General features: G+C 38.6%; 1 protein-coding gene across 1 annotated transcript; it reads right to left on the bottom strand.

Moving 5' to 3' along the window:
• Positions 1–15,870: 15,870 nt before the first annotated feature.
• LOC149266160 (protein NLP3-like) lies at positions 15,871–53,653 on the bottom strand. The gene is made up of 3 exons (XM_089407333.1): positions 53,564–53,653; positions 16,777–16,824; positions 15,871–16,665 (listed from the first exon to the last, which is right to left on the bottom strand). Exons 1-3 carry the CDS (start codon positions 53,651–53,653, stop codon positions 15,871–15,873), a joined length of 933 nt encoding a protein of 310 aa, XP_089263459.1.
• Positions 53,654–72,089: the final 18,436 nt, after the last annotated feature.

Raw genomic sequence — 72,089 nt, 5'->3', positions numbered from 1 at the left:
GCAGAGGGTGCGATGCATCTCACCTGCTCAGTATAAAAAGTGTGATGCATACTGGAATTCCCTCCTGTAGGGTGCAATGGGCGAGAGTAGACAAATGGCAGACATGGTTTCCAAGGTGGATGATCATGGAATCTTCCAGAAACTTCTCCTGTGACACTTGCCTCTCTGAATTCGCCCAGGGATGAGTAAGAGATCATCAATCTCCAAGTGGAATCAAGAACTATCAGAGAGAGGACACTAATAAAAATCCCAGAAGCTGACTCACCCCCCTACAATCATCTATATATGGATCCCTCATCACAGAGATCCAGAGGCTGGAATCTTGTATCTTGTAAGGAAGTGTTGTTGGTTTCCTGGTGCAACATCATAGTGTTGGGTGATCTAAGCTTTTCATGAGGTGAAGAAGGGCTTTCATGCTGAGAGGATGACGCTGGGTCAGAACAATTGGTTGTAATCCTCTTTGCTATTCTTGATATTAATAATACTATTCAAGTTTTCCTCCACATTCTTGTGTGTTTTATGATATATGCATTTGTGTGGTCAATACATATCTGGTCCTATTTTGCTTCTGATTGTAGATCTTTATTCTTCGATAGTATTATGCTGCTTTGATTCCATAGGTGCTCTTTAAAGCTGGGTAGATGAAGAAGGAGCGGCGAAAATCTATCAGAAGGGAGAGTAACCAAGTGAGGAACCAAGCACAAGACTGAGGTTGGTATCCTTTGTTCCCCTCTTATCTACTTCTCATAAAGGAAAGCGAAAGTAGTTTTAGTTTGTTTGTTTCTAAGATAAATACCCGTCTTAGTGGGACTAGCAGCCCCGAGTGGACACTAGATTTCCTGATAACAAAATGGTGACTCTGCTGGGGAGCGAATAGATTGTTTGCTTGTCTATATTTGTTTGTTTTATAAACTTACAGACGGAGCCTGAAGTCAAGGCAGCTAGCCTTCGAACTGCATTTTCTATGCAAGTGCAAAGTATATCAATGCTGCTTCAGTCTATCTCCGGGTTTTGTTTATAAACTAAACAATTGATTTGCAAACATTCTAATTGCCCTAGTGGTGGCTCTAGTAACCTCATTGGATCAGCCCTGTGATTTATATTTACTGAACATCACTTGCTCAGACTAAATCCCTGAACTGAGCTACAAATTGTGACCAAGAACCCAGTTGAAGTCTCGTCCCTGGACCATCACACCTTCTAATCTTAGGAATCTGGATGCATTGCACCTCCCGTGTGCAGTAGGTGCGCTGCATCGCACTTTCCCTGTGTTACAGGTGCGCTGATCAGACAATACCTCTTCTGCTTCCAGATTTTGGGTTTTTGTTCACTCTCTTCAGCTCTATTCTGGAGTTTTGCTGTCTGTGATCAGTACACCTCTGTGGAAACCCCCTTCCTTTCCATCATTCCGCCTCCATTGTGCAAAGAACTGTGAATGTTTTTGTGTATTGTGTGCCATTTTCAGTTCTCTTTTACAAAGAAGTAGCGTAATCGAACTATCGTTTCTTGATTTGGAAGTGTCGCAAGTGTCATTTTCAGTCATAGAAGAGAATCCTATTGTTCTTGATGGTTGATTATACTGTTACTCTTGTATTTTATTTGAATTAGTAGTTTTTCAAGTGTCGAAAACAATTTTCAATTCGAAATCGCAAAGTGTCGTCGTTATCTTCCTTTCGTATTTTGAAGAAAAAATTGTTAGTACAGTCGCTTTGAAAAGATAATTCGGATTTGTACTTAGCATTCTTCTTGTCATTCACACATTAAGAAGGCTGAAAACAAATACATGCATGTGCATTTGCATTTAGACTGCTTGTTGGTTTGATTTAGGACAGTGCATCTAGTGTGTGCTCTGTTCTCTATGTTGAAAGAATATCGTTTCTCTTTCCTTAGTAGCTAGGATTTTCATTGCAAAAAGAAGATTAAACGATTGTTTATCATCTTAGATTGCATTTTAGGAATTATATATCTACATCACACGGTGAGCCTGAAAGGCAAATTTCTTAAGCAAGATCAACTTTAAAATAAATTCAATGAACATAAAAATGCTTTGGAACCTAATGCACAACATTTAGAATTCTAGGCTACAGACGTATTCCGGCGTCGTAAAGCCTGGTAACTATCACTTTCATTGTTGGTTGGGTGATTCCTCCTCTTTGAGACGAAAAGTGCCAGTAGGGAATTGTGCTCCCACGTACCATCGAGTATATATTGGGAGACCACAATAGGCTATATCCTTTATCCTTAGGAAGTCGTTTCTGCCGCCGTATCGATTGCAATGCACTAAACACAGCATTCAGGAAGATTGACTGTCGTACCATCAAAAGTATTCTATAGTTTTGTGATTGGTTTGGTAATCCCTCTATCTAGGTTTCTAGAGTACTCTCTTTCGTTCCTTTTCAGACTCCTTAAAGGAAAAGGTCCATCTGAGCACTTGTCACTTCAGGCTCATTAAAGATCGAAGGCGACTAGAGTCATCCTTTGCTTTTTCTCGACTCTTAAAAATTGAAAAAACAAGTTGTGTCAAAGCATCTAAAATTCATTTAATTCGGAATCATTTTCCCCTATTATTTTGAGTTGATCAAGTAATCCGCAATCATGGAAGAAAGTCAATCAAAACCCCATCGTTCACGGAGGCTTACGAGTCAACCATCGTTGACTCCAGAAACAAAATTATTCTGGATGAAACAAACTTGTTTGACCGGATCGAAGTCCCCTAGGTTGGTTGGAGCAAGTACTCTGACATCCTCAGAGACTCCGGTTACTCCAAACATTTCTGGTATCCCTGCCTCTACAGAAGAAATTCCACAGCCACAAAAGGACATTACAACTGATCCTAGTGTGACGGTAAACACTTCTATTCCTGAACCGGCTCCATCTACAGCTGATTCGGAAGGTGTTACACCCCAAACATCAATTGTTGCAGAACCTATACCTTCTTTAGCACCAGAAATATTTTACGGACCTGACGGTCTACCTCTTCCACCTAGATTGATTGCCATAGAAGAGATTGTAGAGGATCCTCTGTTAGGCCCCTATACTACTAGTGTAACCCCTTATTGTTATTAGTATAACCCACTTATTATATTGATGTACCCATGTAGTGCCCATATTGTTACTATTATGCCACATAGAAGCCCACCATTGTTACTGTTGTGCCCTACAATATTATTGTTATGTAGGCTTTGATTGTATTGGGACCACTTAGACTCCTATATATAGAAAGGAGGTATTTTCATTTGTATCATCCAAGAATTGTTCATTTATGTAATGTAAAGGAGGTTTCCCCCTCGAAGAGGCTGAATTCTAAGGCGTTGATCTTTCTTTTCTATCTTTTCTTGAGCTGGTTTCATAACATTTTGTATCAGAACTTTGGATTCTAGGGTTTCGCTGCTCCAAACAGGTCATCGTGGAATTTTCGCTATAACTTGTTTTCTGTGAAGTTTCAGAAGTCGCAAAAAAAACCCATTTGAGAAGAATTGACGCTGAACCTTCGGTCCAAATTTCAGAGATTTTTACGTGATATTTTCGGAGATATGATCTGAGGAAGTTGGTCTTTTTGCAGACTCCTGAATTACACTCAAAACAGGTGACCTGAGGAAAATCGTCATAAATCTCTTTCTGGGCATCGGATTGAAATTTTGTAAGAAGGTACAGAAAGAGGACGGACTGTAGTTTCTGTTTATATATTCTTCAGAGTCAAAGGTTGAAACAGTGACACGTGGTACTTCATACAAGTTCGCTCTACTGAACTAGTCTATAATCAGGTCACTGCGGGAGATTGTGCATAACTCTTTCTTGGAGAATCCAATTTGGATCAGACTTGTGGCATTGGAAAGAGGACATAGAGGGATACTACAGGTCACAATTTTAGAACTTAAAGATCCGAAATTACAGAGTTACAGTCGTTTCAAGGTAGAGCTCCTAAAATCAAGAAAAAGCAAGATGAGGAAGTTTGATGGTAAGGATCCGGTAAATTGGATACTTCAGATGGAGCAATATTTTGATATACATGGTGTACAACTGTTACAAAAGGTATGCATTGCATCTTCATATTTAGAACCAGATCAATTTTTATGGTACAAAGGGCTTTGTTCTCGTAAAAAACTTGTTACGTGGTCAATTTTCACGGAGGAAATGATAGCACATTATGAGGATACAAAGAGCAACACCTTCTTTAGAGCAACACCACAACAATTGGAAAGAGTAAAAGGGCTTTGTGACATAATGGAAAGCAAAATTATGGAAACCAGGAAGCATACCCCTCACAACTATAAAGATGGAAGTGTTGTTTCTCCCAGCCTTCCACAACCTACAAGGGTTACACCACAACAATTGGAAGAAAAAAGAGAAAAAGGGCTTTGTTACAATTGTGATAGCAAATGCACTAAAGGTCATAGGTGTGTTGAGAAGAAATTATTTTACATAGAATATGAAGAGGAGGAAGAAAAGGATCAAGAAACATCAAAAGAAGATGATATACGTCAGGACACCACCCCAGAGAAAGAAGAAATGAATCAGACCATATCTGGTAAAGCATTGGCAAGAATTACCACTCCTCAAACTCTCAAGATAGAAAGACATATCAAGAAGAAAAAGGTGCAAGAAGTGAAATATCACATCGAGAAAGAAGAAATGAATCCAACCATATCTTGTAATTCAATGGATGAAATTACCACTCCTCAAACTATCAAGATAGAAGGACACATCAAGAAGAAAAATGTTCAAGAAGTGAAAGATCACATCGAGCATCAAGAAATGAATCCGACCATATCTTGTAAAGGACTGGAAGAAATTACCACTCCTCAAAAGATAGAAGGACATATCAAGAAGAAAAAGGTTCAAGCAGAGAAAGATCATATTGAGCATCAACAACAAGTTCTCCAACTTTTAAAGGATAACGCCACTTCGGTGCAAAATCAAATGAAACAACAGGTAGATCAACATCGTAGTGAAAAATGTTTTGATGTAAGTGATTGGGTATTTTTACTGCTACATCTCAAGCAAGCTATTTATGAGAAGGAAATGTTGGCAATACTACATGCACTTAAAAAATGGCGACCTTACCGAATGGGAAGATGCTTCAAGGATGAGGATGTGGAAGCATTGTTTTGTGCTATTTATATTATCCAACCAAATTGGATAAATGAAGCAACAGATGAATGGAAGAAGAACGAAGAAGTATGGCCACTTATTCAAAAGTTGCAAAAGATCCCAATTCAAGAAATATTGCCAGAAATTGAAGAGGAAGGAAAAATCATATTGGAACCTGGAGCAGTCAAAGAAACAAGAACCCGACAGCTACGAAATCAATCAATTTCAGAGTATCTCATCAATTGGAAGAACTTACCCGCTGAATATTCCACATGGGAGGACAAGAATTTTATATAGAAGCATCAAGAACTACTCAAGCATTGAGGACAACGCTTTTTGAAGGAGAGGGGCATGTTAGGCCCCTATACTACTAGTGTAACCCCTTATTGTTATTAGTATAACCCACTTATTATATTGATGTACCCATGTAGTGCCCATATTGTTACTATTGTGCCCCATAGAAGCCCACTATTGTTATTATTATGCCCTTACATTATTATTGTTATGTCGGCTCTGATTATGTTATAACCCCTTAGACTCCTATATATAGAGAGGAGGTCTTTTCATTTGTATCATCCAAGAATTGTTCATTTATGTAATGTAAAGGAGGTTGCCCCCTCGAAGAGGCTGAATTCTAAGGCGAGGATCTTTCTTTTCTATCTTTTTGTGAGCTGGTTTCATAACATTAGGCCCCTATACTACTAGTGTAACCCCTTATTGTTATTAGTATAACCCACTTATTATATTGATGTACCCATGTAGTGCCCATATTGTTACTATTGTGCCCCATAGAAGCCCACTATTGTTATTATTATGCCCTTACATTATTATTGTTATGTCGGCTCTGATTATGTTATAACCCCTTAGACTCCTATATATAGAAAGGAGGTCTTTTCATTTGTATCATCCAAGAATTGTTCATTTATGTAATGTAAAGGAGATTTCTCCCTAGAAGAGGCTGAATTCTAAGGCGTGGATCTTTCTTTTCTATCTTTTTGTGAGCTGGTTTCATAACATTTGGTATCAGAGCTTTGGATTCTAGGGTTTCGCTGCTCCAAACAGGTCATCGTGGCATTTTCCCTATAACTTTGTTTCTATGACGTTTCAGAAGTCGCAAACAAAACCCATTTGAGATGAATTGGTGCTGAACATTGGGTCCGAATTTCAGATCTTTTCGCGTGATATTTTTGGAGATATGATCTGCGGAAGTTGGTCTTTTTGCAGACTCCTGAATTACACTCAAAACAGGTGACCTGGGGAAAATCGTCATAACTTTCTTTCTGAGCATTGGATTGAAATTTCGTCAGAAGTTACAGAAAGAGGACGGACTTTAGTTTCTGTTTATATATTTTTCGGAGTCAAAGGTTGAAACAATGACACGTGAAACTTCATACAAGTTCGCTCTACTGAACTAGTCTATAATCAGGTCACTGCGGGCGATTGTGCATAACTTTTTCTTGGAGAATCCAATTTGGATCAGACTTGTGGCATTGGAAAGAGGACACAGAGGGATACTACAGATCATAAGTTCAGAACTTAAAGATCCGAAAGTACATAGTTACAGTTGTTTCAAGGTAGAGATTCTAAAATCAAGAAAAAGCAAGATGAGGAAGTTTGATGGCAAGGATCCGGTAAATTGGATACTTCAGATGGAGCAATATTTTGATATACATGGTGTACAACTGTTACAAAAGGTATGTATTGCATCTTCATATTTAGAACCAGATCAATTTTTATGGTACAAAGGGCTTTGTTCTCATAAAAAACTTGTTACGTGGTCAATTTTCACGGAGGAAATGATAGCACATTATGAGGATACAAAGAGCAACACCTTCTTTAGGGAAACACCACAACAATTGGAAAGAGTAAAAGGGCTTTGTGACATAATGGAAAGCAAAATTATGGAAACCAGGAAGCATACCCCTCACAACTATAAAGATGGAAGTGTTGTTTCTCCCAGCCTTCCACAACCTACAAGGGTTACACCACAACAATTGGAAGAAAAAAGAGAAAAAGGGCTTTGTTACAATTGTGATAGCAAATGCACTAAAGGTCATATGTGTGCTGAGAGGAAATTATTTTACATAGAATATGAAGAGGAGGAAGAAAAGGATCAAGAAACATCAAAAGAAGAGGATATACGTCAGGACACCACCCCAGAGAAAGAAGAGGCATTCCCCTAACTATAGAGAACCTCAATTTGGAGAAGACAATGGCGGGTCTGTAAGACCAATTATACCTTTGAGGCACAGGTGGAGAACTATAAGGCTCGGTTGGTGGCTAAGGGATTCTTTCAACAGGAGGGCATGGACTACACCAAGACCTTTGCTTCCGTGGCTTGTATGGTCTCCATCAGCATAGTGCTTGCTCTGGCTTCTCGTCGTGGACAGGAGAAGAAATGAATCAGACCATATCTTGTAAAGCATTGGCAAGAATTACCACTCCTCAAACTCTCAAGATAGAAGGACATATCAAGAAGAAAAAGGTGCAAGAAGAAAAAGATCACATCGAGAAAGAAGAAATGAGTCCAACCATATCTTGTAATTCAATGGATGAAATTACCACTCCTCAAACTATCAAGATAGAAGGACACGTCAAGAAGAAAAATTTTCAAGAAGTGAAAGATCACATCGAGCATCAAGAAATGAATCCGACCATATCTTGTAAAGGACTGGAAGAAATTACCACTCCTCAAAAGATAGAAGGACATATCAAGAAGAAAAAGATTCAAGTAGAGAAAGATCATATCGAGCATCAACAGCAAGTTCTCCAACTTTTAAAGGATAACGCCACTTTGGTGCAAAATCAAATGAAACAACAGGTAGATCATCATCGTAGTGAAAAATGTTTTGATGTGAGTGATTGGGTATTTTTACTGCTACATCTCAAGCAAGCTATTTATGAGAAGGAAATGTTGGCAATACTACATGCACTTAAAAAATGGTGACCTTACCGAATGGGAAGACGCTTCAAGGATGAGGATGTGGAAGCATTATTTTGTGCTATTTATATTATCCAACCAAACTAGATAAACGAAGCAACAGATGAATGGAAGAAGAACGAAGAAGTATGGCCACTTATTCAAAAGTTGCAAAAGATCCCAATTCAAGCAATATTGCCAGAAATTGAAGAGGAAGGAAAAATCATATTGGAGCCTGGAGCAGTCACAGAAACAAGAACCCGACAGCTATGAAATCGATCAATTTCAGAGTATCTCATCAAGTGGAAGAACTTACCCGCTGAATATTCCACATGGGAGGACAAGAATTTTATATAGAAGCATCAAGAACTACTCAGATTCTAATGACAGAGTTTGATTCTGATGAAGATCTTGATTTGGATTTACAGATGGAGGCATCACTTGAACAAAATGTTCAATTTAATACAGATCCTCTTGTACCAGCCTCAGGCTCAGCCCCAAGTCCTCGAGTTGCAGGTGCTTCCTCTACTTAGCCACGACGGAAGCGCATATCAAGTCTATCTCAGTCTGCAGCTGTTGCACAGCCTGCTAGTGCTACCATTTCTACAGTTGCAGTTGGAGATGATGATGAGGAGGAGACATGGGTTTCCCTGTCTGACTCTGATTCAGAGTCTAAGCCAGATGATGTTGGCTCCTCTAGTAGTAGGCAGTAGTACTGTTGACTAGAGATGTTTTACAGTTTACTTTTGTTGTAGAGGCCATTTAGAGCCTCCTTGGTTATGTGTTTTTGTTTTGATCTCTATATCATGAATATACTGGACAGTTCACTGGGTGCCATTTTGATATGATGGATATATTCATGAGCCTACTTTGATCATATGTTGCCTTCTCTCTATATTCTAAAGCTTTGTGTTTGGAAACATGAATGAAAATCTTTAAAATTATGTTTCTTTATAAAAAAATAATATTTAATGTATTTTTTACAATGACGAGATTGAAATCAAACCACCCGAGTCGATACTGAGTCTGAGTCGAAGTCGGAGTCGACCCTCGACCATTTCCAAACCGGAGTCGGAGTTTTAAATCACTAGTAGTAGGTCGAAGCCCAAGGAGGAGGAAGAGAATGCAGCCCTTGCATCCAAGGGGCAATAGTAGCAGCGAAGGCAGAAGAATAATGTCTCGAAGATCAAATGCTTCAGGTGTGGTGAAATGGGTCACTACGCAACACGGTGTCCTCTTAGAAATAAGGGCAAATATGAGAAGCACGATCCGAAGGCTGCACTTGCAAAGATCGAGGAGGAGGAGTTTTCCATGACAGCCGAGATGCCTCCAAGAGGGAGGTGGGCTCATTTAGAGTTGTAGTTCAGAAGAGCTACATATGGGCAAGATTCTTGAGGAGCCCACCTCTGGAATCAATTCCTTGCTACGGAAGCCCAGATCAGAAGTAGCAGGATGGACCAGTGTCAGTTGATGCAGAGGAGTGTTGGAGCGACAGATGTAGTGGCTAGAATGCCAAGTCTAACCAATGTGGTGCAGAGTTGCAGCAGTGCAGGGACACATAGTGCAGTAGCAACAATAGTGCATGGACGCATAGTGCAGTAGCAACAACAGTGCAGGAGCTTCAGAAGGATAGTGTGGGACTAGCAGTAGTCAGATCTTCAGCATTGAGATGCATTTATACTGAACACTTGTTCAGATTTTGGGATTTTTTTCAATTGCAGTGGAGATGAAGTGTTAGCAGTGGCAGTGCTAGCAGCAATACAAATGCAACACTTAAGAGGGAGATGTAGTACGGATGCAATGTTGATAGTGGCAATGTCATGAGCAGTACAATTGCAACAGTAGTGCAGTAATTGATTTCTGGTAGCATTAGATGTTCTCTAAGTCTCAAATTTTGCAGGGAGGCTTGGGTACATGTATTTCAAAGCACCCAGAAAGAGTTTGGGAAATTCCACCCGGAGACAGTTTTATTAAAATAATTAATTATTTTTAATGGGTCCTGTTGTCGCACAAATTGACACGACAACGCTCAGACCGGGGGCTGTCACTCTAATCCCCGATCTCTCCATTTAATCCTGTCTCCCGCGGCTAAGGGGGGTAGACCCTATGAGGTGATGAAAACCAACTGTCAACCAATTGGGTTGGGAAACACAAAGAAACAAGCACCAAATTGATTTTAAGTTTAATAGACCAGTGCCTTGTGGAGTTAATGTTTAAACGATTAATTATCAGATGTTGCCAATATATGAATTCATTAAGAGCAATCATTTATCATCAAAGCCTGAGCGAAAATTAACTTTTATCAAATGCAAGAAAATGCTTAACGGCTTAATGATACTCCAACAATTTATAATTTCGAAAGATAAAGTGTTTTGAACAATCACGTAAAATACTAACAAGAGACCACATTCATGCAGTTAATCCTCAAATGAACATTGAATCATATTAAACACTAATTCCCAAGTCAAAGTTTTTAGCCTCAGCATAAAAGATGAAACCTAAGAAATTCCCGAGCCAAGACTGAAATTGCAAATTTTTATTTTTTTAAATAAAAATTAAAGACTAAGGGAAACTTTAATTAAATCTAAACCACAAGAAAAGAAAATCTTTTTTGCCTTTTATAATTTTATATTTTTTTAATGATTTTTTATTTTTATTTTTATAATTAAAACAAAACTTAAAATTAAACTAAAACTAAAACAAAACTTAAAAAAAGAATCTAATTTAAAACTAAAGCTAAAGCTTTAAATCTAAAAAAAAAATTAAACAAAACCTAAACCCTAACTAAAGCCTAGAAAGGGATTTTTTTTTTTTAATTTTTATATATTTTATAATTTTTTATGATTTATTACTTTTATCATTTTTTATTTTTTAAAATAAATCTAAAAAAAAATGATGCAAACATAAAACTAAATCCAAAATAATCTAAAGCCCTAAACTAAACAAAGATTAAATAAAATTCTAAATTTAAAGTCGAAATTAACCAAAACTAAAATCTAAGTAGATAATAGAAAAAATGAAAAAATCGAGTTTTGCCTTTTTGATTCTTTTTAATATATGTTAAAGCACGCAACATAAAAAAAAAAAAACCAACCACAGAACGCATTAACCATACACAAACAAAATTTAAAAAAATCGTGATGATTTACTGTTCAGTGAGCACATGTTACGGCAGGGTGCTTCGACGGGTTTGCGATGCAGGTTGCAAGGGAGCGTAGCGCGGATGAAGCCGTCGAGCAGTTGCAGGTGTAGATCGAAGAGCAGGTCAGCACTGAGGGAGTAACCATAAAAATCTGAAGCGTTTCTTGCTGCGTAATGCTTACAGGGTTGAGGGAATCCGACGGCGATAGCGTGAAGGAGACAGGAATGATTTGAAACCACGTCTGGTATTTTCGCCTTCAGGTTTGCGGGTTCTGAGCTTTCGTTTGCAGATATGAGGTGACAGCGTGTGACCGAGGAAGGAACCGCACAGGTAAAGGGAGCACGTTGGAGGCTGAGTGGATTTAATTTGCAGGTTGGACAGCTCAGAATGCATAGAAGGAAAGAGGAATGCGTGAAGACTGTGTGGAGGAGCGCCGCAGGGATCAGAGTGAGGATGCGAGTAGCGTGGACGGTGTTGTTTTCGAAGGGTGCATGAAGAATACGTTGAAAAAGCAAGGGACTGCGAGGGCGATGGAATGTCTGGTGACTGAGAATGCCAAAAGGAACTGCGTGGAACGCAAATGGGGAATGCAGATCAGTAGCAGCGTGAGGGTTTGACAGATTGGGAATATGCCTGTGGATTTGGCAGCTATGGAGATGGAACGGATTGCCCAGATTGCCCAGAAAAACCACTGAAGCTTTCCACAAAATCAAAATTTGAAACTCCCTGCTCCAAATTTGTCTAAGAAAACCCTGAAAATTTCTCAAAACCTGCACCTGTAACCTGCAAAAGAAAAGAAAAACTAAAATAATATGTGCAAGAAACGAAACTTAAAACCCTAAACCCAGCAAAAAATTACAGTATTTACAAACTGAAAGCTCTTAAGAAGCCAGATTTATCAATAATCACAGTAATATTATCAAAATTTAATTTTAATGTAAAACACTTCAGAAAACCCTGCATGCATTCATAAAAAATATTTTGAATAATAAGCCCGGGATCAAGAACTGGCTGGGCTCTTTCAGAAAACACAACCCGGGAGTTGGCTGGTTCAGCCAAGAACTTCCCCTAACGCCCGGTAATCTAAAAAAAAGGATTTCCTGCAAAACTTAAAATCAACCATCAACATAGAAGGAGAAAACAATAGTGAAACCTCGATCAAATGGAGATACCTGCCACTATATTTCAGAATCTAAACTATCATTCAAACCCCAAAGATCAGACAAGATACCTGTGCCTAGATCAATCTTCATTAAGCTATCATTAATGCCTGAAAATAAAATTATGCGGAAAAAAATAGAACAATCTTACAGCATTTTCAGAAGAGTAACACCAGCAAGATTTTTAACCTCAAAGTCTTCTTTATTGCACAAAAAAATGACTACAAGAGAGCTTTCTTTAGCACCAGACTCAGATCAAATCCGATCTCAAATGACCCCTAGCACCCTATTTAAAGGAAAAATTCCCAACAGCTAGTTCGAGTGATCCATGTCAAAATGATCTCGACCGTCGATGAGGATCAAGATATTTCTTAATCTCATCCGTCGAATTTTTAATGCATTAAAAATTTGAAATTCTGCATTTATTTACTCAAAATATTATTATTTTATTATTTTTTAAGTTTTTACTTTATTTTATTATTTTTATTTATTATTTATTATTTTATTATTATTATTATTATTTTATTTATTTTTTAATTTATTTTTAAATGGATCCTCGAACTTAGCCTTTGGAAAAATCACCTAGGACCTAGGACTTAGGACTTATAAGGGGATTAAAAACATTTTCTAATCCTCAAGACACTTTACATCATGACTTTTACAACTTTATATCTCAAGGGGGAGAACCCATTTGACATAGAGCCTCATAAACCACTCAGTTCTACGACACAACTATAATCTAGCAGATTAACACACTAGGATTCTCCTCAGATTCTAATGACAAAATCCATTCCGGCTTTGGGGTTAGGTTGAAGGAAAACTCTGCCGATCATAGATCGGTGAGACAAAAAACCTTCCGAAACGTAGATTATCACTAGAAAATTAGGTCCACCTAGGCAATTTACATACATGACTCAACTTTGCTAAGATTATTTACAATTAAATATGCAGACTGGGTTTACAACATAAATTGATCAAGTTGTCGATGACTGTCGAATAGCACGGACATGTCGATCAAGCGCTATCCCTTTTTTGCGAAGAAAAGGGGGTTACTGCTGGGAAGTTGACACGTAGTGGTCAACAGGTCCCTATATCTAAACTTAGGAAATTAAAATAATTAATGGATATCAATCTAACTGTGGGTGTAACTTCTAGAAGAAGACAAGGATCAAGCGGAAATGATCTTAGCCATTGATTAGCTTCTAACCTGCGCTGTTGAATGTCAACAAGAAGATTATTTAAGGAGGCTTGAGGGTCATTTGGAAAACACACCGAGAGTCGATCAGTCAAATCGAATTGTTGAGCCAGAGAGCAGCGCAGTGATTTTGTGGTGATCACGCAGAGAGGGGCGAAGAAAGTTTTGGCTAGAGAAACTTCTCCGGAACCAAGAATACGTAGCAGGGAGGCAAAGAAAAACACAGAGGATGTTGAAATTTCTAAGTCTAACCCGCTAGAAATTCTTCCTGCACTATCTAGTTTATTTCACCTACTTGTTTAATTTCTTAACAAGTTATTTAACCATATAAATATTGAAAATAAACACAAGTACAGTCTCAACCATCTACAGATCATCAATTGAAAGAATAGACAAACATACAAGGGACACCGTTATTTTTGGACAATTGTCACCGGAAAAACCCAACTTGGGAACACAGCTGTAGCAGTTCTGAGGGTTTTATTATTAAGTAGCTCTCTTGAGTACAACTGGGTGCCAAACTGGCTCACCTGATAGAGAAATCAATCTGGCAGTAATACCTCTCTTCAGAAGCAGATATTCGGCAAGTCTGCACCACGAAAATATCTCTAACGCCTCTCTGAGGCTCTGCATCAGCCCTCATGGCCTCTACGTCAACCTAGAACCCTCTGCGCCAGCCTTCAGCCTTCTGATGCTTTGCCCAGGATCTCTGGCCCTCTGCGTCACTTACGTTGACCCTGGTAGCCTCTGCACAATCCCTCTGGCCCTCTGCGTGGCTCTTGCTGGCTCTGCGTAGCCTTCTCTGCCTCTGCACTGGTCCTTCAGCACTATCTCTACCTCTCTGCTATGCACTCACTGCCCCTCGCTGCAACTCTGATCACTAGTTTGATTTCTCTCAGCAAACCCCGCTCCAGAAAATCGAACTAACTGATCAATCTTGGTGTATCTCCAACTAACCCTCAAGCCTCCTCTTATATTTTTTCTGTTGAGTCTTCAACGGCCGAGATTAAATCTCTAATCAACGGCTAAGATTAGATTTGGCTTGATCCATGTCTTTTAGAACATTCTCACCCAGTTTTATATTAATACCCATTAATATTTTTATTTTCCTAAGTTTAGACTTAGGAACCCATTAAAAATATTAATTATTTTAATATCTCTCTAACCGGGTGGAATTTCCCCAAACCATTTCTGGGTCTTGGAGATCTCATGTGATTTAGCCTCTCCACCAATTTTCATGGCTAGATCACATCCGATGCTACCCCAAATCAATAGAGGAAGCAACGCAATGCCCAGTGAGGGTGACGCAGAGTCAGGAAGGGCTCACGCAGAGCAGTGCTTCCAAGCAAAGGTCTGAAATTTTGCTAGGGGTTTGACGTTCTGAGCCAGGAGGGCTGAAGTCAAAGCTCTTGAGATAAAATTGATCCAGCTAAGAGGTGATGCAGTGCCTCAAAGGTAGTGACATAGGCCCATGCAGTGACTGCGTAGGGGCAGCGCGGAGGTAGCCGGAGACTCGTTGGTTCAGCTGACAGATCAGTCGGGACTTTTAGCGTGGAGTGAGGTAATCTCACTAATTTCTTCGGCCGGGTGATATTCTTTGTATTGGATAGCCAACAAGGCATCCAAAGTTTGTATTCAAAAATAACTTCTGCTTGATAATAAAAAACCCTCAGATCTGTTGCACTGGTTTTCCCACATTGGGTTTTTCCAGGGACATTTGTCCAAAAATAACGGTGTCAATGTGTTGTATTTTCTTTCTTGCTTGGTTTTTTGTTTCCGTATTATATTAAATGAAGTGAAGGCTACAGTGTATGTATTTCAATATTTTCCGTAGGAAACTACAAGTAATTTGATTAAAGGAATCTAACAAATAGGAGAAATATCATCAGTCGCTGTAGTAGGGATTCCGGTGTAGGAATTTTCACGAGGTCCTCTCCTAGGGAACAATTGGATGATTAGGGACAACTGCAATTTGTTATGACACACAGTTCAGCTGTCTGCAATTAACTTTCTTTGGAAACAACAGTATAAAGATACTTTTCATGAGGAACGATCCCCTCGTCACCTACAGGAATTGAGGCTTTATGAGCAATGGTTGGCTTTGTTTGTTAAAGTCAAGTCATTTTTTTCCATAAATATGTGGGCTGCCTTCCTATAGGGGCACAGGCTCATATGCTCACATTTCTAGTTTTTTCGGAAGGGAATTTCCTTGATGCTGATATTAGATTTTTCTAACTCTCTTTGTTCCATGATGTAACTATTTGTTCCATGTAGTATATGATGCATTCTCAAAAACAAAACAAAAATATTATAAAACTTTGTATAACCAATCTCCAACATGAATTCAGAAACCGTGGAAAATTTATATAATTACAAGATACAAGAAAGGGGTAGATAATAGATTAACCTGCAATGGCTGTGGATGCAAACCTTGTCCAACTGCTTCACCTTTTGGAAACTGTGACTGTCCAACCAAGTCCCTACATGGCTCTAACTTAACTGCTTCATAGCCTGTGTCCAGAATGTGACCTGCCGCAAGATTCTTATGTTCAATTTCTCTGCAAAGCCCTTCATCATTTCCATCTCTATTTGGTTCAATAGTCACAGTCCTCAAAGTTTTGCAGACTTGTTGCATGGTAAGAGACAAATTGTTCAACAACTGCTGTTGTTCTGACCTATCGTTACAAGTAATTGGAAGGTAGAACTCAATAACATAGTCATCATTTCCGGTATAAGTACTCTGCAAACGAATACCAACAGCAGCATTCAGGCCAAACATTCGTGCATAATGCACAAGGGGGTATTCCATAATATTAAAACTCTTCACATCACTTGAAAAGTATGGTCGGTTGGAGGCAAAGGCTTTTCCTGGAACTCCTTGGCCTACATCCAAATGGTATTCAGAGCAAGCATCCCAGTAACCTAACAAGTGACTATCTCTCACATAATATGCCATATCCTGAGTTGACAAGCATATCCGTCCTGTGCTTTTATTTGAGGTTTTACAGCTCTTTTTATTCAAGTTCTCATCACCTGGGAGACTTGAATGTCTGCATGGAACCCACGTCTGTGCTAGTGGTAGTTTGTAAGTCTCACAAATTGCTGTCAAAACTTCTAATATCTCATCTAGAACAGCGAGACGGTACCCACAAGCAATCTGATTGAATAAGACGTCAAATAGAGGAAACGAACAAAGTCAAAAAATTTAGCAACAAAACAGAAATCATAAATTAGACTTTCAAAAAGGTAGACAAACCGTGAACAGTACCTGTGATCTAGGATGATCCCATAGCTCTCGGGAATTTAAATTCACAGTCTGCAATTCAGTTGAAAGGACACATAAAATTAATACTTGTAATAAAGAATCATATACTGTTCTTCTACTGAGAAATTATTCCAAACAAGCGTCAAAAAACTGTTTTGCTGAATCTTGAACTTCTATGTTTGCCAACTCTTTTATCTGCACATGCTTTGGGCTGAAACCTTTGATCAAGAAACAACCTTCAAAAGTCTTTGGAGAATAATTGCATAGAGAGAGAGAATTTACAAAATTCAAAGAAATTTTCCTAAACTGAAGTACTCACTTGGCATCAGTTTTGAATAATAAAAAATAAATTACAACAATTTTCATAAACCAATGCCATGAATGTTTAAAGTGAAACAAAAATATTCACGTTGTTCGTTCTTCAAGCCTGGGTTTCTGTCATAATAACGTCATTTCCAGCTCTTAGCATATATTTACAGATGGCATGTAAATATTTCAATCAATGCCAAGGCAACATTAAAAAGAAATGTATACAGTATTACTTTGAGTCGCTAAAATTTTCCCTTGTTTGTCCAGGTCATTAAGTCATTTCGTTACAAACCCAAAGTTACATTAGAATGAATCAAAATGGAAGTGGAATTTGTTATCAAAGGAAAAGTTGAATGGATGTTGATTAACACTAAATTTACACTTGGTAAATTCAAGTGTTACCTTCAGTATCGTTTGTGAGCACATTCAGGATCTAGTTGGACTTCTCATTAGTCCATCGTGATTTTTCGGCAGCAACGGTCCATGGACACATTCATACTGGGTCCTCTGGCCATCATCCTTTTCCAGAGATGTAGATTTCAGTTGCCATGGTTTTTAGTTATGTTACAGAGATTGAGCTTCAGAGATCAGAGTTTCAGGGAACAGCACATTCAGGGCTATTTTGGTAGATTACAACTAGCTCTAGGTTGGCAGGGCCTCCATACATACAGGTAAGTTCAGTTTATGAGATTGATTGAATAGAAAACTAGTGAACTTTTGATGTGATTGTTAGTCCAATTCCAATGGGAAACAAACACTTTTCTGGTTGCTGCCTGGGCTTGCCTGTTCAGGTCAATCTGGGTCAACATTAGATAAGAACAGGGTGCTCTTCTTCTCTGCTTTTACCAATGCTTGGGAGTGTTACCCCTTTCTGCAAACTTCAATGAGAAAAACAGGAGGTTGTCATAAAGGTCATCTGTTACAAATTTCTGTTAACAGATTTATAGGATGCAGGGTGTGATTCTTGTAGCAGGTTGTGACATTGATTTTATCATATATTGAATCATACCCAGAAGCATGTGCTTACCTTTGCATGCTTGAAAAGGCACGATTATGAGTTGGAAAAACACAGTAGCATGAAAAACAACCCCTATCCTGAAGATGTGCTGATTGTTGTAGATACTCGTGTTGCTATTAATTTGGCTTGCTCTTGATGATATGCATGCCACATTTGCGCCAAGTAACAAATGGATTCACAGATGTTTCTTTTTCAATTATATGGTTCCCTGATTTAGTGATATTTGTAAATAAATATTTGAGAGAAGGTAGGGCACTTTCTCCCTTAATGACTGGAGTGCAGTATAAACGTTCCTCTAATTAAACCAGCATATAACTATGAGAAAGAGAACTGCTAGTGTGGTATGCTAGGTGTTTGCAGACTTAATTTGATAAGCCTTAACTGTAGACCTGGGCACTTTCTTGGGATTTTATACCAGCATGTCTGAGGAACAAAGGCATGCCTTATTAAGGGTTTTCATCTCTATTCTGTAGATCTATTCAGCTCTGAGATGAGGAGCTTGTTTTGAGTGCTTTCTTGAAAACATTTATGGTGCTCTGTGTATGCTAGAATATGCCTAGCTGGTGCACCCTATAGAAGACTCTTCCCCTTGCTGTTATGTTGCTGTTGACGAAGATGGATCTTGATTCTGGACATATTTATCTGTGGGTTTTGTGGAGAAAAGGCAGTAGGAAGAACTTTATGAGCTTTTTTTGGGGGGGGAATTATATCGCCTATCAGCAAGATCAGAGTTGACATGCATCTTCCTTTAGAATTGACATGGGAATTCATTTTAAAGGCAGAGGGCTGCCCTGATTTTTGGGAGATACGAATATGGACAAAGGGGTCCTAAGTTTAGCAATGTTAAGTTTGTCGAGTGTTGCACACATTTTGTCAAAGTTCCAAGGAAGCAAGTGTACCAAATTTTTCAAAGGATCGGAATCATCAGCCAGCAGTCTTTTGAGTCATTGTAAAACCATTCTGCAAATTTGTAATGTAAATTATGCTAATAAGACTGTGTATGTATGTAACAATCTAAGTAAGTTCATTATTTTGGTGATGAATTTCATCGTAGGAGGTTTTTTGTCTCACTGATTATCTGTGTTTCTAAACACGGATAATCGGCAATGTTTTTCCCTCCAACCTCACTCCAAAGCTAGGGTGGAATTTATCCCCAAAGTCTTAGGTGAGTCCTAGTATTTTAGTCAAGTCTTCTATAAAAAGTGATTTGGGAATAATTTAAATTGTTTGGCTAAATTATTTTAGTACAAGTCACTTGGTCTATTAGATCATATTGTATCGCATAATAAGTTTGATGAGGGTCTATAACGAACAGATATCCCCCTTTAAGGGTTGAATTATTGAAAATTCTTATGTAAAAAAATATGTTAATGCATGTTACCTCATACTTAGACACCATGGCTAAAATATTTGAGGGTGGAAAAATAAAATTAATCCACTCAACTGTCAATTAATTAATTTTTCTGGCAAAAATAAAATTAAATCATAAGCCAGAAAATTAATTAATTAGAATAAAAAATTAAAATGTTAAAGAAATTAAATTCTCCAAGTGGAAAAATTCGTGGGTCTAAAAGAAATTAAATTTTGGAGGTCCCTCACCAAGGGAATATTGGAAATTTCAAGAAAATTTGAGCCCTTGGACTTTGATGGTTAAGTCAAAGTCACAATTTTGAGGAAACTAGCTCAAAATAATTATTTTTGAGCTAATAAAAAATAGTTTTAATGAGAAATTCGAAAATTCCTCAAAAATAATTATTTTCGATGGTGGAGATTAAAATATTATCAAAGATTTATCGACGGTCGAAATTATTTTGACAAGAAACAAGCCAACTAGCCGTTATTTTCCACTAGGAGGAATTTCTCTATAAATAGAGGGCATTTTGCCTCTATTGATCATCTAGATCTTGAGCTCTGGTCTGATGTAACTTTGTAAATGTTGGTGTAAAGCCACTGTCCTACTAGGAACATTTTGATCATCATAATAAAAGACTTTTGGGTGTAGTTCAAAGTGTCTTTGTCTCATTGATTTGTGGTATGTGTTGGATATGTGCATTCCTATATTGTGCTTTAAAACCTAATTAAATTGTTATTTCATTTGTAGATGATAGGAACATTCTATTGGTAAGTTTAGGGCTTATCTTAGGTGATCCGATTCATTGTATGTTCTAAGAGTTTCTTCTTGAGAAAATATATAGAGTTTGCAAGTTCCCCAGTCCTTGCGCTCCAAGTTCACAAACTATGGGCACACACTATGTTTGGATTCTGAATATTTTATGTAATTTTCTAAGTTCTCTAAGGATGTGGTTTAACATTTACTTTTCGAAATACATCTAGTCATTGTCAAAATCTACAAAAAAATTATTCTTCAAAATCTTTCTAAGCATTGTACATTTATATTTTTTGTAAATATATTTTGTATAACAATTTTTATAAATTATTTTATTTTCTGACCCTTGTTTTACAGCTAGGGTTTTGGGCTTCTGGGAATTTTTGAATTTTTGTATATATTGGGGTTTTGGGTACTTGTAATTTTATTTGTGTAGGTGAGATCAAAGAAAATTTGTTGGATTAGAGCTAGATCTAAGCCCTTGAGGATAAGATCTAGTCTCTAGAATTTTTGCAAGGCCAACTATTGAAGAATTTTGCAGTGAAATTGAAGATCTGAAGTAAATTCGAGTTTTTAGCGAGGGTTTGAAATTTTTTAAGGCCTCCAGGCCCAACATCCCTTCTAACCCTAGTCATCCAGCCCTCCTTACCTCTATGTTAGCCATTTCTAGCCTCTTAAGGCTAGCCGCAGACCTAATTAGGCCTCAGCCTGCCCCATTAGCCCTTGTCGTGGGCATTTTTTGCCCTTGCAGGGTTGGTCATAAGGCCTAAGGCCCTCGGCCTCCCCTTGAGTCCTTGCCATAGGACCCAGAGGGCCTCCTCCTGCCTTTGACCCTCCTTCCAGCCCTCTGCCTCCCCTCTTTTTAGCCTCCCCTGCCTCTGTACAACCTCTTGGAGGTTCCTTCTAGGGTGTCACAAGCCTTTAAGGTCTCAAAACCCTATGCCGCAACCCCTCTAGAGCCTTTCGACCCCTCCTCAACCCGACGACAACGTTCCTAGGCTTGTCATGAGGCCTTTGTGGCCTCTAGACCCTAGTCGCAGGCCTATTAAGGCTTATCCCTCTTCTTCTAGCCTCCATTCCTTCCTTCATTTTCCCTATTCCATCTCTATGGATTATTGTGATTTCTGAACTAAATATTGGTGGCTTGCAAGCATACTTGAGCACAATTTTGGCGTTTTTCAGGTGCCAAAGACATTGGAAAAAAAAATTTGCAAGTTTGGCTAGTCCTTCTTGTCAGAAAATCAGAAAGACAGAAATATTTTCTTATATAGATAATTACTTGTGATTCTTTTATCTTTATGTTCTTCTTTTATCTTTTAATTCATCAAGCAATAACCAAAACAATAACACAACGACAACAAATGTAGGTGGACAGCTAAGGCAAAACCCCTACCTAGGGGAAAACCTAGTCAACAATTCTTCCTTCAATAGTTTCTTGAGATAATCCAAAACTCTTGACCTAGACAAAGACTTCCTCCACACCAAGTTAGCCATCATTCCTTCTTGCAGATGATAACCACTAAATAGCAATTTCGACCTAGTAGCATCAACTTGCAATAGCAGCTTAGACCCAACATGATCCAGATTTAAACAGGAACACAACAAATTGCAAATATAACAATAAATACAAAGATGCTTACATTCATTTCATTAATATCAAATATTAAAATATGCTTACAAACAGAATGGAAATAAGACTAGCTCAGGAAATGGTAGCTTAGCTCTGAGAAGAGATGTGGTAGCTACATGCCTCTGAACTGTGTTACAATGAGGCTCAAAGGCCTATTTATTATTGAGAAACAATGGAAAACCCTAAACATCCAAAAACCTAACCTTAGGAGATGAAGCGCCAAACTATGGGCCCCGTTTGGGTAAATTGGTACATCAACTTTCCAGGGTTGTAACTTTGGCATACGATCTTTTTTTGACACGCACAATACCTCGTTAGAAAGATCTATCCGAGGACTACAACTCTTGCATAACCAACATCGGTCAATGACCCATGTTGGTTCTATTTTTCCAAAAAAAAACGTCGTTTAGGGCCTCAAAACAGCTCTCGAAGTTCAGGACCTAAAAAACTGCCAAAAAGAGTAAATTGTGCTAGAAATAAGAAAACTGAAAGAAACAATGGTGGGGGTCCAAGTGGAATAGGCGGGTGGCCACCAATACCCACTTGGATCACAACAACTGGCAACAGAAACTTCATCTAAACAAAGGAAAACTTCGATCTCCCTAGATACTCCTCCTAAGTGAGAGATAGATGACCCAAAATTTTGATCTTGATGTCTTCTTCCTTCCTCCAAAATTTTGCACTATTTTCCAGCCCCTTTCCAACTCTTCTTCAACTTCACATTTCCGAGCTTCTTCCTTCAAGATATCGAACTATGAGAGAGAAAATGAATTGCTCCAAATGAATTCAAACTTCCTTATATATATAGCTTTCCGGTGAGGTCAAATTGTCCTTCTTAAATCCGACTTAATCTCCTTGAGGCCAACTTGGTTTGGAGGGGATAAATAGCATATTTGACTCAATATTAATTCTTTTTACATGATTCAAAAGCCCAAGAAGGGTCTTTTTTAATGGACAAGGATTCCAATGACTTAGAATAAATCCTAGAAGTCCTTAATGGGGATTTTGACCTAAACCAAGATGACCCAAGCATGAAACCCATGCTTTAATGTTTAAGTTTCTAAGTCTACTTAGTTAGAAACCCTCCATGCACTTTATCTGATTTATTCCTACCCACTTGTTCTGGTACTTAACAATTTATTTACAATGTAAATACTGAAAATAAACACTAGTGCATGCTCAACATATTACAAATTAACAACTGAAAGAAACAGAACAATCACACCATATGACACCATCATTTTTGGACCAATGTCCCCGGAAAAACCCAATGTGGGAAAATCGGTGCAACTATCTGAGGGTTTTCTTATTAAGCAATATCAGAGTACAATCTGGGTGCCGAAACCGGCCTACCCAACATAGAATTTCCTTGGCAGTAATACCTCTCAGTTTGAGACAAATCCCCTGGCTGAAACCCCGGATAATCCTTCCGGCAGCTCCTCAACACCAATCCACCCCAGAAACCCCAACGTCAGCCTTCTCTGGACTGCGTCAGCCCCTCTCTACCCAGCGCTGGCCCTGCATCACCCCGAATGGGTCTGCGTTAGGTCCTCTCTGCCAAGCGCTGGCCCTGCATCACCGCGGATGGGTCTGTGTCAGCCTTAGGAGGCCTTGCATCAGCCCTTTGGCCCTCTGTGCCAGCAACATTGGCCTCTCTGAGGCTCTGCGCAACTCCCGGCTGCCTCTGCGTGGCCCTGCATGAGCTCTGGCTGGCTCTGCGTCACTCTCCCCGGCTGCTGCGTTGCTCTCCCGGCACTATCTCTGCCTCTCTGTCTCTCTATACTCAATGCCCCTCTGTTGCAACTCCCGATCACTAATTCTATATCTCTTAGCAAACCTCGCTCTAGAGAATATAATGACTTATCACTCTGGTGTATTCTCCAAGTGATCCTCAAGCCTCCTCTTATACTATTCTTGTTGACATATCAACGGCCGAGATTAAGTCCCTAATCCACGACTAAGATTAGATCTGCCTTCATCCATGTCTTTTGGACCATTCTAACACAGTTTCATATTAATTCACATTAATATTTTAATTTCCCTAAGTTTAGACTTAGGGACTCCATTATAAATATTAATTATTTAATATCTCCTAAACTGCTTAAAATTTGTCCAAACCCTTTCTGGGTATTGGAGATCTCATGTGCCCCAACTTCTCCACCACATTTCATGGCTAGAGCACATCCGATGCTACCTCAAATCAAAATTTAATAAATTACATAAGTTGGGTAATCATAAATTGGCATGAATCTACATTTTCTAGTGATTGTCACCGCTACAATAGAAGTCTGATTTCTAAAAGTGACATTTGCATCATTAAACGGCCTAATACATTAAGAAATTGGCATTTTGAAAATTAGTTTTATAATAGGTTGTTTCACTTGCATATTGGCATCTCAAGTTTGCATTCACAAGTGCTCTAAATACAAGTAATATATTGTTGTCATACATCACCTTACTGTTGTCAAAATCTATTACAACATTGGAATACAAGTCACATTAGTGCTCTTATTGTCTTACATTCTAGTTGTTATTTGTCTAAGTGATTTTGAGTGCTATTATGAAGAAGGTTACTATTAATAAGCATTGGTTATTTGGAATCTAACGTTTGCTTGGCCCTTGTAAGGTCTTTCTCATAAGATCATTAACTTTGCACTAAATTCACTCATATAAGCACTTAATCCATAATTGAATATCATCTTATGTCTCTTAAGTGAATTGGACTAATCATTGAAGAATATTGGCTAAGAACACTTGCAATCTTATTTCTATAGCTCTAATTGTATATCATTAAACAATTTGGGATCTTGAGGTTTTAAGAATCCAATTGGTTTGGTATCTTCGCATCTAAGTGTTTTTGCTTAAGAGTTTCTAATTTATTCGAATATCTCTTTACAATTGGAGTTAAATAATATTGACATTTATCTCATTGAAATATCTTGGAAGTTTTTTATTGAAGCAAGAGCATTGATAACTTGTGGTAAGAATCGTTGGTATCTTGTTGAGCATTGGTTAAATTCTTCTAAGTGCTTCAATTATCACTGGACAAGTTATTACGGGATTTGGGCACATCTCGTAATTGTTGAATAATTGTATCTATTGAATCTTGTTGGCACTTGGTGACTTGGTACATTTTCTTGTGGTTAAGATTGTATCTTACCGATAAGTCCTTGTTGGTATAATTTAAAATCAAGTCATAATTAGGCCCCTATACTACTAGTGTAACCCCTTATTGTTATTAGTATAACCCACTTATTATATTGATGTACCCATGTAGTGCCCATATTGTTACTATTATGCCACATAGAAGCCCACCATTGTTACTGTTGTGCCCTACAATATTATTGTTATGTAGGCTTTGATTGTATTGGGACCACTTAGACTCCTATATATATAGAAAGGAGGTATTTTCATTTGTATCATCCAAGAATTGTTCATTTATGTAATGTAAAGGAGGTTGCCCCCTCGAAGAGGCTGAATTCTAAGGCGTGGATCTCTCTTTTCTATCTTTTTGTGAGCTGGTTTCATAACATTTGGTATCAGAGCTTTGGATTCTAGGGTTTCGCTGCTCCAAACAGGTCATCATGGAATTTTCGCTATACCTTTTATTATGTGACGTTTCAGAAGTCACAAAAAAAACCCATTTGAGAAGAATTGGCGCTGAACCTTGGGTCCGAATTTCAGATCTTTTCGCGAGATATTTTCAGATATATGATCTGCGGAAGTTGGTCTTTTTGGAGACTCCTGAATTATACTCAAAACAGGTGACCTGGGGAAAATCGTCATAACTTTCTTTCTGAGCATCGGATTAAAATTTCGTAAGAAGGTACAGAAAGAGAACGGACTATAGTTTCTGTTTATATATTTTTCAGAGTCAAAGGTTGAAACAGTGACACGTGGCACTTCATACAAGTTCGCTCTACTGAACCAGTCTATAATCAGGTCACTACGGGAGATTGTGCATAACGTTTTCTTGGAGAATCCAATTTGGATCATACTTGTGGAATTGGAAAGAGGACACAGAGGGCTACTACAGGTCACAAGTTCAGAACTTAAAGATCTGAAAGTACAGAGTTACAGTCGTTTCAAGGTAGAGCTCCTAAAATCAAGAAAAAGCAAGATGAGGAAGTTTGATGGCAAGGATCCGGTAAATTGGATACTTCAGATGGAGCAATATTTTGATATACATGGTGTACAACTGTTACAAAAGGTATGTATTGCATCTTCATATTTAGAACCAGATCAATTTTTATGGTACAAAGGGCTTTGTTCTCGTAAAAAACTTGTTACGTGGTCAATTTTCACGGAGGAAATGATAGCACATTATGAGGATATAAAGAGCAACACCTTCTTTAGAGCAACACCACAACAATTGGAAAGAGTAAACGGGCTTTGTGACATAATGGAAAGCAAAATTATGGAAACCAGGAAGCATACCCCTCACAACTATAAAGATGGAAGTGTTGTTTCTCCCAGCCTTCCACAACCTACAAGGGTTACACCACAACAATTGGAAGAAAAAAGAGAAAAAGGGCTTTGTTACAATTGTGATAGCAAATGCACTAAAGGTCATAGGTGTGATGAGAAGAAATTATTTTACATAGAATATGAAGAGGAGGAAGAAAAGGATCAAGAAACATCAAAAGAAGAGGATATACGTCAGGACACCACCCCAGAGAAAGAAGAAATGAATCAGACCATATCTTGTAAAGCCTTGGCAAGAATTACCACTCCTCAAAATCTCAAGATAGAAGGACATATCAAGAAGAAAAAGGTGCAAGAAGTGAAAGATCACATCGAGAAAGAAGAAATGAATCCAACCATATCTTGTAATTCAATGGATGAAATTACCACTCCTCAAACTATCAAGATAGAAGGACACATCAAGAAGAAAAATGTTCAAGAAGTGAAAGATCACATCGAGCATCAAGAAATGAATCCGACCATATCTTGTAAAGGACTGGAAGAAATTACCACTCCTCAAAAGATAGAAGGACATATCAAGAAGAAAAAGGTTCAAGTAGAGAAAGATCATATCGAGCATCAACAGCAAGTTCTCCAACTTTTAAAGGATAACGCCACTTCGGTGCAAAATCAAATGAAACAACAGGTAGATCAACATCGTAGTGAAAAATGTTTTGATGTGAGTGATTGGGTATTTTTACTGCTACATCTCAAGCAAGCCATTTATGAGAAGGAAATGTTGGCAATACTACATGCACTTAAAAAATGGCGACCTTACCGAATGGGAAGACGCTTCAAGGATGAGGATGTGGAAGCATTGTTTTGTGCTATTTATATTATCCAACCAAATTGGATAAACGAAGCAATGGATGAATGGAAGAAGAACGAAGAAGTATGGCGACTTATTCAAAAGTTGCAAAAGATCCCAATTCAAGCAATATTGCCAGAAATTGAAGAGGAAGGAAAAATCATATTGGAACCTGGAGCAGTCATAGAAACAAGAACCCGACAGCTACGAAATCGATCAATTTCAGAGTATCTCATCAAGTGGAAGAACTTACCCGCTGAATATTCCACATGGGAGGACAAGAATTTTATATAGAAGCATCAAGAACTACTCAAGCATTGAGGACAACGCTTTTTGAAGGAGAGGGGCATGTTAGGCCCCTATACTACTAGTGTAACCCCTTATTGTTATTAGTATAACCCACTTATTATATTGATGTACCCATGTAGTGCCCATATTGTTACTATTATGCCACATAGAAGCCCACCATTGTTACTGTTGTGCCCTACAATATTATTGTTATGTAGGCTTTGATTGTATTGGGACCACTTAGACTTCTATATATAGAAAGGAGGTATTTTCATTTGTATCATCCAAGAATTGTTCATTTATGTAATGTAAAGGAGGTTTCTCCCTCGAAGAGGCTGAATTCTAAGGTGTTGATCTTTCTTTTCTATCTTTTCTTGAGTTGGTTTCATAACATCCTCCATCTAACGCTCCATCGCAAATTGGAGCTGGGATCACCCTATATCCTTCTTCATTAAAAGTTTTTTCCCGCCATCGGAAGTTCCTGAAGGATCACTGAGGAATCTTTTGGATAGACTAAATATGTCTGAACAATCGTCGACATCTAGGACTGTGTCGTCCAACACAGCAATGACAGAACTTCCTGCTGCTACTCCAACAATGTTCGTCGGGGTACCATCTGTCCCAACTAGCTCTCAGTCACTGGATGGAGTCCATCCAGGGGCAGTTTCGACAGTATGGACTATTCTCGTTTGTTCGTCCGGAATTATATCTGGAATCTCTTATGTTGAGTCTCAACAAATTGATCCTTCTCAGTATCAATTTGGGCAATCCGGTCCCCAAAGGCAAATCATTCCTTTGAGTACTGGATTACTGCCGTATGGAGGGCAGTATACCCTTTCATTGTCTCCTCCGGGAGGACAACCATACGAAAGTTCACAACAGAATTCAGGGTATGCTGGAATTACATCTAGCAGATGGGTGCCAGTACTGCCTCAACAACCAAGAGTTGTATACTCGATGCAACAAAGTTTACCTATGTCAAATATCCCCACTACGTCGGCTATCATGACAGTGTCGCAAGTATAAGTGTTGCCTATTGTATGCCAACCTCAGGTTTCTCAGGCTGTAATACAACCACCTATTGTCCCTACGACGTGACCACAATCACCGACTAGTGGAATGACCCAGGTTCAAACGGGGACTATTACCCCCCATCTTAGCTAAACAGTCAGTACTGGTCAACATCTCATGGCTTCACAACCATGGCTAGTTCAATACCAACAACCGCAATTCCAACAAGCTTACCAAGGATCTAAGCAACAAGTCTTTGCAAGTAATAGGCAGTCGTATATTCAAAACAGTCAACATCAATCATATCATAATGGTCATACCCATCAACCTTACCAAAGTTACCAGCATCAAATGCATTATGCTGGTATGAAAAGACCAACTGCTCAGGCAATTCCATCTTATCCTGGGTATGCTTTACCGAGCCTGAATCAACAGTTGCCTTTTGTGGCGACTTTAGAGTTACCGGATCTAAATCGTCTAACGAATGATCCAATTTCCTACGCCCCTTGGTGGCCAGCGATTCCGCATAAAATTCCGTCAGATATTCCTAAATTTAATGGAAATCCAGGTGAAGACCCGTCGAATCATGTGATGACTTTTCGTCTATGGTGTTCATCAAACACTCTCAACGATGATTCGATCAGGCTTTGCCTTTTTTAGCGAACGTTAACTGGTCTGGCAGCAAAATGGTATATTGAATTACCTAGAGCTTCGTTTGAAAACTTCAGTACCCTAGCCACAACCTTTTTAACCCATTTTCAGTTACCCATAAGGTACGAAAAAGGAACAGAGCTTCTTACCAATTTCAAACAAACGACGGTCACTCACATATTTGATCATATTCATGAGTGGTGACATCATCGTAGAATGGTAAAAACATATGTTCCTTATCAGCTATTGGCTGAATGGTTTATTAAGTCATTGTTACCTTCTATTACAGAAGATGTGGCAAAGGGAGGAGTCGTCACTGAAGAGCAAGTTATTTCTCGTGCACAATATCTAGACTTGATCTATATACAGTCAGGCATGCTCTACGATAAAATCCCTGATGCTCCTAGACCGAAATTTTCCGTTTCTCCCCCTCCTAAATCAAACAAAGACTCTCATGTCGGCGATGGTGTGTTAGGTACGACTAGCACGAAAACTGTAAAGGCTACGTCGAAGAAGGCCCGTACGATTTCAAGTCAAAATGCAAATCAAGAACTTCTCGCCTCGAAAGGAAATGTCGTGTTGACTAAAAAAGGCAAAGAACCCAAGCAACCAGGAGGCAAGAAGAAAAAGAAAGGGAAGAATAAGAAATAGGAGGAGTTGTCTCCTGAAAAATCTTCTGCAAAACCTTCTGGAGATAGGAAACCAAGTCATCCATGCTTGATATGTGATGAGGATCATTGGATGAGAGAGTGTCCATATAAAGTTGAGCTTAGGAAATTCTTCAAGAGTTCAAAAATCTCGACAGTATTGACTGATCCGTTTTCGAACCCAAGAACAAATCTGGTTGCTAGCAACAATGCTTCCCCGTCCCAAGTGCTAATGTTGTCTGTCTCAAAGCAGCTAAATGATGCTTTGATATCGACAAGGAATAAAGATTACGGGATCCACAGATGTCGAAATACAAGGATAATGATCAACCTAGTAGTTTGACAACAACTTCAACCGAAGTTGCGCCACCCATCACTCTTGAACTAACGATAAAACTGCCAAAGGGAGTAGTACACAAATTGACGTTTAATCCTCGTGCCAAAGCAGCACAACATTATAATATAGTGGAGGATCTAGCCCAATCGTCGTCTGCTATGTCGACACTTGAGGTACTACAAAATTGCCCCTCCCAAAGGTAGGCTTTATTGTCAACGATAGGTGGGATTGACCCGACGGATTCCAATCTTGTGTCCTTTAATCACAAAGGATATGACCCTCAGTTACCAGCTCAACTAGCTTTCCTTATTCAAGTGAAAGCCCTCAACAAAACTGTTCATCGAACAATTATTGATGAGGGGGCATATACATGTGTTATGTCGATGAGTTGCTGGAAAAATTTAGGATCTCCACCCTTGTCGAGATCTTCGACGACATTAAAAGCATTTTATGGACAAACATACACCCCATATGGAATATTAAGTAACTTACAAGTCGAACTGGAGGGAAAAACAGTAGAAATTGATGTTGAAGTTATCGACGGAAACCTCGATTACAACATCCTACTGGGAAGGCCCTGGATATATGCTATGGCTGCAGTTGTGTTGACGTCCTTCAAGATGGTTGCATTTCCCTTCCAAGGAGGAATTACGGTTGTCAACCAAAAAACATTTCTCCCCAACAATTCACAAGTTACGGGAAGCATTCCAATGATCCATGGAAGCCCTCATTCGCTTCAAAATATCGGAGTAGGCCTGATAAAGACCCTACGTTAATGGAGACTTTTTCCCTACCGCCTCCAATCAATTTGGCGGAAGTGGTAGTGGTGGGAACCTACAATATGATATCTTCTATTCAAAAGATGTCAGAAAACGATATTAACATGGATCATCTACAGGTATTGCCTCGAAGCCCAATAGAAATATTGTAGCAATCAATTTTTTCGGCATGGGTGGCAAACCCGAATCAACGCTCATCAAGCATGTGGATAGATAGGTCTAAGGAATATGGCACGCCTTCAGATCCTTGGTCGCAAGTACATTCTACAGACGAAGGAATTGTTCAGTCAATGATGATTGACGGGGCACCATGGGAAGATTACCACCATCGTTCCCATCTTCCGAATTGTAAGGAGGATAGTTCCAGTGACCTTGATCATCCCTCAGTTTTTGACTTTCTGTCAAATACTGTAAATACGGTGGATTCTGAGCGAAACCTATCCAATATTGAAGAGACTATCACCATAAATATCTCGACCAAAACAGATGTTGTAGAGAATATTCATGTCGGAAAATCTTGTTCTCCTTCAGAACTGGAAGTATATTACGCTCTTTTTCGCGAGTTTAGAGATGTCTTTGCTTGGTAATATGACGAAATGCCAGGCATTGACCCAAGCATAGTTGAACATGAAATTAAGATGTATCCAGATGTCAAACCAGTACGACAGTGGCTCCGGCAGGTGCACCCCAAGAAAGTCATTGCCATCAAGGCGGAAGTTGAAAACCTCCTCCATGCTGGTTTTATTTACTCGGTTCCTCTAACCGATTAGGTATCGAATATTTTTCATGTAATGAAAAAACAAGGAACAATTAGAGTGTGCGTCGATTATAGGGATGTAAATCAAGATTGTCCGAAAGACAACTACCCTACACCCTTCATTGACCAGATAATTGATGAATGCACCGGATGTGAAATATTTTCATTTATGGATGGATTTTCCGGGTATAATCAAATAAATATCCGCCCACAAGGCCAGTCAAAGACTGCATTTATTTGTCCGTGGGGCACATTTTCATATCACAAGCTACACTTTGGCTTAAAGAACGCAGGGGCAACATTTCAGAGAGCAATGAATTATTCTTTCCATGACATCAAGAACATCATTCAACCATATCTCGACAATCTTTTGGCTCATTCGCGAAAGCGGACCGATCATCCGCAGCATTTGAGAGCAATATTTATACGTTTCTGACACTACAAGATACGACTCAATCTGCACAAATGTGTGTTTTGTGTTAGTTTTGGTCATTTACTTGGCTTTGTGGTCTCAAAGGATGGGATTCGTCTCGACCCATGTAAGGTTCAAGCAATCATTGATTTGCCTCCACCTTCAAATTTGCTTCAGATTCAGAAACTCCAAGGGAAAGCAAACTTTCTGAGGAGGTTCATTCCAAATTACGCCGAACTTGCTAAAGGTTATACTCGTCTGTTGAAAAAAGAAGTACCCTTCATCTGGGATCAGGTCGCGCAAGCTTCCTTTGATGCTTTAAAGGAATCCCTAATAAAAGCATCATTAATGTATGCTCCTGATTATCAAAAAGACTTTAACCTGTATCTGGCTGCAACGGATATGACCATAGCAATGGTTTTAGTTCAAGAAGACGATGGAATTGAACATCCAATATATTATTTAAGCCGAAACTTAAATGATATAGAAATGAAGTACTCCTACGTTGAAAAGCTAGCTCTCGTAGCTGTTCAAGCGATACAGAGATTTGGACACTATGTCCTCTTCAAAAAAACTACCATTTTATCAGATTGCAACCCCATGACTTATATATTGTTGCGACAGTTGCTGGGGGGAAAATATTCAAAATGGATAGTGATTTTACAAGAGTTTGATCTGGAATTCAAAAAATCCAAATCGAAGAAAGCCCTGGTTTTCGCGGAGTTACTATGCGATCTCCCATCATCGTCCAACGATGCAACATCCGAAGAAGCAATCATGGACGAAAATTTGTTTCTGATATCTTCAAGCAATCCATGGTATGGAGATATAATAATCTATCTCCAAACCCAAACATATAGGTCTAATACCTCACGCTCGGAACAACGACGGATTCGATACCAAGCAAAAGACTACGTGATCGTCGGTGATATGCTTTACCGTCGTGGTATCGATACAGTTCTGCGGAGGTGCCTCACCCATGAGGAGGCCAAAAAAGTCCTGAATGATTGTCATTCAGGCGCATGTGGGGGGCATCAATCTGGTTATGCTACAGCTCAAAAGATTTTACGAGCAGGATACTTCTGGCCAACAATGTTCAAAGATTGCATAACCGCAGTCAGAAGTTGCCATGCTTGTCAAATCTTCGATCACAAAACCAGAATACCTCCCGCACCTCTGTAGCCAGTAGTAGTTGTTGGGCCATTTTCCAAATGGGGCATAGATTTCATGACATGTAACCCCACCTCGACCGGGGGGCATGGGTATATCATAGTCGCAGTAGACGATTTTACCAAATGGGCCGAGGCAATGCCTACATTAAACAACAGTGGTGAAACGGCTGCCCTCTTCTTTTTCAATCATGTAGTCTCCAGATTCGGCGTTCCACAGGCCATAGTCTCAGATCATGGATTCCATTTTCGCAATCACATGATGGTTGAGTTGGCTGACAAATTAGGACTGTCCCACGAGAGCTCTACTCCCTATTATCTGCAAGCTAACGGGCAAGTTGAGGCAATCAACAAGGTCCTGAAGCGCATGCTGCAAAGGATGATTGGAGTCCATAAACGAAGTTGGCACCTAATCCTGTACTCGGCCTTGTGGGAATACCGAACATCGGTAAGGAATGCGACTGGGTTTACACCTTTTCAACTGGTGTATGGCCTAGAAGCGATCTTGCCAGTTCAGTGTGAAATCTCGTCCCTCAAGCTCGCGGTCGACCTTCTCCCCGGAACTTCAGAAGAAGAGGCTCGTTTCTTGAAATTAATCCAATTGGATGAAACCCGTCATGCTGTAGCTTCGGCTAACGAAGCCCATAAGAAACAAGTCAAAGCGCAATTCGACAAAAATGTCAAACCTCGTGTCTTCTCAGAAGGAGACCTGGTCTTACTTTATGACCAGGAGTTTGATAAGTTGGGAGCAGGTAAGTTCAAGTCTTTATGGATGGGTCCCTATATTGTTAAGCGTGTATTAGCAAAATGAGCCTACGAGTTGGTGGATGATGGGTCCCTATAATACTAGTGATTACCCCATTACTATTGTAGTTATACCCCCTATTTATATTTTTGTGCCCCTATTACCCCCATATTGTTATTTATGTGCCCCATAGAATCCCTCTATTGTTATTTTTGTGGCTTTATATTATTATTGTTAGGTCGGCTGGATTATATTGTGACTCCTTAGACTCCTATATATAGAAAGGAGGTTTTGTCATTTGTATCATCCAAGAATTGTTCATTTATGTAATGTAAAAGAGGTTGCCCCCTCAAAGAGGCTAAATTCTAGGGCGTGGATCTCTCTTTTCTATCTTTTTGTGAGCTGGTTTCATAACATTTGGTATCAGAGCTTTGGATTCTAGGGTTTCGCTACTCCAAACAGGTCATCGTGGAATTGTAACTATAACCTTTTTTCTGTGACGTTTCAGAAGTCACAAAAAAAACCCATTTGAGAAGAATTGGCGCTAAACCTTGGGTGCGAAGTTCAGATATTTTCGCGCGATATTATCAGAGATATGATCTGAGGAAGTTGGCCTTTTTGCAGGCTCTTGAATTACATTCAAAACAGGTGACCTGGGGAAAATCTTCATAACTCTCTCTCTGAGGATCGGATTGAAATTTCGTAAAAAGGTACAAAAAAAGGACAGACTCTAGTTTCGTATGTGTGTGTTTTAGATTCAAAGGTTGAAACAGGGACTCGTGGCACGTCGTACAAGTTCTCTCTACTGAACCAGTCTAAAAGAAAGTCACTGTGGGAGATTTCACATAACTCTTCCTTGGAGAATCCAATTTGGCTCAGACTTGCGGCATTGGAAAGAGGACGCAGAAGGATACTATAGGTAAAAATTTCAGAATTGGATGATCCGAGATTACAGAGATACATCAGATTCCATATCAGGCTTCTATAAAGTGAAAAAGAGGTGTGTAGTTTTGTTTTTAATTTTTGTGTAAGCTTGGTTTAACGGAATTCAAAGGGCATAGTAAAGCATTATTATCGGTAACTGATGCCCCGAGGAAAGAAAATGAAAACACCTAGTAGGGAACTTGAAAGCTCTAGCATGACTCATGAATAAGAGGAAGAAATGCTACATGATATATCAAAATTACAAGAACAAGTGCAACAAATGTCACGCTCACAAAAGCTAACAGAAGCTAAGGTAAATGGCGTGGAATCTAAGATAAAGGGTATGGAAGCTAAGATGGAGGATTCGATGGCAAATTTGAAGATAGATTTGAAGACAGACATGGAAGAATTGAAGAAGTTGCTACAAGAAAGGGTCACTAATGGTGAAAAGGTAGTAAAGGAAACTCATGATGAGAACAAAATAAATGTTAATCATGATTCCATAGACCCTAATGTTGGATCGAAGACTCACCATGTTCCAAAAATCGATATGAGGAAGTTTGATGGCAAGGATCCCGCCACATGGATATTACAGATGGAGCAATTCTTCGATCTCAATAATGTGCAAAACACACAAAAGGTACGTATGGCAACTTTATATTTGGAACCAAATCAGTTTGTATGGTATCAATGGCTTTGTTCTCGTAAACAATTTATCACTTGGGCAATTTTTATGGAAGAATTGATAGCACATTATGAGGATACAAAAAGCAACACTTTTTTTAGCCAATTGATAAGTCTCAAACAAAAGGGTTCAATAATGGAGCACATTGAGGAGTTCCAAAAATTGAACATAAGTGTAAAAGATATTCCAGAGGAGCATAGGATTGATGTGTTCATAGGGTCTTTAAAGGATAATATCCAACATGATGTGCGCCTTTGGGAACCTGATTCATTAGAGAAGGCATTCAGGTTAGCAAGAAAAATGGAAAGCAAAATTATGGCAACTAGGAAGCATACCATTCACAACTATAAAGACGGAAGTGTTGTTGCCCATAGTCTTCCACAACCTACAAGGTTGACACCACAACAATTGGAAGAAAAAAGAGCAAAAGGGCTTTGTTACAATTGTGATAGCAAATACACAAAAGGTCATAAGTGTGCTGAGAAGAAATTATTCTACATAGATTGTGAAGAGGAAGAAGAAAAGGAGCAAGAAAGGTCAAAAGAAGAGGATATATTCCAGGAACAAAGCCTAGATGAAGAACAAATAAATACGACCATATCTTGTAATGCATTGGTGGGAATTACCACTCCTCAAACCATCAAGATAGAAGGGCAAATCAAGAAGAAAAAGGTAATAGTGTTGATTGATTCAGGAAGCACCCACAATTTTATTCATTGTAAGGTAGCAAAAGAATTGAATTGCTTCCTATATCCAGCACCAGAGTGTCAAGTGATGATTGCAAATGGAGGAACAATAAATTGTTCTGGAAAGTGCCATAATATCAAGCTATCCATGGGAGAATATGTATTGACTAGCCCAATGCTTTCCATTCCAATGGGAGGTGCTGATGTTGTACTAGGAGTCCAATGGCTACAATCCTTGGGTACAATAGCTTTTAATTTTCAAGAACTTTTCATGAAATTTTCTGTGGAAGGAAAGGAAGTTGAATTAAGGGGTATTGCAGGGAAACCAGGAAAGATAATCAACTCTAATGGCATGACAAAGCTTCTAAAAAAGGAGCAAAGAGGTGTAATTGCACAATTATGTTCGCTAGATGTTTCCACATTGGAATCATCTATTTCTCCAGATCTCCAAAAAGTTCTGGACAATCATTCCAAGGTATTTGAGACTCCCAAAGGTCTCCCACCTATGCGTGATCATGATCATGCTATTCATCTGATTCCAGGAAGTGTTCCTCCAAACATCAGGCCGTACAGATATCCATATGTCCAAAAAAGTGAAATTGAATGTATGGTTGCAGAAATGCTAGAGGCTGGTATAATTCAACCAAGTCAAAGTTCTTTCTCAGCTCCAGTAGTATTGGTGCACAAGAAGGATGGATCATGGCGCATGTGTCCAGATTATAGGGAGCTCAACAAGCTCACTATTAAAGATAAGTTCCCCATTCCTGTTATTGATGAATTACTAGATGAATTGCATGGATCAATTTACTTCACCAAGTTGGATCTTCGTTCGGGATATCATCAAATTAGAATGAAGATTGAAGACATTCCGAAAACGGCATTTAGAACTCATGAGGGTCATTATGAATTTTTGGTCATGCCTTTTGGCCTTACCAATGCACCTTCAACATTTCAAGGTTTGATGAATTCAATTTTCAAACCATTCCTTAGAAAATTTGTGTTAGTATTTTTTGATGATATACTAATCTACAGCAAGTCTTGGAAGGATCATGTTGAACATGTTGACAGGGTGTTACAACTATTGGAGGAGAAACAATTATATGCAAAAATATCCAAATGTTTCTTTGGAGTCCAGGAGGTGGAATATTTGGGTCATATTGTATCTCATGAAGGAGTTAAGGTAGACCCTAGCAAAATTAAAGCCATTAAGGAATGGAAAATCCCCACATCCATAAAGCATCTGCGAGGATTTCTTGGGTTGACAGGGTATTATCACAAGTTTGTTAAGAATTATGGGATAATAGCAGCACCTCTAACAACATTATTGAAGAAAGATTCATTTTCATGGACTTCGGAAGCAAAAAAGGCCTTTGAACATCTTAAAGAGGCAATGTGCCAAGCACCGGTCTTAGCTACGCCGGACTTCACAAAAACCTTTATTGTGGAATGTGATGCTTCAGGAAATGGAATTGGTGTTGTTCTAATGCAAGATGAAAGACCCATTGCTTTTGAAAGTCGTCTGTTTAGTCAATTTAGTGTTACCTAAATTGCTAGTATTAATTGTCAACCCGGGGCTCGTAAGCTGATGAAGTGAAGGTGTACTATATGTACTTAAGCAACCTCTTAGAGCTTTTTTTATCATTGGGGGTGTTGTTGTGGTTAATTTATCTTCCTAAAATGAAGTGGTGATTTATAAACAGATGAGTGATAGTGTGTGATTAGTGATTGCTAACTACTTGCTTGAAAGGAAATGCTTGAAAGAAATAAATAACTTGAAAATAACTTAAAAGCAAATAACCACTTCCAATGGCACTAGACACCATTCATGCTGTTGCAAGTAAAAGAAAAGAAAGTCACTTTTAAAACCAAAGATAATGATGATCTCTCCCTAACTCCCTACTTCAAACACATAGTGTTGTGTAAAGTACGATTAAGAAGTAGCTCAAGTTGAATTAGAAAACTGATTAAAAATAAGAAAGATATACTTTAAAGACTAATGATAACGTTTTGCTCTTTCTAACTCTCTACTTCTGCCATATGTACTATGCAAAGTATGATTAGAAAGTAGTGAAAAATTAGTCTAGAAAGCACTCAAAGCCAACTGCAAGTTAGTGGTATTCTGATCCTTAAAAGATAGCAATTTATGATAAAAGATCATTCATGTATTAGCAGAACTTTGAGAAATAAGACTAAAAATCAGCTATAAGAACAAAGGCAGCAACTTGAACCTGTCAACTTCAAATACCATTAGTTTGTAAAGCAAATACACAAACATAAAAACAAATCCCGGGCTAAAAATCTGCAAGGAAACAATACTGATCAGCTTGAAAGAAAAGAAATTAAATAAATCAAACTATACATGTTTAAAGAAATGCTGAATGAGAAAATAAAGAAATGCTGAACATAAAATACTTTACAGAGGCTAACATGAATAGGGGCCCTCTACTCATTCAGCCACAAGAAGACTTAAGGAACTGAAAGCTTCAAAACAGCACTATTTCTATTGCTCCATTTGCAGAAATATACAAAACAGAGTGCTAGAATAGCACTATAAAAACAGAGTTTGCAAAAGCTCTTAAAATTATCACAAGTTCAGAAAGTACAGCCACCAAAAAGTAAAGTAAGCGTACGCAGACGCAGGTATATATAAGCATCTGAAGGATGGTCTACTCGTACAGCTAATAACTGAAAAACAACTAACTGTAATGCGTATTTAAGGTTCATTGACACATCATAAGGCTGCGTGGATGAGCTGGAGGCTCTGTCGTCATGGGCAATGAATCCCATGTTGGATCATGTCCCCTACCACCTGCAAAACGCGGACAAGTCACCGTTTGAGCTGACGTGACATAACAGCTTACAATCACCGTTGAGCTGCCTTTATTTGACCATAACTTGACCAGTTTTGACCAGCGGTACGGATGACATGGATGGTTGAACAAATGGCAGAGGAACCTCGAGCACGTTGATACCTAAGTGCCCATGTGGCTCATTTAGCAAACTGACACGTGGAACCTTGAGTTTAACAAAAAGGCTGCAGGATCATCAGATGGCTGCGGGATCGCTGAATGGCTGCGGGATTGCCAGACAGCTGCGGAATTCCTGCAAGTAAGTCAAAATCTAAACCAAACAGTCATCCATTAGCAAAACTTACTTGATCATGCTTAATGACACCTAATGTAATGATCTGGGTGGTTTTACAGTGAAAATGAGGCAAAAGCGAAGAAAAGATGAGGAAAAACTGAGGGAAATGGTAGACAAGTAGGTGTAGAGTAGAGGCTCTACATACCCCCACTACGAGGGTATTGCATGTCCTCATGCAATGAAAACACAGCTCAATCCACCTGCTGGGATGCCTCTGCTAAGACATCCAATCTCCTCTTCTTCCTCTGTGTGGAGATGTTAACTTTTGGTCTCTTGAACATGCATCTGAATTTCAAATTGATTAAGGCTCTGTTTAGCCTTCTACATTTCTTCTTGAGTCTGCTGTTTTTCTTCTGCCACATGCCCATGTGAAGCATGGTTTTATCTTGGATTGCTTTGGCAATATCAGCTTGCTGCTTCATTTCTTCATTTTTCTGCTTAATGTGGCGATTTAGCACCTCAAGTTCATAGATCGCTTGTTTGAGTATGTCTATTTGCTGCTCATGAGGTATGATATTACTTGGGCCAGCAGTGTTCTGCTCCAATGTTTCAAAATAGTTGTACACCTCTTGCTGAACTGGGTCAACAATTGGTGACTTCCTTGGACTGTGTTCATGCTCAATTTCAGTTTCAAACTCCGGCTGAAATGGACTGTCCTCCCTTGGAGGAGTAGCTGCATCACGTTGTGGACTATCCTCAAGGTCTGATTTTATAGCACCCTTCTCAGGTGTGCTTAGATCAATGAAAAGTGTCCTTGTGGCTCTCCCTTTATTCTGCAATTCGCTGCTCCTTCTTACATTGGTAACACTCTGTGTTTCTTTTTGTGCCTTTTTCCTTGGTTTCTGCACTTTTACTTTCTTAGAAAGGGCAGTTTTTGCATGGAGTTTGGCCAACCTTTGTGCTAAGGGTTGACTATCTTCCTCACTAGAAGTCTCTGGAGTTTGATAAATTTCTTGAACTATGGATTTTCCCTTGTCTTGCTTTTGTTTCTTCCTATTTTCTTTTATCTTCTGGGCAGCTTCTTGGGCAAGTTCTGAGAGGGTTTGTGTGATAATCTCTTGAGATATTGGATCACTGTCCACAGTAGGTTCAGGCTCCATCTCATGTTCAGACTGATGTATTTCAATTTCCTCTTCAATCTGTCCTTGGACAGTTCCAGGGGTATCCTCTTTTCTTTTTCTTCTACTTTTCCTAGGTACAGAGGTTTCTCCAGGTTCTTCAAAATGATTTCTTACAAGAAATTTCTCCCATGTGTCTCGTTTTGCTTTTAATTGTTCCTCCACTAACATCTTAACAAGACTATGATGACAGAGATATGCTTCAATGTTTCGTGGATTCCTTTGGGCCATGGAACACATTTTTCTAAGGCTTTGGAATAGAAAGTAGGGAAGATTTATATCATGTTCTCCTTGAAATTGCAGCATAATTTTACCATGATAAACGTATAATACCCCAAATCTCCCTTCACACGTGAAAAATTTTTGCACTAACAATAGTAAAATTTTCCATTCTTCCTTAACATGAGAGACAGGAATTCCTTTTGTGAAGACACTGGTATCCATACCTGGGTTTTTAAAAATCTGCTTCCATTGTTGACCTTGAACTGACCGGTTCTTAAACCACCTTTCACCGGTTTGTGGGAGAGATGTAGCTTGTGCTATGTTGCCTTCTGAGACTGTAAACGTTAAATCACCCACCTCCACTTGACTGTCTTTATCTCTGAATGACCTTGCAAAGGCTTTAGTAACCTCCTTGTGGTAGCCTTTAAATTTCTTGATGCACTGTAGCCAGTTGGCTCTCTACAATGCCTCCTTAACTTGAGGGTATGCTTCCAGGAATTTTGAACCTTCTGGTTCAGCCCTTAAAAGTTTCCCCATTGACTCCACGGCTTTTGTTCTAAAACACGACTTCAATGGTGGCTTTACACAGTAATTTCTCAGCTCTGTTTCAGAATTTTGTGGAGAGGAGGTTGTATGGCTTCAACAATAGCCTTAGACACGGTGAATTCCCGGCTTGAACACAGTGAAATGGTGGATTACAGCTTTAACACAGTGGAACGGTGGCTTGACAGTCGTAATACAACCGTAACATACGTTCACTGGTTATATGTATTCACTGTTTCTCAGAATTAGCAGAGAGGAAAAACAGAGTATGGTTTATGGAGACAGCGTAGTGAGTGGAACGAAATGAAGGAAATGAGAGAATGGAACAGCGTGAAATGAAGTGTTATGAACGTAGGAGGGTTTCGAAATAATGAATAGGAACGGCTAGATCCTTAGATTTCGGCGGTAGATTTACACATGGCTGCGGAATGAGGACTTAGAGAGTCGTAGTACATTAGGCTACGTCATTAGGGTACGAAAGCCTTAATGACAGAAGCAGCCGTAAGTGATTTTCAAAATCGTGATAATCAAAGACTGATGGACTTGGGAGATATGCATGGTATATGGTCGCATGGTAGGGAAAATGGATAATCATTACAATTAGTGGCAAAAAGACATGACCCAGCAAACTTTGCGTAACGAAAATAACTGCAAGTTTAAGATTAAAACATACCTCAGATCCGCGTTTGGTTTGCCTCCCAATGATTTGCCATTAACCCTTTGTTAACTCATTGCTATTACATGATTCTTTCCTCCTTGTTATTGGTGATTTTTGAACTGTAAAAATTTCTCAAACAGACTGTGTTTCTTTGTGCAGGTGCAGAGGGGCTGCGGAAAGGCTAAACGGCTGCAGAATTGCCAAATAGCTGCGGGAACTGCAATAGTGTCCTCCAGCTGCACAAAATGACCTTAGTTGTCTGAAAAAAAAAAACTTTTATTAATGAAATAAGATGGAATGAATGGATGAATGGGTGGAAAGCAGTGAGGTGAAGTGAAAATGGTTAGATGGAATGAGATGGTGAAATGGAATGGATAAAATGGCGAAATGAGATGAAAAAGAGAGAGAGATTTTTTTTTTTTTTATTTTTTGGAAAACATGAGGTGTCAGGTGACCCTGATTTTCACCTCAGGTTTTCTGCATGAGACTGCCAATCAGAGATTGGTTTTCAGGCTCATACATTTATTATTTTTTTCTTTTCTTTTTTCCTTTTTTTTTTTTTTTTTTTTTTTTTTTTTAATTTATTGAACTGAAATTGAAAGAAACAGAGATTAGGCTAATGGAGGAGAAGAATTCTTCTCCACCAGCCTTATTTCAGAATCGCCTTGGAACAACTTAACAAACTCCTCTTTTGAGAGTGGCTTGTGGTAAACTTTCAACCGGTGGCCATTCACAATAAAGGGAGTTTGAAGTTCATCAATAGTCTTCACTCTAACTGCTCCATTATTAAAGACTTCATCAATTTCATATGGCCCAAGCCAATGAGTTTGAAATTTTCCCTTGAAGTCCTTAAATTTGGAATCAAACAAGAGTGCCCAATCACCCTTTTGAAACTTCTTTTCTTTGATATGTCGATCATGCCATTTGATTCTTTGGCGCTGAACTAGATCGGTCCTTAGAATTGCATCTTGTCTCATTTCATCTAGTTCATTTAACTGGTCCATTCTGTGCTTCTGGGCTTCTGATAAGCTCATCCCCAATTGAACTGTTGTCTTGAAGGTCTTGATTTGGAACTCAATGGGGAACAGGACTTCCTTCCCATAAACAAGTTCATAGGGAGAATGTCCTGTGGTGTTCCTCCATGTAGTTCTATAGGCCCATAAGGCTTCAGGAAGCCTTTCTGCCCAATCTCTTCTATGAAGATGAACAGTCTTTGTGATGATGCTTTCAAGAACTTTATTTGTAGATTCTACTTGACCATTTGCTTGCGGATGGTATGGAGTAGATGTTCTATGCTTGATCTTATACTCCTCCATCAGCTTCTCCATCATCCTTGATGTAAATTGGCTCCCCTGATCTGTTACAATTTCTCTTGGGACACTAAAACGAGTGAAAATATCCTCAAAAAGAAATTGAACAACTGAATTTTCAGTAGCAGAAGTCAATGCTTTAGCTTCTACCCACTTAGTAACATAATCAGTACAAACCAATATATATCTCTTTTGCTTGGATGGCGGATTAATTGGTCCAACAAAATCTAGAGCCCATTTCTCGAAGGGTTCGATGCATACCTGTGGCTGTAGTGGCATTTCATTTGAAAGAGTTGGTCTTCCAACTCTCTGACAACTGTCACACCTTCTAACATATTGCTTTGCATCCTTAAAGAGAGAAGGCCAATAATATCCTAAAGAAAGGATTTTATAGGCTGTCCTCTTATCAGCAAAGTGTCTGCTGCAAGGTTCGTCATGACATGCCTTAAGGATGTCAGGCATTTCATCCTCCCGTACACATCTTCTGATCATAAAATCTGGCCCTGCCTTGAACAATTCATTAGAAATCCAAGAATAATGTGAACTCTCCTGAATGATTTTCCTTTTCTCATTAGGAAATAAATGTAAAGGTAACTTTCCAGTAACTAAATAATTGGCAATATCAGCATACCAAGGAGTTTTGGTAGTTACTGCAAACAAATACTCATCTGGAAATTTATCCTCTACAGGAGAATCCTCATTAGTGTTTTGAATTCTAGACAAGAAATCAGCTACTGTGTTCTGTTTACCTGGTCGATCTAACACAGTTATGTTGAATTCTTGTAAAAGCAAAAGCCATCTTGTAACTCTACCATTAGTGACTGGTTTATTCATGAGGTATCTAATGGCAGAGTGATCAGTATGGACAAAGGTTTCATAGCCGGTTATATAATGTCTAAACTTGTTTATAGCATGAACAACGGCTAGAAATTCCTTTTCAGTAACAGTGTAATTTAACTCAGTAGGAGTCAAATTCTTACTTGTGTAATAAATGGCATAAGTGATCAAATCCTTTTGTCCCAAAATAGCTCCTAAAGCTATATCTGAAGCATCAGTAGAAATGTGGAAAGGGAGTTTCCAATTTGGACCCCTTAGAATGGGTGCTTCAGATATTCTAGTCTTTAAAGCTTCAAAGGCAGATTGACATTCAGGATCCCACTTAAATTCACAATCTTTAGTAAGTAGTTTGAAAAGAGGGGATGCTATCTTAGTGAAGTTTTCAATAAATCTTCTGTAATAACCAGTAAACCCAAGAAAACTTCTAACATCTCTTTGGCAATTTGGAATGGGTAACTTAGAGATGACTTCGACTTTAGATCTATCAACTTTGATTCCATCTCCTGAAATATGATGTCCTAAAACAATCCCTTCAGTAAACATCATAAAACACTTTTCATGACTTAAAGAAAGATTTGTTTCCTTACATCTTACCAGTACTTTTTCCAAATTTTCCAAAGCTTCTTCAAATGTATTACCATAAACTGTGAAATCGTCCATGTATACCTCTACACAATCATGAATCAGATCTGAGAAGATTCCTAGTACAGCCCTTTGAAATGTAGCGGGTGCATTGCATAATCCAAAAGGGAGTACTCGGTAGGCAAAAGTTCCCCAAGGACAAGTAAAGGTGGTTTTGTCTTGATCTTCAGGTGCTACCTGAATCTAATTGTAACCACTAAAACCATCCAAGAATGAGAAATACTTTTTACCTGCTAAAGTGTCTAGTACCTGATCAATAAAAGGTAGAGGGAAATAATCCTTTAAGGTTGCTTTGTTCAATTCTCGATAGTCAATGCAAACTCTCCATTTACCATTCTTTTTGGGCACTATAACCAAGGGAGAAACCCATTGGCTATCTGAAATGGGGTAAATGAAGTTTACCTTGAGCAATTTCTGAAGTTCTTCTTTCACAATTTCCCTAAGATTTGGATTCATCCGTCTTTGTGGCTGCCTAATAGGTCTGTTGTTTTCTTCAATATAAATGTGATGAATACAAGTCTTAGGGTCGATTCCTTTCATGTCAGTGTATTCCCATGCAAAGGCAGTGGAATGTTTTTGCAACAGTTTAGTTAATTCTTCTTGTTGTGGTCTTTCCAAGTTCTTGTTAATGTTCAATGTTTTTCCTGGAAAGATTTCAACTGTAGAACTACCAAACTCTTCCATTGAGAAGAGAGACATCTGTCTAGAGGAGAGATATTCAATGTCTGCATCTAACTGAAACTGTGTAGAGTCATATTCTAAAGGTGTTTCAAAATTTTCTAATGTATTTAGAATTTGACTGTCCTCACTAATCTCAAAGATGGTTAGAACAGGTTGAAGAGTATCCTCATCATCGACCCACTCATCTTCTCCTATTTCTGTTATTGCCTTTGCGGGAGGATACAAGTTGAATTTCTTGGTAGAATTACCATCTGATATATACATATCTCCAGACCTACAACTTATGAAAGCATCAGCTGTGGCCAGCCAAGGTCTTCCTAAAATAAGAGGATGTCCTCCTAGATTGTTCTTGGGAGTTAAAATCATAAAATCAACTGGATACTCCCAAGAGTCTAGTGAGACTGGAATATCTTCCAATACACCATCAGGTTTGATGATTGATCTATTTGCAAGTTGCAGCAAAGTAGGTGTAAAGAGAAGGTTAGGAAGCTTTAACTGATCCATGGTCTGTCTACTCATGATGTTGATAGCGGCTCCTAAGTCAATCAAAGTATTTGGGATTTCAACCCCATTAATATGAGTTTTAACAATAGGGCTACCGGGATCCACATACTTTTGCATGGTAATCTTACCCATCATAATGTCTGCAATTTTTCCAACTAGATGTATCCTTTTGGTATCTCTGGTTTTCTTTCCTGTTTTTTTCAAACTCAACTCCTTTATTGTCTTTGCTAGGATGGGAATTTCCTTAATGGTTGTCAACAAGGGAATCTTGATACAGACATTTTTCAATTCATCTAGAAAGTCATAGTCAGGCAACCAAATTTGTTTTTCCACCCCCTTGTCAATTTGTAACCTTTCAGGGAAAGGAGGTGTAGTTGAAGATGTAGGTTGCTCAACTATGGGAGTTGATTCTTTTTCTTTTTCTTGAATGCTTGGGTTTTGAAGGGATGCTTCATAACCTTTATTGACTTTGAGAGATTCTTCCTCGGAAATGCTTGGTTGTTGAGCACTTGTAGAAGGTTGGTCTAGGATTCTACCTGATCTGAGTTGTACCTCATTGAGAGGAACAACCATATAGGTAGGGAATGGTTGTCCTTCCATGAGTGGTTGACCTTCCATCACATAAGCATTTTGAGGATTCCTATTATTGGGGTTTGGTTGAGGCTGAGAAGGAAGTTGATTTGGCCTCTGTTGAGATTGTAGCAAGAGTTGAGAATTTTGATTTTGTGGAGGAGGTTGTTGTTGTTGTTGAGGGAATGGCAATGACAGTTGTTGACCTTGATTTGGAATTTGGGGAGCTTGCTGATTCTGAAAGGATTGAGGATATTGATAGAATTTGGCAAATCTCCCATAAGGATTTTGCATTTGCATGCTTTGCAACCATGCTTGGAAAGGATTTTGTGGTTGTGACCAAGGTTGTTGCCAAGGATTCCAATTTGGTGGGGGTTGGAAATTCATAGAGTTGTTAAACCCTTGATTTTGCTGCCCCTGCCAAGGTCTTCTTGCAACAAGACAAAGAGATTCAAGCGTACTTGGATCTTCTTGAAAGACTGCTTTGAGGCCAGGGATTGAAGGACAATCCTTGGTCTCATGAGTTTCTGAGCAAATTACACAGGTTTCCACAACTTGTGCTTCCAAGGGACATTCCCTTAAAGAATGCTTCTTTCTACACTTCGGGCAAAAGATAGTCATAGCCTCGGCTTCTGCTTTTTGTTTATTTTGAATCTTAAGGGTATCAATTTGTTCACTAAGACTCCCTAAGATGTCAGTTTTAAATTCATCCAGCATATTACCGATTTCAGCCCTACTCACCGATCCTGTTGCAGATTTATTTGCCCTAAGGAGAGAAGGATCTCTAGGCCCTTTTTGAGTTTTTGATTTGCCCCTTGAGAGATGGATACAAAGTTCTGCTATATCATTGAGAGAAAGTTGAGAAATATCCCCTTTCCCCATCATGTTTAAGATATCTATCCATTCATCCCTAATGGCTTTTAATAAGAGGGCTTTTAAGGTCTCTTCATCCAAGGTACTCATTTTTGCTCTTTTTAAGTTATATTGAAATCTCTCAAGTAAATCTTCTAAGCTCTCATCTTCTTTTTGCATCATTTTAAAAACCTCGTCCTTGTGATTAGTAGGCATACAATAGTCCAAATACCTATCCAAAAAGGTTTGTTTCATTTCATCCCAAGTCCTAATGGATTGAGTAAGTAACCCCATGAACCATTTCAAAGCTTGATCTTTTAATGTTGATGGGAACAGTTTGAGTTTCTGAGTATCATCCAGATAGTCATAGGTTCGACACACAACTTCAAATTCAAACAAGAATGTTTCAGGGTCCTCATTTCTTAACCCATTAAAATTTGGGAGGACGGATGGTGATATGTTTTTCATGGTGGCTCGGGAATCCTCATTAACAATGGGAAACCCAAATGAGTTATCCCCATCTCTATTTCCTCCAATGGGACCTCTACCTCCTCCATTATTATTGTTATTTCCTCCTCCTCCTCTACCTCTACCTCTACCACCTCCTTCTTCTTCTGCCATGATGATTCTCCTAAGGATTTCAAAATCTTCTGGTTCTTCTACAAAGGGTGAATGAGAAGAGATCTCTCCTTCTTCTTCAGGTGAGTCTATTTCCTCAATTACAATTGGTTTTCTTGTAGGAGAAAGAGAAGAGTTTCTTCCTGGTTCAAACTCAATAGAAGGTGTAGGAGAGTCAACTCTTGGCTCTTGAATTTCAGGAATTCTAGGACTAGGAGTTTCGGTTGGAGATAAGGGAGGTGTCTCTTGTCTATCTCTTGAAGCAGATGGACTTGTAAAAATTGAACTTCGAGCTCTAGCTAAAAACCTTCCCCTAGAATCTCTAGCTCTATGCATGTCATTTTTTATTTTATTTTCAAGTCAAGTTAATAATTCTTTTTCTGATCTTCCAGGTCACTCTAGGTGCAAGAAGAGAGCATACTCAAGAAACTATTAAATCAATAACTTTCTCCTTTCTGATCCTCCAGATCACTTCAAAGTGCAAGAGGAGAGCATACTTAGATAGGCTATTAACTTCTTTTCTTGAAATTTTATGTTTTTTTTTTCTAAGAATATGGCTACTTAATTTCACTTCCCCGGCAACGGCGCCAAAATGTTTAGCCAATTTAGTGTTACCTAAATTGCTAGTATTAATTGTCAACCCGGGGCTCGTAAGCTGATGAAGTGAAGGTGTACTATATGTACTTAAGCAACCTCTTAGAGCTTTTTTTATCATTGGGGGTGTTGTTGTGGTTAATTTATCTTCCTAAAATGAAGTGGTGATTTATAAACAGATGAGTGATAGTGTGTGATTAGTGATTGCTAACTACTTGCTTGAAAGGAAATGCTTGAAAGAAATAAATAACTTGAAAATAACTTAAAAGCAAATAACCACTTCCAATGGCACTAGACACCATTCATGCTGCTGCAAGTAAAAGAAAAGAAAGTCACTTTTAAAACCAAAGATAATGATGATCTCTCCCTAACTCCCTACTTCAAACACATAGTGCTGTGTAAAGTACGATTAAGAAGTAGCTCAAGTTGAATTAGAAAAGTGATTAAAAATAAGAAAGATATACTTTAAAGACTAGTGATAACGTTTTGCTCTTTCTAACTCTCTACTTCTGCCATATGTACTATGCAAAGTATGATTAGAAAGTAGTGAAAAATTAGTCTAGAAAGCACTCAAATCCAACTGCAAGTTAGTGGTATTCTGATCCTTAAAAGATAGCAATTTATGATAAAAGATCATTCATGTATTAGCAGAACTTTGAGAAATAAGACTAAAAATCAGCTATAAGAACAAAGGCAGCAACTTGAACCTGTCAACTTCAAATACCATTAGTTTGTAAAGAAAATACACAAACATAAAAACAAATCCCGGGCTAAAAATCTGCAAGGAAACAATACTGATCAGCTTGAAAGAAAAGAAATTAAATAAATCAAACTATACATGTTTAAAGAAATGCTGAATGAGAAAATAAAGAAATGTTGAACATAAAATACTTTACAGAGGCTAACATGAATAGGGGCCCTCTACTCATTCAGCCACAAGAAGACTTAAGGAACTGAAAGCTTCAAAACAGCGCTATTTCTATTGCTCCATTTGCAGAAATATACAAAACAGAGTGCTAGAATAGCACTATAAAAACAGAGTTTGCAAAAGCTCTTAAAATTATCACAAGTTCAGAAAGTACAGCCACCAAAAAGTAAAGTAAGCGTACGCAGACGCAGGTATATATAAGCATCTGAAGGATGGTCTACTCGTACAGCTAATAACTGAAAAACAACTAACTGTAATGCGTATTTAAGGTTCATTGACACATCATAAGGCTGCGTGGATGAGCTGGAGGCTCTGTCGTCATGGGCAATGAATCCCATGTTGGATCATGTCCCCTACCACCCGCAAAACGCGGACAAGTCACCGTTTGAGCTGACGTGACATAACAGCTTACAATCACCGTTGAGCTGCTTTTATTTGACCATAACTTGACCAGTTTTGACCAGTGGTACGGATGACATGGATGGTTGAACAAATGGCAGAGGAACCTCGAGCACGTTGATACCTAAGTGCCCATGTGGCTCATTTAGCAAACTGACACGTGGAACCTTGAGTTTAACAAAAAGGCTGCAGGATCATCAGATGGCTGCGGGATCGCTGAATGGCTGCGGGATTGCCAGACAGCTGCGGAATTCCTGCAAGTAAGTCAAAATCTAAACCAAACAGTCATCCATTAGCAAAACTTACTTGATCATGCTTAATGACACCTAATGTAATGATCTGGGTGGTTTTACAGTGAAAATGAGGCAAAAGTGAAGAAAAGATGAGGAAAAACTTAGGGAAATGGTAGACAAGTAGGTGTAGAGTAGAGGCTCTACATCGTCCAATCAAGGGAAAGTTTTTAAGCAAATCTATTTATGAGAAGGAAATGTTGGCAATACTCCATGCACTTAAGAAATGGCGACCCTACCTAATGGGAAGACACTTCAAGGTAAAAACGGATCATGATAGCCTTAAATACTTTTTAGAACAAAGATTATCCTCTGAAGAGCAACAAAAGTGGGTCACAAAGATGTTGGGTTATGACTTTGAAATCATCTACAAAAAAGGGAAGCAAAATATGGTGGCAGATGCACTCTCAAGAAAGGATGAGGATGTGGAAGCATTGTTGTGTGCCATTTCTATTATCCAACCAGATTGGATAAACGAAGCAAGGGAGGATTGGAAGAACGACGAAGAAGTGTGGGCACTTATTCAAAAGCTACAACAAGATTCCAGTACTTCTGATACATTTAGCTGGCAAAATGATTCGTTATGGTACAAAGATCGCTTATACCTCTGTAAGAATTCCCAGCTAAAACAAAAGATTCTTATGGAATTGCACACTTCTCCCTTAGGAGGGCACTCAGGATTTTTAAAAACTTACCACAGGGTTAAGAAGGAATTTTTTTGGGATGGCCTTAAATCAGATATTCAAAAGTTTGTGGCGGAATGTTTGGTTTGCCAGCAAAATAAAGTTGAAACTTGAATTAAGACACCAGGTCTATTACAACCTTTATCCATTCCAAGCCAACTTTGGGAGGAGGTTTCAATGGATTTTATCACAGGTTTACCCAAGTCTGAGGGAAAGAGTGTTATCATGGTGGTAGTTGACAGACTTACCAAGTATGCACACTTTTGTGCATTATCACATCCATTTAAAGCCAGTACATTTTCTACTGCATTTATGGAAACAGTTCAAAAGCTACATGGAAACCCAAAGATTATTGTAAGTGACAGAGATCCCATTTTCACTGGAAATTTTTGGACAGAATTATTTTCTTGTCTTGGTACTCAGTTAGCTCATAGCTCATCTTATCATCCTCAATCTGATGGGCAAACTGAGATAGTAAACAAATGTTTGGAAGGATATCTTCGTTGCTTTGTATCTGATAAACAGACACAATGGGTCAAATGGTTGCCTCTGGCTGAATGGTGGTATAACACATCCTTCCATACAGCAACAAAAATGACCCCATTTATGGCACTTTATGGGTATCAACCACCATCCATCACATCATATTTAAGAGCAAATTCTAAGGTTCAGGCAGTGGAACATCACATCGAACATCAGCAACAAGTCCTCCAACTCTTAAACGATAACCTCGTGTTGGCACAAAATAGAATGAAACAACAGGCAGATCAACATCGCAGTGAAAGAAGTTTTTATGTAGGTGATTGGGTACTCCTACGGCTACAACCATATAAGAAAATGTCCCTAAAGCAAGCTAAGAAGGATAATAAATTATCACCAAAGTATTATGGTCCGTACAAGGTGTTGGAAAGGATTGGTACTATGGCATACAAATTAGAGCTTCCTGCAGCTTCTCGATTGCACCCAGTTTTCCATGTTTCATGTTTAAAGAAGGTTATAGGTGACAAGCTCCCAATTCAAACAATATTGCCAGAACTTGATGAGGAAGGAAAATTTATATTGGAACCGGAAGCAATCACAGAAACAAGAACTCGGCAGCTACGAAATCGATCAATTTCAGAGTATCTTATCAAGTGGAAGAACTTATCCGCTGAAGATTCCACATGGGAGGATGAGAATTTTATGCAGAAGTATCCAGAACTGCTCAATCGTTGAGGACAACACTTTTTTGAAGGAGAGGGGCATGTTGGGTCCCTATAATACTAGTGATTACCCCATTACTATTGTAGTTATACCCCCTATTTATATTGTTGTGCCCCTATTACCCCCATATTGTTATTTCTGTGCCCCATAGAATCCCTCTACTATTATTTTTGTGGCTTTATATTATTATTGTTAGGTCGGCTGGATTATATTGTGACTCCTTAGACTCCTATATATAGAAAGGAGGTTTTGTCATTTGTATCATCCAAGAATTGTTCATTTATGTAATGTAAAGGAGGTTGCCCCCTCGAAGAGGCTGAATTCTAAGGCGTGGATCTCTCTTTTCTATCTTTTTGTGAGCTGGTTTCATAACAGTGGATTATGATGGGATTCCACTAGCGCAACCCCGCAACGAGTTGTACCTCAAGCATTACTATGCTTAACTCAGCGTAGTAACCCCTATGCTTTTGTTACATTTTTGTTTTCGCTAAGGGTAATTGTTTTGGTTAGGTAATCCACTTTTTTCATTTGTTGTAGATGTCGAACCCATTGGAACCATTTTTTGGATATGCCGACGGAGTGATTTGTAGTTTGCGGAACCTATCTTCTGCGGCCTAGGCCATCTTCGATCCCAGCAGCAAGTTAGTGAGTTTCAGAGGGGTATGTATTGGTCGATCAATGAACAATATCGTTGAATATAGCACGTTGATAGAACTCCTCTCTGATGCCATCGCACATGGCATACGCCGACTTGTCGTCAGGTTAGACTCACAACTCGTCATTCTACAACTCACTGGTATCTACTCTGTACGGAATCCAACTATATATCGCATGTTCCTAAGGGTCAGGATTTTGGAAAGACAGTTCGATTCTATTCAATATCAACATGTTTCTAGAAATTTAAACACATTAATAGACTCATTGGCAAATTATGTGTTAGATAGACATTTGCGACATTTATAAAAAGAAGCATTGCATCAATATTTGCATCAGGATCATGTAACTTAACCAAAATAAAGCTCTAAAAATCAAAAATATATATATAACTATTTATGGTTTACACGTAATGTTTTGTAACCAAGAAAAAATCACTCAAATGACCCAAAACTCAAAATTCTAGGTGGCACCCTAGTCTAATGATGCTGGTGATAACAAGTCACATCCTGTGCAATCATGCGTAAAAGCCTAGTCCATCGACTCGGCACACCAGTAGTATGTCGTTGCAACCTTAGAGGCAGCTCGTCGGTCCTCACATCCAGAATACCAAGAGTGAGACCCTCGACCTGATCCTATAATGCTGAAAGAGTCTCGGCCACATCAAGGTCGCGAAGGATGGCCCTCCCAATAGCCTTTCCTCCCGGAGCGGCAGCTAGTACTCTCAGGCATACTGCTAGTCGAATTGGTCCAATGTCTGCATGAGCACATGAGTTTTAATTAGTCTTGATCAAACAAAGCATAAGAACATTATGAAAACAATAAACAGAGATATGGTCAGAGAATTTACCTAAAGCACCCCACTGCTCACAAGCCGGCAGCACCAAATCCAGGTCACCCCGGAAATCCATACCAGTATATGGACACTCAGCATAAACCATCTCCTGGCAGTTGAACCACTAGAAGAAGGTGTAAGAGAAAGAAATCTGGGATTGGCCAGCATGTCGAGCCATGAGATCAACCCATCTCTGCATCCGTGGCTCAGTCGATGGAGGTAAACCAAGTGAGATGTATTGCGGCTGCATCAGTGGGATCTTTTCCAAGGAAAAAGTGGTCAAAATAGAACCATAGCCACAATTCTTAGATCTTCCACTTTTCACCTTGGTCAGTTGTTCTTTCATCATAGGAGTACTGCATCACACCAGTTGAACACCTTCGATTCAAGGTATTCGAAGGCGTACTGCATATAATGCATGTTAGCCACATGAAGAGCCTCACTACCAGCCAGTCTAGCAAAACTGAACAGAATGGTCCTCAAAGACCAGTCAGTGTCATTTCAGATGTTGATATTACCATCCCTACTTGGCTGAGATCCCTCTCTGCAATACCGAAAAATGTAATCTCTCACGGATTCGCCCCCACGAGCAGAACCTGATAACAAGAGAGGGGCGCCACGCCTCGATAAACTGGTCAAAAAATAGATATCCACGATAGTCAGGGGGATGGATTTGCCTCTGATCTGGAACACCTGGTTGGTAGGATCCCATACGTCGAGGAAATATTGCAACAAGTTGATTTGTTGCCTCATGCTAGAGATGCGGAAAAACTTGAGCAGGCCACAGTTCTGCAGTGCAGTTGCCGTACCCGGATCATGTAAACTAACCATGTCCTCTTCTTCATGCTCACACTCTCACCATGTAATAACCATTTTTCTCCGATAAATCTATGAAAACAAACAATAGAAGAGTCTGGGTCCTGATTTGGCAAAAAACAGGCAAAAATTCCATGAGAAAACAGTGTAAAAGTTTCCCTCCTTGTGCCCATCGCACCCCAGCAGTGTACTGGGAGTGATGCATACTGACTAGCCAGTAACCAGTCCAGTATGCATCGCACCTTTCGATATAGGAAGGGTGCGATGGGGCCAAGGCGAATTATTCAAACCCCAGAGGCTCAGCAAAGCAGGGAAACATGCTTAGAATTCAAAAAGGAAGGAATGCAACTGAAGAGATCAGGTTTAGCTCTTACCTGGTCCAGATAGTGCCGAGAATCGTCCACAGAATCTCCCGAAATCAGCTGGTGAAAATTAGGGGGGAAAAGCACCTCCAGAGCTCCAACAAACCAAGTTCAAATGAAATGGTAAAATGAGAGGTAAAATTCACTTTTAAATTACTATTCACATAATTCGAGTAAGGTATTAGTATTTTAACTCATTTTTCAAGCATGTGTTTTTTTCTAATCGCTTTGATGAAGCAATTGAGCAGGTAGTACAACCATTGAAAGAACAAAGTGCTAACAGTGAATCAAATAATCAATGACCATTATTACGAGTAGTTTTTATGTGAAGTTCAAGCTCGTTAAAAATTAAACCTAAGCAATGAGCAAATGTTTCCCCCAGAGTTTAAGCTCATTAAAAAATGAACCAATCTCTGATAAATAACCATTGTGAATGCATTATCATCAGCTTTTGAGCCTTGGTCGTGTTCTCATCATCACCTCCACTCTATTTTAGCCGATCATATGCCTCCATTTGATTGTTTACCATTTTGAGGAACATCTACGACGAGTGATCTTGCTAGCCATCCTTGTGACACTACCATGATTGGAAAATTCCAAACCTTACCTGGAATTAGCTGCTACCCGAAATTATCACTCGTTCCTCAAAAAACGAGTCTCCTTTAAGCTCTTTTCACCTGACTCGTAAAATATGAAAATATTGCCGAGTGATTGGCCTCTCCAGCTCGTTAAACGGGAGTGCTATCCCTCCTCTAGATTTTAATCTTTTTGGACCTGAGGGATTATTACACAAAAAGATCGAGTGCTTGTCTTGTTCGGCTCGTTAAAACTATCGAAAATTCATCCCTTTCATATTATTTTATACTTTTTCAGACTTAAGGGATTATATGACGAAAAAGGATCATGGCAGTTTCCTTTCCGTCCCTTTTCATACTCTCTAAAATTGAAAAAGGATCGAGTTATCATTGTCGTTAAACTCGTTAAAATCAATAGCGACAAACTTGTCCAAATGGACGAGAACGAGTTTCACTGTCGCTAGGCTCGTTAAAACATAGCGACGGGTTCGCCCGAAGGGCGAATTATAGAACAAGCATATGTTATCCTCCTCAAGCTTGATAAAAATAAAGAGGTATTGGTCAGCAATGACTGAGGAAAATTGGGAAGAAAACTTGAAGAAAATTTATTGGTAGCAAGTCACTCTTGAACATGACACTTTCACTCCACGTCTAAGTCGGATTGGGTTGTTTCGCTCACCGGTCATATCACCATTGGTCCATCATACCATCCATCTTTGGGGTTAACGCTACCAATCCATTTTCACTGTAGCCGGTATGTTCAAGAGAAGTCACTCAGAGAATTCACCTGTGTCTCATCCGCTGCAATACATTCATGCTCCATTCTTTCATGACCGCCACCCTGAACCTTGTATCATCATATCGTTTTCACCTCCAAAATCATTTGCTCTATTCCATGTCGTAGATGTGGGATTCATTAAGGCCCTCCTATGACAGGTCGCTTCTTGTTGACATCATCTCATTATCCAAGAAGTCGACCTAGGAACAACCCCTTCAGTACTTTGAAGCTTGCATGCCTCAATGACAAGTTTCTCACTTCCGGCGACAGGTTTACATCAATGGCCTTCGACCGAAATATTTCGCATGGTGTTCAACACCAAGTCCCTTTTTCACACCACACGAATTGTATTATAGTACCTTGAGGGTCATCATCATTATCGGTGATTCCTCTCGCGCCTGTTAACAGCTTGCATCATTGGCTTGTAATCAGGCGATGTCTTTCCATGTTCGACTCCATAACATCTTTCACATGGATCGACTTGTACTCCGAGTGAAGATTGAACGAGTTTGAAGACCCCGGATCTAGTTTCATCCATCTGGGTTGCGATATATTCAGGAGTATAAAGATATCAAATGTACATCATTTCCGAACAGATGATCTTCCAAATCAAAGGATGATGACTCCGTCCGAATCATCAGTCTGCTACACAGACGGTTGTCTGTCCTATGTACATGAAAATGAATTTATAAAGTTGAGCATGGGAATGCCCGCCTCAGCTAGATCATGAAAAATATTATGAAGATAATGTATTGTATTGTATCTTATTACAAGTCACCTTCCAGCTCGAAAAAACTTCGGATCCTCATGATAAAGCATTTCACCCGAAATCAAAATATTAACGACCTCATGCTTTAGGGGGCAACTGTTATAGACATTTTTGGGCACTGCAACCCCAATCATACATGTCCATAAACCAAGGGCTCCTAAGTCCCTAAATTGTTGCTTCATGCCCTAAAGGAACAAGGTTAGCTGATTACATCATCTCCCAGAAGTTCTCCACATAAAACTACTAAGAACTGGTCAAAACTGGACCATGCAGACTGCCCAGTGCAGAGGGTGCGATGCATCTCATCTGCTCAGTGTAAAAAGTGTGATGCATACTGGAATGCCCTTCTGTAGGGTGTGATGGACGAGAGTAGACAAATGGCAGAGACAGTTTCCAAGGTGGATGATCATGGAATCTTCCAGAAACTTCTCCTGTGACACTTGCCTCTCTGAATTCGCCTAGGGATGAGTAAGAGATCATCAATCTCTAAGTGGAATCAAGAACTATCAAAGAGAGGACACTAATCAAAATCCCAGAAGCTAACTCACCCCCCTACAATCATCTATATATGGATCCCTCATCACAGAGATCCAGAGGCTGGAATCTTGTATCTTGTAAGGAAGTGTTGTTGGTTTCCTGGTGCAACATCATAGTGTTGGGTGATCTAAGCTTTTCATGAGGTGAAGAAGGGCTTTCACGCTGAGAGGATGACACTGGGTTAGAAAAATTGGTTGTAATCCTCTTTGCTATTCTTGATATTAATAAAACTATTCAAGTTTTCCTCCACATTCTTGTATGTTTTATGATATATGCATTTGTGTGGTCAATACATATCTGGTCCTGTATTTCTTATGATTGTAGATCTCTATTCTTCGATAGTATTATGCTGCTTTGATTCCACAGGTGCTCTTTGAAGCTGGGTAGACAAAGAAGGAGTAGCGAAGATCTATCAGAAGGGAGAGGAACCAAGCGCAAGACTGAGGTTGGTAACCTTTGTTCCCCTCTTATCTACTTCTCATAAAGGAAATCGAAAGTAGTTTTAGTTTGTTTATTTCTAAGATAGCTACCAGTCTTAGTGGGACTAGCAGCTCCAAGTGGAAACTAGATTTCCCGATAACATCGCCCATGGGGTTGAATCTGTGAGGGATTATATTCGCCAGTTTTGTAGAGAAGGATCTCAGCCTAGTAGGGATGGCAAGATCAATATCCAAGATGTCACTGATCGGTCCTTGAGGACTATTTTATTCACCTTTGCTAGATTGCCTGGTATCACGGCTCTTCATTTGGCCAACAAATCTTATATGCAGTATGCCCTGGAATGCCTAGAACCAAAGGTATTCAACTGGTGTGAGGCGGTACTTCTGGTCATGAAAGAATAGCTCTCCAAGGTAAAGAATGGAAGATCCAAGAACTTTGGTTACAGTTCCATTCTAACTACTTTCACCTTGGAGAGGATTCTACTAATGCAACCACAGTACATTTCACTAGGATTGTCAGCACCGAGGGAGCCATGGATGCAGAGATGGGTTGACCTCATGGCCAGACATGCTGGCCAGTCATAGATTTCATTATTGGATGCCTTCTTTGAGTGGTTCAACCGTCAGGAGATGGTCTTTGTAGAATATCCATATGTTGGGATGGATTTCCGAGGTGACCCAGATTTGGTGTTACCGGCTGGCAAGCAGTGGAGTGTTATGGGTAAAATGATCTGACCATATCTTTGTTTATTGGTTTTATAATGTTCTTGTTTTTTTTAAATTTCACCAAGACTAATCAAACTTGTACATGTGTGTAGATGTTGGGACAGTGTGACTAGCAGCACGCCCTAGGGCAACAGCTGATGTTCCAATAGGAGAGGCTGTAGGGAGGGTTGTCCTTCGCGATCTGGACATAGCGGAGACCCTAGCAGTGTTGCAGGATCATATCGAGGGTCTCAGTCTTGGTATTCAGGATGTGAGGACCAATGAGTTACCTCTGAGGTTACAGCGCCATACTACTAGCGTGCCGAGTCAATGGACTAGGATCTTACGTATGATCGCACAGGTGGTGACTTGCTATCACCAGCACCATTAGTCTAGGGTGCTTTTCTGCATTTTTGAGTTTTTGGGTCATATGACCGATTTTGTCTTGGACACAAAACATTTTGTAAAAACTATAAACAGTTATATATTTTTTATTTTCGGAGTTTTATTTTGGTTAAGTTATGTGATCCTGATGCAAATGTTAATGTGAAATGCTTTTTTCTTCTTTATAAATGCTACAAATGTCTATCTAACACATAATTTGCTAATGAATCAATTAATTTGCTTAAGTTTCTGGAAATGTGTTGATATTGAATAGAATCAAATTGCCTTTCCAAAATCCTGGCTCTTAGGAACATACAATAGATAGTTGGATTCCTAACGGAATAGACGTCAGTAAGTTGTAGGATGACGAGTTGCGAATCTAGCCTGACAACAAGTTGGTGTATGCCATGTGCGATGGCATCAGAGAGAAGCTCCATCAACGCATTGTACTTAGCAATGTTGTTCATTGATCGACCAATACATATCCCTCTAAAACTCACTAACTCGCCACTTGGATCAAAAATGGCCCAAGCTGCAGAAGATAGGTTCCGTGTGTACTACGACTAGCTCCGTCGGCTTATCCAACGAATTATTCCAACAGGTTCGACATCTACAACAAATGCAAAGTGGATTACCTAACCAAAATGAAAACTCTTGATGAAAACAAAAATGTAACAAAAGCATATCTATAACGAGATTACTACACTTAATCAAGCATAGTAATGCTTAAGATACAACCAGTTTTGGGGTTGCGACAGTGGAATGCCATCGTAATCTACTAGCTCGTAGGCTCCTTTTGCTAATACTCTTTTAACAATGTAGGGGCCCATCCACAATAGTTTGAACTTACCTGCTCACAATTTATCAGAGTCCTGATCGTATAGCAAGACCAGGTCACCTTCTTAGAAGACACGGGGTTTGACATTTTTGTCAAGTTTCACCTTAACACTTTTCTTATGAGCTTTGTTAGCCAATGTGGCATCACGACGGGTTTCATCTAATTGGATTAGTTCCAAGAAACGAGCCTCTTCCTCTGAAGTTTCGGGAAGTAGATCGATTGTGAGCTTGAGAGATGAAATTTTACACTGAATTGGTGAGATTGCTTTTAGGCCATACACCAATTGAAAGGGTGTAAATCTGGTCACATTTCTTACCGATGTCCTATATGCCCACAAAGTTGATTACAGGATTAAGTTCCAATTCCATTTGTGGACTCCAATCATCCTTTGTAGCATGTGCTTCAGGACTTTGTTGATGACCTCAACTTTTCCATTAGCTTGTAGATAATATGGAGTAGAACTGTCGTGGGATAGCGCTAATTTGGCAGCCAATTCAACCATCATGTGATTGCAAAAATGTGATCCATGATCTGTAACTATTGCTTGTGGAACACCAAATCTAGAGACTACATGATTGAAAAAGAAAAGAGCAGTCGTTTCACCGCTGTTGTTTAATGTAGGCATCGCCTCGGCCCATTTTGTAAAATAGTCGACTGCGACTATGATATACCCATGCCCCCCGGCCGAGGTGGGTTTACATGTCATGAAATCTATGCCCCATTTGGCGAATGGCCCAACAGCAACTATTGGATGCAACAGTATGGGTGGTAGTCTGGTTTTGTGATCGAAAATATGACAAGCATGGCAACTTCTGACTGCGATTATGCAATCTTTGAATATAGTAGGATAGAAATAACCAGCTCGTAAGATCTTTTCTGTCGTAGTGTAACAAGATTGATGCCCCCCACATGCACCTGAATGACAATCATTCAGGACTTTTTCGGCCTCCTCATATGTGAGGCACCTTCGCAGAACTATATCGACACCACGACGGTAAAGTGTATCATTGATGATCATGTAGTTTTTGGCTTTGTATCGAGTACGCCATTTTTTGGAGTGAGAGATGTTAGACCTAAAGGTTTGGGTTTGGAGGTAGATCAGTATATCTCCATACCATGGATCGCTTGATGATATCAGAAACAAAGTTTCATCCATGATTGATGCTTTAGATGTTGAATCGTTGGACGATGATGGGAGGTCGCATAGTAACTCTGCGAAAAATAGATATTTCTTTGATTTCTTACTCATCCCTGGGCAAATTCAGAGAGGCAAGTGTCATATGAGAATTTTCTAGAAGATTCTCTGGGTATCCACTTAGCAAATTGTCTCTGCCATTTGTCTACTCTCGCTCGCCGCACCCTACAAAAGGCTCTTTTAGTATGCATCACACCTAGCTAGTGTAGCAGCCAATATGCATTTCACTTTGACCATGGAGCAGTCAGTATGGTCCATTTTTTGCCAGTTCTGAGTGGTTTTTCAGGTGGAACTTTTGGGAAATGATGTAATCAGTTGACCATGATTCTTTATAGATGAAACAAAACTTTTAGGGGTTAAAGAGCCCTTGGTTTATCAACATATATGATTGGGGTTGTAGTGCCCAAATATGTCTATAACACCAAGGAGGATGCCATCGAATCTGATCCTATCAGACAATGAAGGCATTTTCCAACCAAGCACAAACATGAAACATTGGGTATGTACTCCGTAGATTTTTTGGCCTCTTCTTATTATTATGTTGGTGCAATGATGTGTAGACTCTTCAGAGTTCATAATTCTGCTAAGTTTTCTATAGAGATGGTACCACTAATGGAGGCTACAATTAATGGCTTTATCATGGACTGGGTAACCATCTTATCTAATAAATTAGCGAACCAGATACTTGAGTATAGAAAAAGCAAGGTTGTCTTTACCCGGGTGATACCCCCTTTTTACATGAGTGCCTATATTATGGACATTATATGTTTCAATTCTGAATATCTAATTCTAGGATGGAAATGGACTCCATAGGACCCCAACCCCATCCACCTCTATCATAAGGAACTGTGGAAAGCCCATTACAAAAACTACTTGTATATAATTTGTCATGGTTTTATTCTTCCTGTGTATTATGCCATATTCAATAAGCCTAACCCTAGGTTATCTTAGGAAGCATCAGTCAACCTAACTGCAATTGGTAGTTGGTCTGGGAATGAGAGATTCACCTATATAAGACTTTTTGGCAGTCTTTCCAACCCACATGTCCTTCCCTTGTATATCCCTGATAAACTGTTGGCCAGAGAATTAGCACATCAAATAATAGTTGAAGGGATGTCCAAGACTCTTAGGGATTCTAAAAAGCACATGTGGTCGACATTTCCTCTTCGATGCAGTGCTTTTACCCTACATGATTTCAAACATGCATAGAAAGAGGCCAAGAAATAAAGATGTTAAACCTCGCAACTATCCCAAAGAGGCAGTATGATCCTAGATCGGTTGCCTACATTGTTACTGCTCAGGCCAAAATCGCCAAATTTGATCATGAGAAGGATAGCTATGATGATTTTTTTTGTTTCAGCAGAAGTATTTTCTAAAGTCAAACTTGGCCAAAATCAAATTGGGAGCAGAAGGACTAGAGGAATTCTATAATATTAGGGCACAGAGATTGGAAACCCTACCTCTAGACTTATTGAGTACAACCTCTATGGAACAACCTCAAGGCCACAGTGAGGAGAAAATTACTGAGAAGACTCCCGAAATTGAAAAGATTCCTGAGAAGGAGAAGACACCAGAAAGGGAGCAGAAGCAGGTAAGAACTAAGGAACCCCTTGATACAGATATTAATATTGATCCCAAGTTAATCAAGGAATGGGAACAGTTTGATTCAATCATCAGTAACCTTGATAAAACCCAAGGGTTCACTACACTAGAAGTGGCTACAGGCTCTTTTTCTTCCTGGAAGAGGAAGATCTTTCTAAAATGAATTAGAAAGAATTCAATTAGAAGATTAGAGGAGCTAAGCAAAAAAAATTCCTTGATAAAGAGAAAGAACAAACTAGAATTTCTAAAACTAGAATGGATAGAATCCTTTCTTATCTCTCGGAAATAGAAGAGAGAGAATTAAGGAGCAAAGACCAGAAGTCAACATCCCACCCAAGTTTCATCAAGACATAGAGATTATTCCTCAAAATCCCACTGAGGATATTGTACTACAAATTGAAGAAATACCACCATTTGATGTCTTCTACAATCCAAAGCATAGGGTTGTAGTCAAAAGACAGAGGAAGAAGAGGAAAATTGATCAAAGTCCTCTTTTGACTCCTCAGGCAGAGATAATGAACGTGGTATGGAAAGTAGAGGTCAATCCCTTCGAAGATTTAACAAAACTATCACAGTATGCGGGAGCTTATACAGCAGCGACAATGGATAAGGCCTCAGAGGTTAGCCACCTGATGAGGGAAAAAGACCAAGCAGTCATCCAATTAGAGGCACTATTGGCAGGACAACAACAAAAGGCAGATCAGCTTGAGCGATAGTTGATTGAACGGAGGCAATTAAATGAACAATTAAAGGAGCAATTAAAACTGGAAAAGCAGAGAATTGAGAAACAAACCCTCCATAAACAACAAGAGTTGTCTCAGGAGTTGAGAAGACTACAGTTGTTGAGTGAGCAGGAGAAGAAATCAAATGAAGAAAAAATCACACAAATGAAAGACCAAATAGAATGGTTCAAAGGATATCCACAGATAAATGGATTCAGAGCAGAAGCCCTGGAAATGACCAAAGCTTTGTCCCAACAATTGGATATTCTATGTCGTAATATATCATTGGCCGCCCCTTTATGTGATATCACTGAATCTATGATTGAAAAATCAGTGGATGCTAAGCTTGAATTAGATAAGGAAGATGAAAAATTAAACAATTTTCTATCATGTCAAGATTCAAAAGAAGGAAAGGTTGCCAATCTGCCAAGGATACAAGAATCAGATAAGGAAATCTTGTTTTCGAATGGGAGTCTCAATTAATGAAAGTTGAAAGAGCCATGTCCAGACACAGAGTCGCAACAAATAGTCTGGTTGAATTGATAAACAACAGTTTGCATGTGTCTAATCTGATTACAGACTACTCTCTGAGTAAACTCCCAAAGGTGAAATTGTTGGAAAAAAATTGGAAACAAGCACTAACACAAAGGGAAAAATTATTCAGAGGAATCCAAAGCCTAACATGGGAAACATTTTGGCTCTTCCTTTTCAAACCACACATTCAGTAGATGGCGATGAAGTGTCTCTCGAATGCAATCAACTATATGGTCTCTGAACTCTCCAATGCCACCTATACAGCTCAGCTACATTCCAGGATGAGTCAGCCACCAGAAATTCAACCTATGCTCGCCATCGGTCAACTATAATCATAAGAGAAGGAGCCGACACAGTGAATCCATTTAACCACCACAGTATTTCTATTTTCAGGATAAATCCCAAATTTATGTGTCTTCAGTTATACTAGCGCATAGCGATTTTCATTCATAGTTTGTTGTCATTTTTAGTATTTAATGACCCTTTCATGTTTTTTAGAAGGGGTCTACAATTTTTTATTAAGACTTAACTCAGAAGTTGCACTACTGTACTTCTAATATATACTTTTTATAAAAGACTAGACCAGAGTTCTACATTTTCACAAAGAGGCTCTTATGAGATTTGAACTATTGCGTCTTTTAAAAGAGTTCCCAAATCAAAAGGTAAAATTTGAATGTTGTTTACATCGGGAGAATTCAAATTGCATATGGTACTATTATCTTTACTTTTGTATTATTTATGTATGTGAATAAGCATTGATCAACTTTTCTATATATATATATATATATATATATATATATATATATATATATATATATATATATATATATGTTTTTAAAAGTAGTTCTTTAACTTATCACTTTTGAATGTTTCATAATTGTTATCTTTTGAAACATATATGTCAGTGATATATTATGATCAATGCGATAATGTTTTTATTATTAATTTTTTTTAATTAATTAAACAAAGTAATCATCATATGAATACATATTTTTATTTTATAAATAAGTCATCTTTATGGTCATTTGTTAGTAGAAACAATCAAGAATCGTGTTGTTAGAAGAACACCTAGAATAGATTAGTTACCTTTGTATATCTTCGCACTGTAGAATAATGCACTTATCACCCTCATTATACATTACAAACCAATCACCCATCAACTCATATATCACTGGGAAACTGGTCCCATTACATCCAGTCGGAGCCAATACACCAAATGGAATAGAAGATGCTCTAAGGTCCAAACTGGGTGGTTTTCCCCAACGTTTATGCAGTGATTTTAGAGGCGTCAACATTTTTTGTGCTAGAAGGAGGGATTAAACTGTGAATGGTGAGTAAATCCAAATCCATACCCCATTCTCAGAGTAAATCTCCCTCGACTTCTCCCTCACATTCTAAATCTCCAATTTCTAAGAGAGAAGTTGAGAAAACAACCACTGTTGAAAACTTGAACTTATCAGACAAATCCACTCTTGAATCCCTTGAAGTTTAGTCTTTAATTCATAAACTTCAAGGGTTTTCAATAGCACCAGAGAAGTTTTTGTTATCTCAAGGCATTGTTACTTCGCAATACATTCCTTCCCATCCTCTTACAAGATTACAAAGTGAAAAGCTCGGTATTGAACCAATAGAATTTCCTCTACCTAAAAGGAAAAGAGCAAGGAAAACACCTGAAATGTCTGATAGTGAGACTCTTTCATCACCATCATCCATTTCATCCAACCCATTGCAAATTCAACCATCCACTCCCCAACTTCATATTATTGTCCAACAGGGTACAGGAGCTCCAACGTCTTCTTCCCAACCACTTGTAACTCCATCTTTGCTCTCCTCTATTATTAGCTCAACAATGGCACACAATCAACCACAACTGAAGCCATGTACAAATCCATGGGTAGTCGCAATGCCTGCACCCTTGAGTCAATTTCCATCTCATCCTGAAAAATGGTTGCCAAAGTTTAACCCAGATATAGGCATACTGGCAGTAGAACATATAAACAACTTCATGTTGTCAATAAACTTAAACAGAGTGACATAAGAAGATGTTGTTGTTAGGCTTTTCCCATATACCTTACAAGGAGCAGTTGGATCATGGTATTTTTCATTACTAGCGGGATCCATTACTAGTTGGAATGCTTTCCAAGAGCAATTTTTGACCAAATTCGGTGATGATAGGTCTACAGCGACATTAATCAATGATATCTCAAACCTGAAAACTGAATCAAGAGAACCTATAAAAGATTTCAACTCCCGATTTAGTAAGCTCTTAAATAAGATTCCGGCTACTTCTAAGCCTAGTGAAGAGGTCCAAAGTGAATGGTACATTTATGCCTTACCTTCAAATATAACAATCTTTGTTGATAGAGCTATAATGCCCACCTTAGTATAGAATATGAAAGAAGAGATCATTGTTAAGAAATGTATCATCACTTTAGAGAAGAAAACTGCTCTTCAAGAGCGAAAGTCCAAAAAAGTTACTTTTAAAGATGATTCGAAAAAGTGGCTAAAGATCCATATGATATGGATGGTCTGCAAAAGTTTTTAAATACTATGTCAAATGAGATGGTAGAAATTAAAATCCGAGTAGTCGAAACCTCAACCAAGAAGCCATTTAGAAACTTCAAAAGGCCTGAATCAAAACAACCTAATGCTATATGTAATGCAGAATCAGATCCAGATAATGATGAAGATGAAGACATAATCCTGTCATCAGAGGAAACTAAGGAAGAGGAGGTTGTTGAATGCCATGGTATGTGGGACTTCATTTTTCCCAACTCAGATACTGAAAATGAACAGGAATCTTTCTCAGTAAGTACTAGGAGTAAAGTAGTTGCAGAGCCTATTCAACCAACTCAAAAGAAGAAAAATGTGAGTCCTACTACCAAAGATAAGGCTCCCACAAATAAATCTACAGCAGTGCCTAGTAAAAATCAGCCATCATCTTCCAATCCACCCTCATCATCCAAGACATTGGTTGTTGCTAACTCTATTGATTACAACATCATCAAAGACATGAAGAAGACTAGAGCAAATATCTCTATATTTGAGCTTAGCAAGCTCAAAAATCAACAAAAATTGCTACTCAAAGAATTAAATGTAGTACCTTCTTCTCCTCTTCCAAATGTTGTACTATCCAAGGCAGCTAATGGAACAAAGAAGCCACCATTTGATAGAGTAGAAGCTACTGATGTTGTTTTGATTGGAGATAGATCTAATTCTCATACCCCTCCTTTTCTATTGACCTATGAAATTTACAATAGAAATCTACATAATTGCTTAATAGATTTAGGGGCTTCATCAAACATAATGCCAACTTCGATTTGCTCAAAATTAAATATTGAGCCCCAAAAATCTGCAGTGCATATTGTGCAGTTAGATCGAACTAAGGTTCAAGTATTATGAGAGATAAATTCAGTCACCATTAGGTTATCAGCTAATCTTAGAGTTGTTCAGAGAATTGATACATTGATTGCTAACATCCCCAAGTTTTATGGGTTAATTCTAAGCAGGGATTGGTCTAAGAAACTCCACAGTTACATTTCTACTGATTGGTCTCATATGTGGCTTCCCTATAAAGGGAAACCAAATCAAATTAAGATTGATCGAGAGAAGCATATGACCCATATTGTAAAGGAGTTTGAGCAAGAAAATCAATCCATAGCTTTCAATAATAACATTCTTGGGAATTACTCGACATAATCATTCTTTGGTAATTTTAATGCTCAGTCATCCCCTTTCTCTGTCAATAGCTGCACATCACAAATAGAAAATTTTTCTCATACAAATATGTCAAGGTGTGTTACTATCACTGAAGAAATTGTAGATAAAACTATAGATAAGCCTGTATTTTGGTCTTTGTATTTTGATGGGTCAAAATCCAATGACGGAGTCAAAGCAAGATGTATTTTAGTTAGTCCTAAGGGGGAAAAAACTATGTTATCTTATAGACTAGAATTTGAGTGTACAAATAATACTACAGAATATGAGGTATTGATTCAAGTATTGTACAAAGCAATAGGCCTAAAAGTCCAATATCTAAAAGTATTCGGTGATTCCAAGATTGTTATCAAACAAGTAAAGAATATTATTCATTGCCTATCCGAACATTTTAAGCATTATCAGTCCTTGGTACAAGAACTTATATCTCATTTTCTAGCATTTAATATCTCTCCCATTCCTAGATCTCAGAACATAGCAGCTGATTTATTAGCCAATGTTGCTTCTAAGCTCCTCCCATCCGAGGATTACAGCCCTGATAAGTTTTCAGTTGAATTGATTTTTAGACCATTGGTTCCAAATAATGTCACCAATTGGCGGGTATTTAATCATAATGACGACATTTTGAATTTCTTAACTTCTAATAAATCCTATGACGATCATAATACTGATGAGAGTGATCATGATCTTGAAATAAAGCAAAGACTTGAGGAGAATTCCATACCTAAATCAGTAGTCAAGCTTGAGGATATTTATGATATCAAGGATAGGTTTAAATGGGTTACTAATTCAAAACTTCAAAGTTCTACTTTGATGTTTGAATTAATAAATCTTGGCAGTGAGACCAAACCACAAAATATTAATCTAGGATTAGGACTCACCTCAGAGGAAAGATTTGTCTTTATCAGACTATTGAATAGATACAAAAATGTTTTCACTTGGAATTATGATGACTTAAAAACATATGATACTTCTATCATACAGTACACAATTCCAATGATTTCTGAGGAGAAACCAGTGCAGCAAAAACTGAGGAAAATACATCCAAATTTAGAAAGTCAGATTAAAGTAAAGTTGAATAAACTCTTGAAAGCTAAGATTATTTTCCCAGTTAGACATTCTGAAGCAAAAAACTTCCGGATAAACAGAAACATATATAAAAAATACTTTTATTAATAAATGAATTACAGATGATGATGATTTACAATGGGTTGCCTGGCTTATATACCGCCATGGGCACCCTTTGGGAAAGGGCATGATCTTATGATCGTGCCCTTTCATCTAACTAAACCTAAAATTAAACAATAACCTAAAATAAACTAATTTTTTACATAAAATTGCCTTCCTCTCGAAATAATGCTTTGTCCTCAAAGCATAAGTAACGATGGATGTTGTTGAAGAATGATTCATTCTCCCAGAAAGCGTCTTCTTCGGGTAAGTCCTTCCACTTGATCAGATATTCTAAGATGATCAAGGTCGCACATTTTAAAAGGTCTTGGATTAATCTCTCAAGTTTCGTTTTTTGGTGATGTGGATATCGGTATGGCTTGATGTTAACAGGGTCTGGTCTTGCCTTGACTTCTATTGTATGCTCAATTTCCCTATTAGGCGGCATCTTCATAGGTAGGTCTTGAAATACATTTTCATGCTTCCGAATCAGATCTTGTATCTCTGGTGATTCTTCTCTGGTCATATTTGCAGATAACATTTCTAATTGATGACATTGTACTGCATAAGTAGGTGCTCTTTTTCGACTCAGCTTCATCATCTGAGATGATGATACATCATGATTTTCTGGTGCTTGGAATCCATGTAGTTTGTACTTCTGACCTCCCCATTTGAATTTTATAAATTGTAATTGATGGTTGGCGGCATAAGTACCTAAAGTTCGTAGCCATTGGATGCCTAAGACTACATCTACTCCTCCTAATGGTACCGTGAAGAACGGAGACTCTAATTTAAAGTCTTGAATCTGCAAATTGACTTTATGGCATTTCCCTACCTTTTCAATCTTCTTACCATTAGCTATCATCACTTTCATGTTTGGTAAGGGAAATGAAAAGATATTGAGTTTCTTGGCCACAGTCGTATCTAGAAAATTGTGTGTGCTTCCAGAGTCGATGAGAACCACTACGTTGTTCTTCTTTATGTGTCCTTTTAACTTCAAGGTCTGAGGTTGTGATATACCTGTCATGGCTGATAATGACACTTGCGGAGTACTTCCGTCATCTAATTCTGGTGAGAATTCTAGGGCGTCTTCTGTTTCTTCTATGTCATAATCTTCACTGTTTGAATCATTGGTTGCTTCACAATTATATAGGTTCTTTAGTTCTTTTCCTTTAGCACATCTATGTTTGGGGTCCCACTTCTCACCACAACGTTTACATTTACCCTCTTTTATCCTTTGCATTTCCACATTAAATTTTTCATCTTCACGACGATGTGGTGGAACATATCTTGTATTATTTGAGTCCACATACTGGGGTATCCTTCGTCTTGCATAAGATTTCTCCGTTGTTGACCAAAATATTGGTTCGGATTTCTTTTCCGCTGTTTTTGCTTTTCGTCTTGCTACTTCTATAGATGTAATGTCATGCATCTCAAGTTCTGCTTGTAAATGGGATTTAAGTCCTGAGACGTATGATTGAATCAAACGAGATTCTGATAACCCAGGTACTCGTGTTACTAAGGTTTCCCATTCTTGAGTGTATTCATCCACACTTCCTTTTTGTCGTAATTTGATGAGTTTTGAAAAGAATTCTTCTTCCTTTACACCTTGGAATCTTTTGAAGAATGCATCTTTAAACTTTCTCCAGCTAATGACGTGTGTTGTTTTTTTCCACCACATATACCAGTTATATGCTTCTCCCTCCATTTTCATGGATGCATGTCTGAGTTTTTCGTCATCGTCAGTGATGTCATATATCTCAAAGTATTCTTCTGCTTTATTTATCCATGCAACATTGTTTTTTTCGTTCCCATCGAATTTAGGCATCTCAACCTTTACCCTCTTTTGGTATGTGGCTAATGGTTGAGCAAAAAAAGGGTGTTGATTATTAAGGGTATCCCAAAGTTGCTTGTTTGTAAAGGCAGTGTTACTTGCTTCTTGGTGGGGTGCCGCTGATTTTCTTGGGGATTCAACCTTTTCATGAGAATTTGTTGACTTTGTTGAATCTGATGAGAGATGTTCTTGATTTTCTTCACCATATTTTAATAGCTCTTCGGGTGTACAATTCGACTTTTTACACAGACTTTTCAGCATTGTTAAGACTTCTCTGAAGTTTACTCCTGTTTGGACATGTTGACTTTCCATCTTTATCTCTATTCGATTTGTCGTATCTTCAAGATTTTTGATTTTGTCCGCTTGCTCCCCAAGCTTGCTCTCGACTTCATTTAATCTTTTACTGACTTCGTTGTGGTTGTTATTTATCTTGTTCTCTGCATCCAACAACCTTTTCTGGAAATCCGCCATTGTCATTGTCGACATTGAGCGGGTTTGCGGGGGCGTGTATTTATCTGCCAGTTTAAGGGTTTTCCCTCTTTTTTTTTTTATCTAAAATAAATTTTATACATATAACTTTTAATAATTAAATTAACTTTTATATATATATATATATATATATATATATATATATATATAACTTTTTAATTAATTAAAATAAATTTAATTAATTAAATTATATATATTATATATATATAATATAATTAAATAAAGTTATGAAATATATATATATATAAAACATATATATGAATTAATAATATAACTATATAATATACGTATATATAAATAAATTATATATAATATATGTTATATAATATATAAATATATGTTATAAATATATATATATATATATATATGTGTGTTATAACTATATATGTTATATATATGTTATAAATATATATATTGAAATGGAACGGCACAACTATTCGTATGGTCTATAGATCCGATTGGGCTCGAATGAAGTTGCAATAGGGCCACAAGTAGGTTGAAGCACCTCCGAGAAGCCTTACCAGAATACCTGAAATTTTGCTACAGAAATCCAACTGTTACAGAGGAGATTGCACCGAAAAATTAAATTCACCGCATAATAATCTGACGGAATTGGCGGCAGCGATAAAGGATTGCGGATGTGGTAGCTCGGAACAGCGACGGATTAGCAGAACGATAGCCAAACAGGATGGACAGCGAAGGACGATGGCTGACTTGTGTCAACGGAAGGTCAGGAAAGAGGGTAGCTGGTGGTCAGAACCGCTACAGCTATTGAAATCACTTGCAAATTTACAAACTGTAATGTAATATTTTTACTAATAATTGAATACTAAAGAACTGGGGTCAACTGACGGGTGGGCAAGGAGGTCGTACGATGGTTTCGAAAACGGTGCAATGGTTTGGACGGCCACGAATGCGACGAACGAGTTTGGAAAGATAGCGGACCAGAACAATTGGTTGGACACGAAAGTTCAACTGCGGTAGGGATAAAATGGTCAACGCGGTAGGGGTCGACACAGTCAACTAGCAGTGGTTGGAATAATTTCTAGGGTCTGTGGGTTTGAACAGGCAGTCGGATCAACAAGCCCGAGGAACGAACTTGCTCTAATACCAATGAAGCAGAAAACTTCCGGATAAACA

The sequence above is a fragment of the Pinus tabuliformis genome, chromosome 6 (assembly GCF_031772625.1).
Source record: "Pinus tabuliformis cultivar Carrire ecotype Pingquan chromosome 6, CPIR1, whole genome shotgun sequence".
In the NCBI taxonomy this organism is placed as follows: Eukaryota; Viridiplantae; Streptophyta; class Pinopsida; order Pinales; family Pinaceae; genus Pinus; species Pinus tabuliformis.
This window is presented reverse-complemented; position numbering and strand designations above follow the sequence as displayed.

Bases quoted from the DNA above. Each gene is read 5' to 3' on its own strand.
- LOC149266160 (XM_089407333.1), bottom strand. From the start codon at position 53,653: ATGCTGGCCAATCCCAGATTTCTTTCTCTTACACCTTCTTCTAGTGGT. The intron at 16,825-53,563 runs GTATGGATTTCC...ACTGAATTGCAG, and splicing joins TGCTGAGTGTCCATATACTG to ACTGTGAATTTAAATTCCCG. The intron at 16,666-16,776 runs GTACTGTTCACG...TTATTCAATCAG, and splicing joins GGGATCATCCTAGATCACAG to ATTGCTTGTGGGTACCGTCT.